The 72,089-nt window shown below is 46.0% G+C and overlaps 1 protein-coding gene across 1 annotated transcript; it reads right to left on the reverse strand.

The window, feature by feature from the left end:
* Positions 1–15,496: 15,496 nt before the first annotated feature.
* On the reverse strand, positions 15,497–43,803 carry NREP (neuronal regeneration related protein). The gene is made up of 4 exons (XM_055315296.1): positions 43,675–43,803; positions 42,298–42,361; positions 21,111–21,188; positions 15,497–17,248 (listed from the first exon to the last, which is right to left on the reverse strand). The coding sequence occupies exons 2-4, from the start codon at positions 42,298–42,300 to the stop codon at positions 17,123–17,125; spliced, it is 207 nt and encodes a 68-aa protein (XP_055171271.1). The 5' UTR covers positions 42,301–42,361; positions 43,675–43,803; the 3' UTR covers positions 15,497–17,122.
* Between the last annotated feature and the right edge of the window lie 28,286 nt (positions 43,804–72,089).

The raw sequence follows: 72,089 nt of genomic DNA on the forward strand, positions 1-72,089 counted from the left end.
TGCCAGCCTGGCTCAGGAAATCTGTTTGGTTGTCATCACCGTAGCAGGGGTGTTGGACGGTGATAGTTGGGAAGGAAGAGTATCAGAAAAGCATGAAACTCCTGAGTAATGTCTCTCCTTATCCCTAAATGTTCCTCTTCTGTGTGGAAAAGTGGGTTTTTTTTTTTTATCGGTTCACAACCGTCAACCACCATGAAGAAAAATCTCTGGGAGAGAGCAGTGACCAAATGTGTGGTTCTTTTGCTGTCTTCCAAATCAAGGAATGGAGCTTCTTGCATGCCAAAGCCATCTTGTGATTTTTAGAAACTTGTAGTTGATTAATTTAGTCAACCATCTTCTGTGAAACTTACTCCCTTTAGTCACACAACAACGTGCCAGATTTTGAAAAATGAAACCCAGGGCTGTGGGGTTGCCTTCTTGTGGGTGAGCCCCCACCCTGTCAGGGAGTGTGGGGATGTCCTCTGGAGGATGGAGGTGTCCCTCTGCTAGCCATCCAGGACAGATTATCGATCATGCCTTGGTCCTTCCTTCACAGAAATTCCCTTCTCCTAGGAAGGAGATGATATTGGAAGCCTTAGTTCTGGCTAATGGAGAGCAGGGTCAGTCCTGTTGTGCACAGCGGTAAGATGGTCCCTTCACGGCAGCGTGTAGGCCGCGCTGGACCAAGGTGGCCAATGCAAGAGCCCGGTGGAAGCCCCTAGGAGATGCTAGTAGACTCCTATCTAGAAACTGGTTTCTAATCTTTGGGGTTTTTTTGCATGATTATTGCTACCAGCCTATACCTCGATAATCTTTTGTTAAATGTTGCTATGTAGTCTCAGCTCATACTTGGAGGAATTGCCAGAGTCCATGTGGGAGAATCCAGGGTTCCTACTTAGGGAGGAAGCAAGTTATAAGACGGTAGAAGATGAATGGCTAGTGAAGAAGGAATGTCATTCAGAACAAGAAGGCTGGCTGAGGGGTACAGGGGTCACCAAGTCATTTAACGAAACATGAAAACGTTCCTAAATAAATTCTTGAAAATTTAGTGGGAGCGCTAGGGTGGGTATGAATGTGGTAACACCAGACGTCCACATCACAGGGAATGGGATTCCTGACTACTGAGGTATGTGCGTGTGTGTTTAGGTGTATTCTGAATCGACAGGAAGGATTACCCAAAGAGCTGGAGAGTTTGCCGACACTGGGGTTCCGTTAGTTGGCTGAGGCTGCCATAACGCAACACTACAGATCGGGTGGATGCCAGGGGCCTGGAATCAAGGTGTGGGCAGGCCTGGTTTCCCGTGAGGCCTCTGTCCTCGGCGTGCAGGGGCCTGCCTTCTCCCTGTGTTCTCACCGGGCCTTTGTCATGCATCAGCATCATGGGTGTCTCTCCCATGGGAGAGATCATGGGATCATCAATTTCTGTGAAGGAAGGACCAAGGCATGATCCCATCAAGGACTCCAGTCCTGGTGAATCAGGGCCGCCCCCACGACCCCATGATCCCTCCTTAAGGCCTCTCTCCAAACATACTCGCATTCTGCTGCGGTGCCTGAGTGCTAAGGCCTCAACACATGAATTTGGTAGGGACACAATTCCGAGGTTAATACAGATGTCAAAATGCAGCATCGTTCAGGCCCCTGAAAGTGAAACAAGGAGATTCAGGTGACAGCGGCGTCACGGTGACAGTCTTCTTCCTCTTCATTCAGATCCTGTCTCTCATCTGCAAAGCCTGGCATCATTTTTAACTATCTTTCTGGAAATCCGAGGCTGTGTCCTAAATGCTAACTTTTCTGGAAGGTTGTAATAGCTCTCCATGAGGGATCGGTGAAATGGTGTGATGGACAAGACTGCAGGGCTGAGCCAGGAAAGGACCGGAGCCTTCCATCCCGGGCCCAGCGGTGACAGCTTGGTTAAGACCTGAGCTATGCCGCGCAAGCCTGCTTTCTGCACTCGACTTCCCAGCCACCCCCAGGGCAGCCAGTACTTCATTCACACTCAAGGCAACATGCTCCAATGCTCGCTGCACATTTCTCTGGCAGCTTTTCAGAGCTTCATTCTTCTTCTTAATGGTGGCAGAGAAAATGACACCGAGTATCCAGGAGTTGATTTGCTCCTTGCCACACAGTTTCCTTCAAAGTCCCTTCAGAGTTTTCCGAATTTTACTTTCTAGAACAAATGTTACTGGCATAAACGTCAGGAATGCATGTGCAATTATTCTTAATGGTTGTGGTAAGCAAGCTCTGGATTCTCAGGTCAGAAGCAATCTGCCTTTTAGCAATTAGCAATTAAGGACCATGTGGTAATAAGTTTAGTTGGCATACAGGCTTACTTCTCGAATTCACTGAGTCAACAGTGACAACAGCAACCACACAGCGTGAAGATGAACATGTTTCCGTTGGGTCACCTCCTGACCTCTCGTCTATACTATCACACTATGTGGCACCGCCCCAGGTTCTCCTCTGGTTGCCTTGACTGAAGATGGCATCTGAGGAGACCGATTGATTAATCAAACCCTAAAGTCAGACAGGAGCACAGGAAATGGTCCAGTTAAATCTTCCAGGAGAACTGCCGTGCAACCAAACCATCCAGTTTTCCAGGGCAGACAGGCAGTGTTCCCTGTGCATTTCACTGTCAGGTTTCCCGGGATGAAGTCACTCCCCCGCCAGTGTCGGAACTTGAATTAACTGTCCATCTTACTAGATCTCCTGACTGACATCCAGTCTCAGGAGGAGGCCCGGGTTTCCAACATTTTGCAAGAAAATACACAAACTGAAGTCTGAGCAGTGACCCTGGGTTACCCTTGAAATCCTGATTTACAGTGTTAATCATGGCCAAGCTAGAAGGGCACTTAGCCTATGGCTGATCTAAAAATTCTTGCATAATCAATGACTCATATGGTTGATTCCTTGAAATTTGATCATAAATGTGAATTTCCTGGGAAACCCTCTCTAATGTTTTTGAAACCTAGTTGCTTTTCTTTTATGTTAGAAATTTGGCCCTTTGCTTACTTCCGGCTGTTCGCGTGTCACTGTGCTGTGCCTTTGCATCGAGTGTGCTTTGTTGTGTTCTCTCCTTTCTCTGGCCTCCCGTTCAGCTTTAAGTCTCCAGCAGTGACCGGTGTTTTTAAGAACACCACTTGCCGACTGGCAACTCAGCAATGCCATCGGTCACTTCTGGCTCTAGATCCCAGCTTGTGCTGTTGGGCAAATGCAAAGCGAGGTTTGCTCAGGGCTCTGCTTTATGTGAGAAAGAAACTGAGGCTTAGTGACAAGTGGCCACAGGGAAGGACTTGGACTGTACAGTACTGCATGTTAAGGTCCCGGAGTTCTGGGCACAGAATCAAAGTGGAAATGCCTCTGGAGCTGTCAGCACAGTTGAACTGCCTCCCCCGCCGCTGCCTCAGCTAGCCCGGCTCAGGCCCCGATTGCCTGGGGAGGTGACTGAGGCCCGGAGACGTAGGGTCATTTGCCCCAGTTCATGAAGTTGTCTGTGACCTGGGCCTGACCCCAGCTCAGCATGTAGGACATGATGCTCCATGGCTCTCAAGGTCTTCACCATCCTGTCCATCCCACAGTACCGCCCCGGCCCCACAACTATCCGGGCCCGTTTGCTGGATGCCACACAGAATAACAAGTCTGATACGTGAGCTGTGCAGCCAGAAACCCTGAATGTGCTCTTCGCTCCGCACCTCCTTGCCACCAGCGATGCTGGCTTTGCACACTCATTCTTCAGAGAGCAAAGGGCTACAGAAACCACGTCATAGTACTGGTCTCCTCAAATGCCTTCAGGGTTCCCCACACAAGGTCAAACACCCCTTAGCCTGCCCTAAACCTCCCTGCCCCCTTCTCCTCAGCTGCTCCTCACCCCATCTGTCCTTGTCACTGTTGTCTTCTTGCCGCCTCTTGGCCAAGTGTAGGGCACCCCTGCTACACTGCTCTTCACCTAATTTTAGCCGAACCTCTGAGACCCGGACTCTTTTTCTCAGCTTTTGCTCAACAGAGATCCCTTCCATGTCCTCTGCAGAGTCATCGAAGCACCTCTGAACACTGAGCATATAAGGTCTGCTGTGTCTTCTGCAGGCACGTCAGCCGGGTCTCTCCTTCATCGAGGTGCCCATGCTTTTCCACACCTTCCAAATGTGCCTCATACTTCTTACCTCTGTGCCCTTGCCCACACTGTTCTCCTGCTGGGAACTGGAATCCCACCTAGATGTCAAAGTGCAGCTGAAATATGCCCTCCGTCAACCTTTCTCTAACCCTCTGTACCCTAATGCTGCTCTAATGAATTACCACAAACTCAGTGGCTTAAAACAACTCAGATTTATTTTTGTTATAATCCTGAAAGTCAGAAGTCTGAAATGGCTTTCACAATCAAAGTAACAGGTCAGTGTTTTTTCTAGAGGTTCTAGAGGAGAATCCATTTCCTTGCCTTTTCCACTTTCTAGGAGCCACAGGCATCCCTTGGCTTGCAGCCCCCTTTCCATCTTCAAAGCTAGCAGGGTAGCATCTTGAAATATCTCTCTGCTTCTGTCATCACATTGCATTCTGTCTGAAATTCCCGTCTCCGTCTTATAAGCACCCTGGTGATTACACTGGACCCACCTGGGTATTCCAAGAAACCTCCTCTCCCCAGTATCCTTTACTTCACATCTGCAGAGTCCCGTGCACCATGTAAAGTGACATAGTCATGAGCTCTGGGGATTCCCATCAGAGACAATTGATATCTTTTATTTCTATTGCCTTATAACATTGTGTTTGAGTATCTGTAATTCAGGGTTCCTCAGAGACTGCCTTGAGCCTGCAACAGGTTAAGTCCTTTGAGAGCAAAGACTGTGTCTTGTCTTTATATTCTTAGAGCCCCACGCTCAGCCAGTCAAGCTCTACTACTGAGAAGGGCCCGGGTGGCCTGAAAGCCGGCCATAGAGATATTGACCTTCTTTGTAGCTAACTTGAGTTCTGGAACAGTTGTGCTGTACGTGAGGCCCTGTGAACTCTGTGGGCAGGGCTTACGGCTCCACATGCTGCGGTGTGCCCATATGCATCTTAGTATATACATAGTGGCTTAGCACAATGTATGTACACAGAGCAAACCGAGTAAAACATTCCTGAATCCTCCTATTTTCTGTTGGTAGCTGTATAAGTTAGCACAAGTTTTCTAGGGAATAGTTTGGCAACAGATTTGAAATTTTTAACTGCACATAACCTTTGTCCTTGTGATTTCATCTCTAGGAACCTTCCAGCCTTTCTCTCCCACTGTGATGCCCGCTCATGGCACAAAGATAACTTATACAAGTATCTCCATTGTAGAAATATGGACGATCGGAAACAATGTAAAAATCTATCAACATGGTACTAGTTATTGAGTTATGGTGTAGTTAAAAAAAATAACAGTAAAGCAAACATTCAAAACAGAAATCCATAAACTAACGTGGAAAATGCTCATGATATGTTTAAAAAACAAGTTGCATATGGTACAACTAAAATGATTTGGCTTTTTGAGGGCACCTGGGGGGCTCAGTCAAACATCTGACTTCAGGTCACGATCCTGGGGTCTTGAGGTCGAGCCCCACATGGGGCTCCCTGCTCTGCGGGGGGGGGGGCCCTGCTTCTCTCTCTTTTTCCACTGCTCCCCGTGCTCCTGCTATCTCTTTTAAATAAATAAAATCTTAAAAAAATAAAAATAAAAACAATTTGGCTTTTGAAAACAAAATCATATGTATAATCATACATATATTACATATATGTCATATATATGTATATATAACAAAGATCTGGAAGATAAAGAGGTTGTCTCTTGGGTGTTTTTGGAACATTTTCACCTTCTTTGAATATTTGAACTTGATTTTACAGTTATGATTTGCTTTTATAGATGTAAAAAGGGAAAGAAACCTATTTCTGAAAAAATACAGTGACAGATGCCATGTGAATTCTGGAAATGAGAGAGGTCAGTAAGGGGCATTTGGTTGGAGACCAAAGCACAAGGTGTTTTTTCTTCAGAGGAAGCTGCAAGCCAAGAAGCAGGTGGCACCCCCTTTAAACTTACCGAGATCAACTTTCTTTTCCTCATTGTGACGACAGTCGCATAGAAGCATTTCTCGGGGACATTGGATGTTGAGAGCCCACTGCTATCTACATCTGATCCTTCTCGGTACGACAGGCTGAGGAGATCTTGCAGAACTCCCAGGCAAGGAAGTAGAACAAATTCCTGCTTTGTTACTCACTTGCTGACAGTCCTACACCAGTTCCATCATTCACTGAATTATGAGGTTTTTCTTAGTATGTTTGTTTTGTGGATAATGGTGGGTGTTTCTGGTAGGCACTGTTTAAAGGTGGGTGACATTACCTACCTCCCCACAGAGTCACTACCAATGGTTCATACAACCTGAAATGCCAGCTCTTTGTCCTTTTACGTAATCTGACCACATTTTTCATAGAGAAGTCTCTAGAGGCAGATGTGACGACAGGTCCATGGCAGACGTGTGTAACTGTGAAGGAAGAGCTGGCTCCCGGGACCTCAGGACTCTCACAAGGGCACAGGCTTGGACTTCCAAGGCAGCTTAGAACCTACTGAAATGCTTGAGAGAGAGAAGCCAGAGAAGACAGGGCGTGGTTCAAACACTGGATATCCCAGACACTCCGGGGACTGAGCATGTCTGCTTCCATTTCTTTACCTGTAAGGCAAGGCCATTACGAAGCACCTATTTTTAAGCTGTCAGAACTGAAGCAAGTAACGTGCATATCGTGTGCAGCATCCAGTAGTTGGAGTGTGTTAAATACACACTGTTGTCGTCATTGTGTTGTGTGGCTCCAGGGGGAGAAGTAGAACGTGCAGTGAGGCTCAGAAAGAGGAAAACAGTGAGTCAGTTCAAACACAGAGTCTTCTGACAATTTCAGTGTAGAAATAGTGAAATCACTTCCTAGCAAGGGCAGCATCCAAGGAGAAACTCGGTTTCCCTCAGAGGTTTGTCTAAGGCTTCAGGAGAGATGCTTGCTCAGGGCAGAAGACTGGACGTAGAGTTCCCTTCGCTTCTCTGCAACATACATTCTGCAGCGTGGGCCCGTGTTCTTTCCTTACAGGGGTGATTTGGATGTGGCTGTCCACATGCAGTCACAGGAGGGTCCTCCCGTCTGCAGCCCCAGTACAAGCAGTACTAATAATTTTCTGCTTTCACATGTCTTCAGGCATCTGCACACTCAGAACCTGACCTTTCCCATTCCTCGATTTATATCCACAGTCATACACACCCTCAGACAACCCTAGCCCTGGATTTGTTTTAAAAGATTAGGACTCTGTTAAAACAATCGGACCTTGTTTCTGGGATTAAAATTGTGCTCCAGGCTATCTCTCTAGGTTTCTGTCATTTGTATTTTTATGCCATTTGATTCTTACCTAATTGTTGCATATCTACTGGCCTCCCTGCTCCTTTTTCTCCACCATGAAAGGCTTCATACAGCTCTTTACTCTTGACCTGCCCCTCCCCACCCTCCCCCCACATTGTTCAGCAGTAGCATGACTTCACCCGGGGACGAAACCATGTCTTGTCTGGTCTGTACTTCTGGCCTCGCTCCGGCTACGTCTGCTCATCCTCCCCCACTTCTTGGTCGTGTTTCAGCTCAGGATTCCCCTAACACCCAAAGCTGGCTGTCACTTGTGCTGTAACTTTTGAGAAATTACAATCAATTTTTAACCAGCTCGTAATGCTTCCTGTGCCCATTGCTTCATGCATGAAGGGTCAGAGGAATCCCTTGGTCTTGATGAATAGACTAATCATAAAATGATATAAATGATTTATAAACATTAAAAATGTTCACCCTCAGTAATACAAAAGAGAAAATAGAGGCAATGAGGGACTATTTTTAAGCTGCAAAATTAGCAAAGGTTGGAAACCAGGTGGGCACTACAAGCCTGATGGTGGTGTCATAGGGCAGATACACTACTGTGTTGATGAGTGTAATTTGGCACAAACTCTTGGAAAAGCACTTTGGCAAAATATGAAAGGAAACCCGAGGGACGCCTGGGTGGCTCAGCTGTTGAGCGTCTGCCTTGACTCACAGGGCGTGACCCCAGAGTTCTAGAATCGAGTCTCCCATCGGGCTCCCCACAGGGAGCCTCCTTCTCCCTCTGCCTGTGTCTCTACCTGTCTCTGTGTCTCTCAGGAATGAATAAACAAAAATTAAAAAAAACAACAACAGATAAAGAGCTTTTGGAGCATCATCTAGAGTATGAAAAATAAGAAACAACATAAATGTCCAGGGTAGGTAATAGATAAGGTCTCCTATAATTGAATAGTTTGCAGACATTCGATGTTTTTCTCTTCCTCTTTTCTCAAATTAGACGTTCTATTTTGAGATAATCGTAGATTCACATGCAATTATAAGAAGTAAGGCAGAGGGATCCCATGCACACGTCACCCAATCCTTCCAGCGGTACCTTGTGACGCGGCAGCACAACCTCCCAGTCGGGATATCGGCCCTGGGGTGGCCAGGATGCAGGACATCGCCATCACCGCGCGCATCCTCGCGTTGACCTTTCTCCCCTCCCCGCTGCTGCAGCCCCCAGCAACCACTCAGCTGTCCCCTGTACACCTCTGTCGTTTCTAAAGAGTCATATACATGGAATTACATAGTACGTAAGCTTCTGGGACTGGCATTTTTTCCCCACGGAGCGTCATTCTCGGGAGGTTCCTGCAGGGTGCCGCACAGCTCAGTAATTCTCGTGTTTTCATGGCGGAGCGCTATTCCGGGAAGTGGCCACAGTCTGCTGAGGCAGCTCCTTGACGGACGCCCGGGCCACCTGGGCCCGTCCTGAACGAGGCTGCCATCCACGCCCCACACCGGCTCTGCCGTGGACGGGACTTCCCGGCAAGGCCGTTGGGGTCACAGGTGAGTTGCAGGCTTCGTTTTCTGCGATCCTGCCAGGCTCCTCCGGAGCGCGGTCCCGTCCCACATTCCCAGCAGCGGGCACCGCGGCCGGCTCCTCCTCCTTTCCCCTTCCCCAGCAGCGGTGTTTGCTGTCGCCCGCAGGGGTCCGGGGAAGCCCCGTCGTGGTGGGCGCGCTCCCTCGCGGCCTGGCTCTGCGTCTCCACCCGCCAGCCCGCGTTCCCCACGTTGCCGCATCTCTTGGTGCCTCGTGCCGTTTTCTAATCGGATCGTTTCTTCATTGTCGAATCTTGTAAACGCGGAGATCCGTTAACCTATGAAGCCTGAAACCCCGAGCGTTCCGTAAGCTGCCCAGCGGACGCCAACGGCTGTGTGGCCGTCGCAGCTTCGCACGCCCAGAGCAGGCTCCTCCGCCCCGCAGCAGAGCCCGTACCGTTCGCGGTCAGGGTCGTTCTCTCCATCCGCGGCCACAGCTCCCGGGACGCTTCCCACCTCTACGCGTGCTCTCCTGGACACTGAGGGCCAAGGGGTCCTGCAGCCGCGGCCCTGTGCGGCCCCGTGTGCCCCGTGCTGCTCCCAGGGGCCCGCGCCGGCGCCCGCATCTGCGCCCTGGGGCCGCCTTCCTGCGCCTGCGCCTTGGGGCTGCGCCTGCGCCTCGGGGCAGCAGGCTGCTGGGTGGCGGCTGAGGCCGACGCCATCCGTGTCCGCGCTCACCCCGCGGGCCCCTTTGGCCCACCCGACGCCGCGCCTCCTCGCTGCTGACCTACGGGCCCCTCAGCCCTGCCGCCTCACCGGCCCCGCCGCGCCCCCCGTGGAGGCCTGGCCGTCCGTCCGTCCTTCCGGTCGCGCCCGGGCCACGTGGGCGCCACGCACTTCCGGTCGGAGGGTCCCAGGGCCACTGGCCAGAGGTGGCGTGGTGGGGGGGCGGGGCAGGGGGCCGGCCGACTGAGGGGCTCCCGGAGCTCGGCGGACCGGGTGGAGGTCAGGGCGGTGCCCGCCCCCGGGTCAGGTGGGGGGGGTACCTGCTGGTGTAACCGCGGCCCGACGGGGAGAACCAGCGGACCCACGCACCCGCTCCTCCTCTTCCCCGACGCTCCCGCGTAGACCTCGGTGAGGCGGGGAGGACCTGCTGTGTGCTGTGTGGGGGAGACGGGGGGGGGGGGAGGCCGTACCGTGTGGGGGAGACGGGGGGAGGAGGGGGAGGCCGTACCGTGTGGGGGAGACGGGGGGAGGAGGGGGAGGCCGTACCGTGTGGAGGAGACGGGAGGTGGGGAGGGGGAGAGGGAGGCCTGCCGCCCCATGGCCTTGGGCGGGGCCGACCTGCCGGGAGCCCCGGGAGCCCCGGAGGAGAGGGTGCAGAGCGGCGAGCTGCCCGCCCTGGCGGGCGAAGGGCACTCGCTGTGTCCGGGCTCAGCCGCGCGGCCTGTGGGAGCAGCTGGCCCTCAGGAGACCGCGCGGGGCTGCCCGCTCACCCTGTCGCCGGGCCCACGTGAGTGCCCCGCACGGGCCGCCACCTGGCGCAGAGGCTCCTGGACACCTCGGTTCTCACGCTCTCTGAAGGAACTGTAAAGAGGGACCGTCCTCGCGCGGTTTTTAAGGTCCTGAAGGTTTTTGTCGTAAGTTTAAATACTTTCAAAGGATCCAATTTGGAGCATAGTGTAAATGTGTTAACATTTCAAAATGAAAGTTGAATTTCTTTTGTGAACGTGTACAATCAAATCTGAACACTGGTGGTTCCTAATCCATTATTCCTTTTTTTTTTTTTTAAGATTTTATTTATTTGAGAGAGAGCAAGCACGAGGCGGGGAGGGGAGAGATGGGGGTGGAGGGAGACAAGCAGGGGAGAGGGCAGGGAGCCCGCCTTGGGGCTCGATCCCTGGGCGCTGAGAACATGACCCGAGACGAAGTCGGGTGCTGAACCCACTGAGCCACCCAGGAGCCCTCTAGGTCAGTCCGTGTTTAAACACAATGAACTTTTTTTGTTTTTCTCCTTCAAATCAAAGTTTCATTTCATTCCCCCACAAATTTTACCTTAATATAATTTATATTTAAAAGACCTCACTAATCACCCTATCACATTTATTCTTAATAAAAATGTATCTAAATTAAAAGTAACTTTTAATAATCATTATTGGTAATACACTTACCAATTAAAACATCACAAGTACATTATACTAATTATTAAATACAAAAAGTGAAATTACTTTATAAATGCATCTCTTAATGAGATGGACTTTTTGTCAGTCCCTGTATCTGTAGAGGAACATTATGTGTGGCTAGAATGAGATGGCTCCGCTTCAATTCTATTTCTGTTTGGTTTTTATAGGTGTAAGCTACAGGATTGAAAGTTTTATTATAGCAATGTAATTCAGTTATTTGAATTTCTAGGTTATATGCCGAAGTTCATATAACGAGCTGTTGTCAAAAAATATTTTTAATCTTCTGTCACCTGACAACTTGGTTAGGTTCTTCTACATTTTTCTTAGAAGCAGTGACTTGGAAAGCACGTGACTTGTGGAGAGCTTTGTTCTCATCATTAGCATAATTCACTTTGTCCATTTATGGGACGTACACCGAAAGAGCTCTGCTGAGATTTATTAAATCACTGTTTTTGTGCTGTAACACTTTCACACGCTCACCTTTTAAAATTCTGTTTTCAGAAATGATTAGAGAAACAGATACATTATTAATTTCATTACAGTTCTGCCAAAACCGTGCCTTTTGATAAAATGCTTTGACCTTACTTTTGCTTTAAATACCATACTGTTACTTCGGAGCTTGCAGATCCAGCTCATTTATAGAAAGTGTCTATCACAAGCCTCTTTGACAGAGCCAGTCTTTGCTGCCAAACCAAGTGGCCAAATCAGATGCACCTTCTGTCAGAAAAAAACTTTATTTTTCAGTTCAGTTAGCTATTTTGAAGATTATAAAAATCAATGAAGATTAAAAGCATACCTTGTGAAACCAACCACTGAAAGGATAAAAATTTAAAATGATATAGATGTAACATGATTAATTCCATGGTTAAGTTGTAAAAACAAGATAATCAATAGATTCTCTTCCATATAAAATAAGATCGTAACTGGCTGTGGAGAATAAGAACTAGCGTAAAAAATCAGAAATACCACTAATAAAGTGGAAAGGTCCTCGGCTGCCAATCAGGGTGGCAGCACACAATTTTTTTGTTATTATGAAAAAGATAGTATATGTTTAATAAGAAAATGTGAGGAGAATTGACTGTAACTGAAATAAGTATTTCATGCTCTGGTTTCATACAATGTGGAGTTTGACAACTGTATTAACTAACGGACAGCAAACCTGAAAATGCACAGCAAAGTGTATCCTTGGGTTTTATCATCTTGTCCTGTGAAAGTTTCGTGTTCCCCGAAGGCGCTCTCAGTGCATCTAGTCAGCTCAGCAGCCCTGTGCTGCTGCAGCCGCTCTGGGTTGCATCTCTTCCCAGGTAAGATACTTTCTAGAGAGGAGTTCGGAGCCGTGTGGAAGGCATGTAAGCGAGGAGGCCATTTTTGGTATTCGTGGTCTCTGATTTTTCTCTGTGCTTCATTCTCACAGGTTGTCCCGTGAGAGCCACGTGTTCTTTGAGGAGTGGAAGGAGATGGAAGAGGAAAAGGTATTTAATTAAAATTGTCATTATTTCTGCCACTCCGCTTTACCATATCTGAATTCTGAAAAGCCACGTATGAGTCTAAATACCTTATTTCCGTGTCTTCCAACATGTCACTTTCAACGTGTGTTTAAGAAGGGAAAGCCCAAAGTCCTGCGGATTTCTGGTTAAAGGTACCTTGAAAGGGCCATAAAGGTTCCATTAAAAGACATTTCCCCTCTGTTTGCCATACCTGGGAGTCTGGGGTCGTCGTGAGGGCAGCGTGTCCTATTGAGATTTGGAATAGATGAGACTCAGCTTTGTTCCCATGTGTGTGAATTCAGACTCGTTCTCAGGAGATCCGTTTGGGAAAGAGTAGGATGATCGGTAGGGGATCTGAAAATGAGCTCTGTGAAACTGTCCATGAGCGTGTACCCTTGAAAGGCTTCACATGCCGCGAGGCACAGGTCCCTCGATTAAAAATCATGATTCCTCAGGCCCCTCTATAGCCTGGGCCGCCCCAGGACAGGATTTTTTACCCCAGGGACGTGTCACTGGGGGAGGGTCACTCCAGGTGTGCAAGATGCCTGGGGTGCTCGTGGCCTGCAGCAGCCCCTCGTGGGGAGCAGTAATGAAACCTGGTCCCAGGCTGCTGTCACGGGCCTGCCGGTACCCCGGCCCTTTGCTGCTGATGCCGAAACCGGGGGCAAGTGCTGCATCACCGGCCGGTGGGGACAGGGACCGGGAGCCCACCGTGCTCCGGCCCGCCATGGCCACATGTCCCGGTTTTCCCTGCCTGTTCCCTGAAGCCTTCCCGGTCGTACACGTTGGCCACCAAGTCAAGGTTTCTATTAGCACTTGGTCGCCTGACAAGCACACAGGCCGTGCGTGTGCCCGGAGGTGACGAGCGGCCTCTTCCCCCGGGGGGCACACCTGTTACTCTTGCCTCCAGAGGAGAGTGCAGCTCCCAGGGGTGGTGTCCCCACGTGGACCTGCCTGCCCCCGCTGCCCCTGCTGCCCCTGCCTCAGCGGCCTGAGTCGCACCTAGCTTGTTGGCCGTGTCCACAGGTGTGAGACATGCCACTTCCTTCGAGGGCAGTGGGGCCTGAGGGAATGGTCCTCGGCAAACCCAAGTCCCTGGGCCCCGTGGAGCTTTAGGGCCCTATCCTGGCACTCCTGCTCTTATGGTTCCTGGTGCATCCTCTGCATTTCCCTCTGGGGGGGGCGGCCCCGGGGTTACAGGCCCCAGTGCCCTCCACGCAGCCTTCCCCACGGAGAGCTGGCCCTGGGTTCTGGAAGCCCACAGGCTGATGCCTGTGCAGCCAGGGGCGTCCTCTGGTCCAGCCCTGGCTTACAGTCCCCAAGGCCCTGACTTCCCATGGCGTGCTGGCTGAAAGTGGGGCCGGGAGTTCTGCACCCTTCTCCCCTGGGGAGGGGTGCCGGGTCCCCTCCGTGAGTGTGGCCTGTGGGCTATAGTGACTTGCTCCTAAGGAATGGAGCTGACGGAGGCGGGGGCCTCTGAGGAGAGGTCACAGGCGCTGTGGCCTCAGTCCCAGCTCTCCACTGACTGGCTGCGGGGGAAGACAGAGGTCACAAGGACCCTCGAGTAGCCCTTTGGACAGGCCCCCAAGTGGAGGAACGGCCTTTTCCTGCCAAAAGCGGATTCTCTGGCCCTGGTCTTCAGATGAGTCCAGCTCACTGACTCCTTGACAGCAAGCTCGCACAAGCTGGAGCCAGAGGCACCAGCCAGACTCCCAAGTAGAGCAGAATCTGGGAGCTGAGAGAAGGTCATGGGTTCAGGATGTGTGCTGTGGCTGTGACGTGCTGGGTGGTAACAGCTGGCCAACACAGGTGGGCATGAAGCCACCAGGGCTGGGCCACCTGTGTGGCCTGGCCTCGTCCCCGCTCGGCTACTGTGGCAGGACAGGATAGATCCCCTTCCTGCTGTAAAAATGCACAGGTGACGGGAGGCCTCGAGGTGGGAAAATGGCATTTATTTACAAGGTGAAAGGCGACTCATTTTAGGGAGGACTTGTCTCACATTGGGACAAGCTGATCTCTGGATGGGATCACCAAAAAAGGTAGTGGGGGGTCCATTTTACGAATTTTCTTTCAGCTTGAACAGATTCTGAATCTGTGGCAAGCAGGGGTACTTAGTTCTGCCTTAGGGCTCCTTTCTCTTGATAAAAGTTGAGGGAAAACAGGAAACTTAACCAAAATCTGAGATGTGCTTTAATGTCAGAAGCAATGGCCCAGTAGACACAGCCCTCTGGACACATAAGGGCCAAGACTCAAGGTTTCCCAGAGCGAGCATCTGACCCCCACTGTCCAGAAGCTGAGTGGCCACTTTGGAGCAGTGCCACCTTCTGCTCTTATCTCCAAGGCCGGTGCCTTAGCCTCTGCTCACATGAAATCGAACTAGTGGACCCAGCCAGCCCCTTCAGCGACTTGGGGTGAGCCGGGTGATCTTTCACGTGTCATACACAGGGAGAGGATGAACCCCCTGGGCTCCAGGGTCACAGGAGCCCTCCGGAAGGTTCTGGTTATGCCATGGCATCATGTGCTACATCCCAGGTAGCTGGGTCCACATGAATTAATGTCTTGAAGTCCTGTCTCAGATCTTTATCTTCCTACAAGCGTAAGCCTTTTTATCTGTGTACAAGGGCAAGTGAGGCCTGGTGCCTTGTGGCTAGAGAATGCCCCAGAGTAGGTCTTGGTGGCAGGGAGCAAAGAAGACCAGGTTTGGAGGCGTGTGCGACTGCCCTGAAAAGGGAAAACGGTGTAGGCCTGAGCGGGGTCTCAGCTGACTCCCTTTTGTATTCAGAGGCAGCCCTGTAAGGCCACCCGGACAAGCCAGTGCCTCGGCCCCAAGCTGGTAAAGCCTGCAGAAGGGAACACGTGCAGAGGGTGGGGCACATGCTGTTTCCATAGCTGCCCCTCCATCTACTCCGGGGGCTCTGCGAACACACGAATTGACATGGACGGGTGAGCGCATTCGCACAGCAGGCCTCTCCAATGACAAGCCACACCGGGTACCTTACAGCTTGCATGTTTATTGAACAAATACTACTAAAATAGCTGAAATACACTGGGTACTTGTTGTGAGTGCATCAGTCAAGATCACATTGTTTTTTTACAAAAGCCTGCGTTGTCAGCAGCGTACGACCGCAACTCTACGTAAATGCCACAGATGCAGAATACGGTTTTCTTGCTCTATTTACACAGCTGATAGACCTATTCTAACCAAGGAGGGAGCGGGAAGATGCACAAGAGACTCAGGTCAAGGGGGAAGCGAGAAGAGTAGGAAGAAGGGCAGCGCATGCATCTTGGGGTTAACAGTCAGGAGGGCACAGCATGGGACCAAGCCTGCCCCGACGGGAAGAGCCAAAGACGATTATATAAAAATTAAGGTGGGCTTTCAGACTGGCTAACACAACAACAATCCATGAGTAGATGGTATTGTCTGGTTTTCTTTTTGTTGATCCATTTCATTGGGAGCAAGGACAAAAATGTAAAGTCTACACCTTGCTTATCCAAAACTGCCAGAAAAGAAGTGCTCTGCCTTTTTTTTTTTTTTTAATTTTATAAAGACATTTTTTTTCAAACTTGATTTTCGGGAAAGGTGCGAATTTGCAGATTCCTACTCAGATGCCAGTTTTTTGGATTTTTTTTCCAGAGGGCGTTTATTTTAAAAGTTGGCCCTCTTTTTCCCCCGGAATATCCTTTCAAACAAAAAGAACCAAAAGAGACACCTAAAAACGCCTGTCAAATTATTGCTTTTCTTTCTCTAAGCTGGGCAGGCGAGGCTACCAAAAAGAAGAGATTTGGTAAGTAAATTACAGTTTTGTGATTGCTCCCGTGACAGGGACTGCACGTCTGTGAGTGCCCGCCAATGAGACGCGAGTTTCTTACTCTCTCTGGTAGCATTCACTCAACCTACAGCGCTGAAGAAGAAAGCCACACTGAAGACACAAGGAGAACAAGTCAATCCAGTCTAGAGAACAACATTCAGGGAAACAGAGTACCAACACCTTCTTAGAACATGGAAATAAAATATAACTCCATCAGAGCTACCTCGCCAAGGAGCATGTTGAAAGTCCAAAATAGCACCATTCATCAGTGTCTCAGGTCCTGTGGCAGCATCTCGGTCACTTACCACAAGGAAACAATGAGTTTCAAACTACTTCTATACATCAAAAGAGTACATGGATAAAATATAGAGATATACAGACAATCGATGAACATAAACTACTAGGCTTGTTACATCTAAATGAAAAAAAAAATGGGGACTCTCAGCCTCTGCGAGAAGCATTCTGGAGCAGTGTGAGTGAGAAGGCAGGAGTGGACCGGTTGTGTGAGAGCAGAGGGAGTTTGAGTTGTGGAAGACATCGTTGTCGAGAACCAGGCCTGAAGGCCCACCTGGAAGGGTTGTAAACGTGGATTCACAGTGTGAAATTCTGAGCGTTTCACTTGAGTCAGAATGAGTAAAAACTGGTTTGATGATACCTATTTGTCCACTGTAAATTCTCTAAAGCAAGGCTCAGAGTCCCATAGTTTCTTCTTATACTTGATGATTTACACAGAAAAAAATCCCATATATGATACCATGACCTCATCAATACCCATACACCATATGTAATACAAATGGAGGTGTGACGATTAAAAAGAGTGGAGGTAACCGGTGCCTGCGGCGTGGAGTTCACTGCTGCCAGGTGGAGTCAGGGAGGCCGCCTTCATCTGGTCATCCTTCTTGCGGTTCACTTCCTTTGGGATCGGAAGTCTTCCCTGCAAGGCAGGTGGACCCGTGTGCACACACACACATACACACAAGACACTTAGTCATGCTTCTGAAACCATCTGAAATTTTTGCTTCTCCCTCCCGCCTTTTATCCTTGAACTCCCCGTGTTTAGCAAACAGAGTTTACATATTAAACACAGTTCACCTGAATGTAAATATTAGGTCTGTGGGGGCATGAAGTGATTAAACACTGGCTGCCTTGGCTTCAGTAGGATCAAGTGCTTCTCTAACGACCATGCCGGGCCATGTGGGAGGCAGCATTCCCCAGAGTCAGGTTTCTGAGGACAGGGCCCAATGTGAGGCTGCGTAAGGGGCTCGTGAGCATGTTAGCACATTTTCTTTAAGGTGTTTATGCAGTGGAGGTGGGCAACTGCCTGCCTTCCAGTATATAAGAACAATATTTAAAAGCAGAGTCCCGCTTGTACAAAGGTAACTTGTATGGTTTATTCTCTGAGCACCTGGCCCAGGCCACATGGGCCCGCTAATCAGAACCACAAGTGGCTACCAAAGGAAAGAGGAGGATAGTGCAACTCCCACCCAGGCTAGAAGGTAGTGAGATCCCCCAAGTTCGGACTGGAGCTGTTCTAAGTCTAGCCGCACACCCCGGGGAGGTGGTGTTTGTGTCCGTCTGCAGTAATCCAGCCGCAGCGCGACTGCTGCTCCGTCAGGCACCCATGTGGAGAAGCTCTCCATCATAACCAACTAGCAGGAGGACAGGACAGTGTAGCCCTTTTGCTCCAGGGATGATCAAACTTAACTTGACCACAGATCCCTGTGTATCCCGATCAGGTATGAAAACAGCGATTGACAACAGTCTGTCAGCCAAGCCATTAATTGCTGGGGTTTTCTCAGAAACATTATCCAGTATGATTTGAAAAGATTTTTTTTTTCGTCCCTCCTTTTTACTCAGATCACATGTTCTAATAGGACATTTACAATAAGCTATTTTGACTTGGATATGAATACTTGGATTAAAATAATCTTGCATTGAGATCTGTAAATTATCACATTTGAATTTCTAAGAATTCAGTGGCTAGGAACTTTAAAACCACCTGAAACCTGAATAAATGTTTTCAGCAGCCCCAGGTAACTCAACTTTAAAAGGTCTTTTTTTAAAAATATTTTATTTATTTATTCATGATAGTCACAGAGAGAGACAGAGAGGCAGAGGCACAGGCAGAGGGAGAAGCAGGCTCCATGCAGGGAGCCCGACGTGGGATTTGATCCCGGGTCTGCAGGATCGCGCCCCAGGCCAAAGGCAGGCGCCAAACCACTGCGCCACCCAGGGATCCCCAAAAGGTCTTATTTCCAGTACATTTTTTTTTTATGTTAAACCTCTTATATGCCTAAGTTTTATGTTTAAAAATCTCAAACTCTCAAAGCATACAGCATCTTCAGGATGTATAGAAAATCCATTCAGTATATATTTTCATGCTCCAGTCTTAGACTGGGATTTATAATTTCTTTTGGTGTAAGTAAATAGCAACATGACCTAATCAGGAAACTGAATTAAAATATAACTCATCACTCACACACAATGAAGGATTTAATAGAGTTTCAGAAGCATTATATTGAGCAGTCTTTTTCAGTCTAATTTTAATCTTGAAATTTTGGCATGCAACCCCAGGATTTAATAAAAGAAATCCACTGTAATCCTGGTGCTTTTAAACTGTCCCTCTTCTCCCCTTGGCCAGTCAGCCCAGGTAACAACGTGAAAAACTTAGGTTTTGGACAAATGAAGGATTCAGTGCTGCTGATTACCACAGGCCAGGAAGGAAAATCAAAACTTCTTAAGTGTGATTCCACCCAACTGCACTCTGGACGTGGCTGCCCTTAAAGCTGCTCACTTCACTTTTGCCCAGAAGTGATTATATAGTCAGTCTCTGTGTAAGTCTCCATCTTACTAACCCATTACCTCTGTGGAAAAATCCACAACAAAACCAGATGAAGATTGGGTGGGATTCTGGGTAATTTGGGGAGAGGTATTCCAGAAAAAAAACAAAACAAAACAAAACAAAAAAAACAACCCTATCTTCCTCCATCATCCAGCAGATAATGGCTCCTAGAGCACTGGGGATCTTGAGCTATCTAGAAGGCGGGGCAGCAGGGACATAGGCATCCAGTGCCCCAAAGGCTGGCACTCCTGGAGGGTCCCATAGCTGATCTACCCCAGGCTGCGTGACCTCTCTCCTGAGGATTGTTCATGTATAGAATCCCCCAGTTACTCAGTAATGTGCCTTGGACCAAGTAAGTCAAGACTCTCTTTTTTGATTATGCAAAGCTGTGCTTTTTCACTAGGAGACTGCTGGGAAGGACAGACCCATTATGCCTAAAGTATTATTCACATATGGATCGAGGAAAGAAATTAGTAGAAGACCTGAATCTCAGGATCCACTGTGCCAACCACCCTCCCCATCCACCCTGCTTCATTGGAGGCATGGTCTAGGGCCTGGATTGGCCTTCTAAGAAAAAGGGAGTGACTGCTAATCTCCCTCAAGAACTTGCCTATTCTTGCCACTCTGGCTGGTGTCACCAGTATCAAAGAGAGGATTTCTGGATGGGGCAGAAATAATGAAAACACTATACTCACCCTTACGCCTTCCATTATCATGTCTTACCCTCAGCTGCTGAATGATGAATTATGCCCTGAGATTCCCAGTAAAGACGGGTGGTGGAGGGGTGGGCAGTGATGGCTGGTAGGGTAGTGGTGGGATAGTAAAGGATTGGGGTAGGTTGGTGGGTGGTGGGGTGGTGGTGGCCTGGTGGTGGGGTATACATGTCTTAAGCCCAGTACAGAGCTCCCTCCCACCCAACCCTTGTAAGACAGTACAAGTGTAGCTCTGCAGGCCTATGTTCCTAACCCTGGTTTTCAATTGGACCTTCAGAAATTCTCTAGAAGATAAAAGCGATTTAGAATTTTTTTCTCTTAGTGCAAACTGCCCACGGACACTGTCTCTTCGAGTTGTGCCTGTCAGTAAAGGATGGGGAACGGCCAACTCCCTTTAGTGTAAGAATCTCTCAGACATTAAAATGTCAGAAAGAGCTGGGAAAGCCTCACCATGTGGCAGTTGTACTTTTGAAACTTCTGAATGGAAATTTTATTTTTATTTTAGGGCACTTTATTTTTCTTTCTTAATTGCAAAATCAACAGGTCATCAGTAAAAAGTACAATCCTCCTCCTTAAGGTCAAATTGGTATTTACCTTAACTGGAGAATCCAAAGATATCTACCCCCCCTCCCCCCAAAACTGGTAAATGTTGTTGAAAATGATGCTAAAATCTAAAATGTAAATTTGACAAATTTTCTTCAGGCAGACAATTATCACACCTGAGATGTCAGGACAAGGAAAGCATGTTTGTAGGAAATACTTTTAGGCCTAAAAATTAGAAGAAAGAAAAATAATTGTTTCTGTTCTTTCTGTTTTGTTTCTTGGGTAATTGCATCAGATATCTGGGCACTGTTACCAGACAAAAGTGTCATCGTCTTATACTTTTAAGATATCTTGTAGTTTAATCATCATACTTGAGTTTACTACCCAAGAATGGAACAAATTAAAAACCTGTGAAGTGAACATTTGATAAATTGATTCCATGATTCTTAAAATCTGCTTTGCACTTTGGACTTGTCAAGAAAGGAAGATAATGTGAACTGTAAGAGTCACAGGACTTCAGGATACATACATATGTATCTATTTTAGCATATCTTATTTCCAAGGTCGGAACAGTGTCATGTTAATAAATTCTTATTGTAGACTAAATGCATATTAAAATTGAAAAGAACTGATTTTTTTGATGTTGTTGCCTCTAAATTGAAAAACATTTTTAACAAAATGGCAACTAGGGATCTTACCTTAGGAAGCCTTCCCTCCATTTCCGTATTTGGAAATGGTTCTTGACTGACCCAGACAGAGAGCTCTGGGTAACACACCTACAGAGACACAAAAGCATACACATTCAGATTAAACACAGCATCCACTGTGGAACCACACGGGGTCAACTTCATGAGCTCAGGCCTCCTCAATGTCACTGGAAAAGCCCGCCACCTCTTTCAGACTGTTAGGAAAGTTCTGGCTCAGTGTCTTCTAAGGCTAGGTCCAGTAGAGCAAAGAGCTCAATCAGCGTCATCTGCAGCACACTAGGTGACAGCCTCTTGAGGCGACCAGCTGAGCAAACTGAGGCACTGGGGGGACCTAACTCCCCAAGCAACGCATGATGACTCTGTTTCTGAGATGGAGGTGCCACGTACCCATAAAATTCTGGTAGGGGTTATCCCGGGAACTGGCCAGAAGGCTCAGCAGTATGCACAAAGCGTAAGGGGGGCAGTGACAAGCAGGGTCTACGTGGCCACCGGCAACACTCTGCCTGGTACCTGGAAGTATCAGGGTGTCAGAGAGACAGGGGGACGGGCTGCCCATATGCCAGCTGATGAATGTTGGGGTGGGGGCATGTGGGACAAGGCAGGGAACCTGAGTTGAATTGGGTAACTCTTCTTTTTTTTTTTTTTTTTTAGTAACTCTTCTTTAAATGTACAAAGGGCTATTAGCATAAGAAGGTTGCTGACCAGCTGTTCTCCATCTCCAGGAAAGGCTGGGAGTAGGGGGTTAGGAGTTAAATGGCAACATGGATTTAGGTCAGCTATAAGGAAGGACTTGGCAAAAGAATTGTTAAATTGCTAAAAGAATTTAAAGAGGAAAACTGTGAAATCTCCTTTAAGAAATTTAGAAACAGAATCTAACAACCATCTGCCAGAGTTAATTCACATTTGATACAGGCCTGCTTGAGAGGAGGGGAGGAAATTAGGTAAGATTCCCTCCAGATCTGATTCACTAAATAAGCTCTAAATAAGCATCACATCCAATAAGTGATAGTAAGAATCACTTCTCTTTAATAGATTAACCACCAGGCTAAAGGTCGTTTTTGTTTTTGGAAGCGGTAGACGGAGTGGCCTAGTCACCAAGCTAACTGCGGTGTTTTCAGTGTCCCTGTGCATCCACCCAGTCAGGGGACTCCAGGTAGGAAACATGGGAGGCCGTGTCGAGCCTTCGGGATGATCTAACAGGGACTAGCTTTGCTTTACTCCAGTGACATTATGGAACATCCCCGGTTACCCTAATGCATCCTGACATTAAACCTGCAAATAGATCTTACCATTTCTGAGACAAGAAAACAGAGACTCAAAAAGGCCACCTGCTTGTCGGGTAGGATTTGAACTCAAAGCAGACTTCCAGATTCTAAATTTCCCACTCTCCTGACGCCCTCAAATCACCCTAGAATGCAAACTGCCTACCACTTCTGTCAGAATTATGCCAGTCCACAGACACCACACACGTTTGTATCTTAAATATCTGCAAGAGCTCATCCTGCAAGAGCTGAAGTCTGACTTCAGACTGGGTCTGCTTTCTGGGCTGTGGGGTTGCCCCAGAACCTCCTTCAGCTCTCCCACTCCTCTGTCCAGATCCTTCTGGAAGAATTCCACCACCTGCCTTGTTTGGGACAAACATTGACATTCTCTTTAACCAGAAAACTGCCATCTAAAATATACAAGCTCTTTTTTAAGGCTTAAAACAAGTCCACAGCATCCAGAACCCCACTTTGTACATAATTTAAGGAGATCCCAATTGGGATCAACTATAGATTCACTTAATATAAAGAGAGATAAAGTTCACTTAATATACATTTCTACATTACCTCTAAAAGCATGCTTTAAGTGCAAACTTCAAATATTATACATATTAGAAAGAAATAAAGTTCTATTGTAAGCAGAAATAAAAATACATGTAAAACCTCAGTAGGCACATGGACACAGTGAGAAGTAACATCAAATAAACAGTATATCTGTGTTCTTGAACTTTTCTGTGATAGTTTCTTTTAACAAAATGACACTGCTTTAGTATTGAGCTTCCAGGTTCAAAGCATCATTTATAAAAGCCACCCAAGTGCAATCTGCAGGGAAAAATAGCTAGCCTCAGAAATCATTACATTTACTATTCTTACAATTTGTTTTTCCAAGAACTTTCCTTTTTTTTTTTTTTTAAATAAGAAAAACAGTCCATGATTTTTTTTGCCAAAGAACTCAGGAACATGGGTATCTGATAGCAAAACCCACAACTAAAGAAACTTCTTCCCCTAACCCAAATTTGTTCTTTTGAAATATATTAATTTAGCCACAAATTGACCAAGGGGACTTCTAATTAGGCAGTTTTTAGTGTTTGATCATAAGATAATCATTGCAGACTTTGGGAAAAATAAATGTGACTTTGGCCTTTTGGTAAATTCTTCCAGTCTGCTTCAGAGTCAGAACTTTAAGCCAAAAATGGCAGGGAGAGAGGGGTTTTGGTTACATTGTTAAAACTTGCTTGGCTGGTCTCTAAGGACTCGGCATATCCCAGGATATAGCATCTAAAGGGGATATTTCAACTTCTTTTGTTTTTGGAAAAAGTTGGTAGATTGTTGGAAATAGAGACTACCTCCATTACAGCTTTGTTCTTTCTCATTCCTGTGGTGTTTTGGGGACACTACACGAAAGGACGTAAGAGTAAAGAAAGACCCATGATAACCATTACCCTTGCTCTCAAGTAGCTCAGAATGCCTTTGTCCCTGCATGCATTCCCCTCAAGTTTGGGAGGCACCCGGGGGTGCTGGACGCTGCTGGGTCCTAGGGATTACAATAAGTGAAATACAGTCCCTGCCTTCTAGGAGTGCAGATCTCATGGTGGTGGGTCGGGGTGGGCTGGGTGACAGACCTTCTAAGAAGATCATCTTATAAAAGTGTGTTCTTAGTGGCTGAATTGTACATTCCCCACATTTAAAATTCATATGTCAGAATCTTTTCCCTCCCTTAGAATGTGCATATATTTGGAGATAGAGTCTTTAAAGAGGTAATTAAGTTAAAATGAGGTCATTGGGGTTGGACCTAACCCAATACGACTGGTGTCTTTATAAGGAGGAAATGAGGACACAGACACAGAGGAGAGGCCATGCGAGGACACAGGGAGAAGACGACCGTCCACAAGCCATGGCCAGAGCCTCAGAAGAAACCAACCCTGCTGACACCTTGACTTCAGAGTTCCAGACTCCAGAATTGTGGGAAAACAAAGTTCTGTTGTTTAAGCCTACCTAATCAGTGGTACTTTGTTTTGACAGCCCTAGCAAATTAATAATGTGCTTTAAGTGCAATTAAAGAAAAAATGTATAGGTTACGTTAAATATAACTGCTGTTGAAAAATGTATCAACAGAATAAAAAAAAAAAAAAAACCCAAAACCAACATTCAGCAAACGATCCAGCAGTGCTGCCAAGAGAGCAAATGGGGGTGGTTGTGAGCAGATCTGGGAGGGCATCGGATGGCGACCAGATGCAAGCCAAGAAAGCCAGTGGGTGTGATGAGCTCCACGCAGGAAAGCACCTCTGGCCAGGAGGTCTCGCTGCCGCTCTCAGGGGCCATCATAGCAACAACACAAACACAGCCCCACAGACTGCTGTACCCCATCTTTTTCCTAAGTTCAGAGTAGCAGGAGCTGCCAGTGGCCCTGCGATCAGAATTCTTTGAGCACTGATCATATATGGGTCAGAAAACAGGGATGAGTTGATCTATCTTCCTAAAGTCCATCTGTTTGCAAGATGGACCCTAAACTTACCTGTTCTTTTGGTACCAGTCGATTGATGCCCCAAAGGTGGACACACGGCTTAAACTTAACTCCATTCATTCAGTTTCCTGGATTCAAATTTCTGTTTTCCACAAAGACCAACTGACTTTTTCTTTTTTTAAATTCATTGAGTTCTCTATTGGTGGGAGCGATGTGCATCTCAGAAATGTAAGCGTTCTGGATAATACCTAAAACTACCTGGCAATACCTAAACACTACTGTTTTATTAAACAAGTAAACCAAAGTTTGCCTTAATCTTCACAATAGAGGATTGTGTTCTTTTCACAAAGAGATACATATCCTTTTGAAACTGCCATGTATAAAATAATTGTTTGCTCTTGCTCAAGTAAAATCGTCAAAACCTTGTAGAGTACTGTTCTTCCAGATGTCAGGAATCACAGAAACAAGCTATATCCTCAACAATTAAGAAAACATGAGTGTTTGAGAAAATAGAGGGAAGGGAAACCTTACAGTGTTTTAGATTGGAGAACATGCAAAGGCTGTGCTTGAATTCTGGGAAAGGCTGAGGGTTTACACTTCTCACTGACTATATTAGTTAATGTATCTTTTTTTATATAGTGCTGCATTATTTCACTGACAACCAGGTTTAAAAACAACAGAACTGACATAACGAACCACACTGGCTTAAGCACACTAATCATGATACATGTGTATTTAGATATCCATGAGCAGCTCTCAGGTAAAACCAATTTTCTCTGATTAAATATATTTAAACCCACTATATACTTAAATACAGTGTTATGGTGAAAATGTGCTATTTCTTACTGATTCTCTTCCTTGTATTTGATAGTTGGGTATTTAAGTTTCAATGGTCTGTCTCACAAGTTGAGAATAAGAAACCATGTTGATGGTTTCGCTTTTTAAATATCTCTTTCTTGGCTTATTTTACTCTCTGGATAATGCATTTTGAAAAATAACTTCATTTTTTTCAAGCCCATAAGGTAATTAGCTTGCCAGTAATCATTACTTGGCATCCAAATTAGAAAAATAAAACGTGAGGGAAATCAGAGGCCACTCCAGCAAGGTCCTAAAACCATGCAAACTAGATTATCATTTAAATTGTTTTGTTTTTAAATCTCTAAGCTTTTTGAGACCCCCCAGGTGGCTCAGCAGTTTAGCGCCTGCCTTTGGCCCAGGGGGTGATCCTGGAGTCCAGGGATCAAGTCCCACGTCAGGCTTCTGGCAAGGAGCCTGCATCTCCCTCTGCCTGTGTCTCTGCACCACCCCCCAACCCCCCGTCTATCACGAATATATAAATTAAAAAATCTTAAAAAAAATAAGTCTCTAAGCTTTTCATTTTTTAAAGATTTTATTTACTTATTTGTGAGAGGCAGAGACACAGGCAGAGGGAGAAGCAGGCTTCATTCAGGGAGCCCGAAGCAGGACTCAATCCCAGGACCCCAGGGTCACACCCTGAGTCGAGGGCAGATGCTCAACCACTGAGCCTCCCAGGTGTCCCTCTCCTAAGCTTTTTATTTAAAAACTTGCAGAATGTTTTCCGATAGTATGGTCCACACACAGAATCAAACAATGGACATGTCTCCTATCACTTTAATGGTGCATGTAAAATTTGAATTGTATCTATTTATTATCTGTTTCTACCTGTATTTCTGTCCAGAAAGCAGAGTTAAGTGTCAATTGGTGCCTAAGTTGGCAAACATTCTGATTTGGGACCTACAGGAAATGAATTGGTATTTTTCTCTGTTTACTGTCTTTATCAATAGCTCTGTTTTTTTTTTTTCTTTAAAGATTTTATTTAATTGACAGCACAAGCAGAGGGAACTGCAGGTAGAAGGAGGAAGAAAAAGGCTCCCTGCTGAGTAAGGAGCCCAGATTCAGGCTCAATCCTAGAATCCCAGGATCACGACCTGAGCTGAAGGCAGAAGCTCAAGGCAGAAGCTCAACGGACTGAGCCACCCAGGTGCCCCATCAATAGCTCTTTGAAGAGACTGTTAGAGGAGAATGACCCTCAAAGGCAGGGAGGGCCATGGCTTTATTCAGAGCTACACACGTCACATAGGTCTGTGCTGCTTACCTAATTGGTTAACATGCCATCTTAGAATCCTGCTGTAAAGATCTGCATGGCTTGGTTGTTAATGACCACAATTATTATTTTCTATCCTTGGTGGAGTTCTGTGTGCTTAAGGAATGCACACACATGGCCCTTTTATGACTTAACAGGGACAGGTGCCCACCCCCCTGCAATTAGGAAAACAGAGCAGGGCAGCAGGTGTCCAACCTGCATAATTAATTCTTCGAACAGCAAAGGAGCATATTTCATAATCTCTCTGCCAATTAAACAGTGTGTGTGTGTCTGCGTGTGTACATGTTCTACTCTGCCTAATTGGCTGGGAGGTCACACGGGCTGGTAACGTATTAGAAGAATTTATATGCGTATACGTGTACTTCGTTTCTGCAAACACCCTTTCAAGTGGTGCCATTAAGAGTCTCCCTCAAGAGCTACTCTGCTCCCAGGTGTTGCTGGCCATGTGAGAGGGCAGGATGTAAACTGAAACCATAAATGAGTTACGAGGATCATTTTCTCTGAACAGCATTACATCAAAGATTAGATGGTGCCAAAAGATGATGCACTGAGCGAGCTCTCTGGAGGCCTGGTCTTAGCAATCTGCCTAATCCTGCGAGTGGTGTTTGCAGATGAGCACAGCGTGGAGGAAACGCACTGCCACCAGAAGACAGAAAGATAAAAATACAGAACCCCGGGCCATTCGGATAACGGATATAGCCTCTGCACATTCTGGAGGGCAGAGTAAGTGTCAGTTGGTGCCTAAGCTGGCAAACCCGCTGGCTTGGGAACTCGGTGAAACATGCAGCCACCTAAATACACAGACGCATGCAGGAGCTGGCTGCCACGACAGTGGGTGATTACGGAGGACACGTTAGCCACACCTGACCAAGGCACTCAGCTGTACGGGCCCGACCGATGGACAGGCCATGGCCTTCCAGGGACGTGCCCTCCTGCGATAGAGGTTGGTGGCCTTCCAGGGATGTGCCCTACTACTACACAGGTCCCCGTAGCCTTCCAGGGACGCACCCTTCTGCCACACAGGACCCCGCGGCCTTCCAGGGATGCGCCCTCCCACTACACAGGACCCCGCAGCCTGCCAGGGACATGCCCTCCCACTACACAGGTCCCCGCAGCCTTCCAGGGATGCACCCTCCCCCTACACAGGTCCCCACGGCCTTCCAGGGACGCGCCCTTCTGCCGCACAGGACCCCACGGCCTTCCAGGGATGCGCCCTCCCACTACACAGGTCCCCGCAGCCTTCCAGGGACGTGCCCTTCTGCCGCACAGGACCCTGTGGCCTTCCAGGGACCTGCCCTCCCACTACACAGGTCCCTGCGGCCTTCCAGGGACGCGCCTTCCCACTACACAGGTCCCCGCGGCCTTCCAGGGACGTGCCCTTCTGCCACACAGGACCCTGCGGCCTTCCAGGGACCTGCCCTCCCACTACACAGGTCCCCGTGGCCTCCCAGGGACACGTCCTCCCGCCACACAGCAAGGGGAGGTCCCACAGGCTGGCCCTGGCATCCACTCCGGGCACAGAGAACGTCCACCTCTTACTGCAACGCGGCACGACATCCTACCGCCGACGTTTCCTGCCGGGTGGGGGGGAACTTGGTCATTCTTGACTTCCTGAGTCGGGGTGTCTGAAACAAGCTGCGTAGACTCTAAGAGTAGAATCTTTTAAATTTGCTGGGCTGGTGGCGAAGCCATGTTGAGAGGCCGCTGAGGAGTATGTGGGAACCTGACAGCTGTGCGATTTTATTTCTAGATTTCAAGGAGGCAGAGAAAGGAAAAGGAAATCTCCTTGCTGGCAACAGAACGAAAGTGTTTACATGTGAAATTAATCGTCAGCACCAAGAGCTTTCGCAGTCGCTGCTCCACAGGGTAACCCGCCACTTGTTTAGCTGCTCGCCCTTTAAAAATTTAATTTCTAAGAATAATAGCTAAGACTTTCAAGAGGAGCAAGGAATCGGGTCAGGAGCAAGCCACAAAAGGCTCACCTTGTCCTGGTCCCTGCCTTTGCTTTCACCGCCTGCCACGGCTGGAGGAGTGGTCAGGGCTTGGCGGAGCCTGGGGGAGCAGGCCCGGCAGCCAGAGGGGGGCCCGTGCCTCCAGACCCCTCCCCGCTCCCCCGGCCAGCAGGGCCTAGCTCAGCGCCCAGCAGTCCACCTAAAGGCTCCATAAATCCAAAAAAGGGAGTTACTGATCGAGGAATTCTCAGATTTCTGCCAAGACACCCTCCCTTGGGCTGGAGGTCAGCCTGGTACAGGAAGCAGAGCCAAATCGTGGACTGGACTCAAGGAATTAAGCCGAACACTTCAAATCTGGACTTTTAAAGGACGATTTTTTCTTTTCGGCGATGGAGACAAAACAAAGTACAAACGGCTGATAACAGCCCAAAGTAAACCAGAAGAAAAAGTACAAGAACAAAGCTTGGAAACAAATCTCCTAAGGGATATCTAAGAAGAGATTTTCCAAACAAAGAGGAAAAAAATAAAGCGGCTTTTTAAAGCTCTGGTTTGAGATTAAGCAGTTTGTGAATGAACAATAAGAAAGTAAAGGCCACAAAACAAGATATTTGCTCTTTTCAGCAGAAAAAAAAATACTGGCCTTTGTTAACTAGCAGCAAAAAAAGAAAAAAAGAAAGAAAGGCCCCTCAGGCATTTAAGCACAGCATAAGCTTCTCCTTGCCCCCATGACCTCAACAAATATGTTAATAAAATCTCTTACCTCCCCGGAGTGGGACCAGAGTAAATATTTACTTAACACGTTGCGTTTCTAAGTCTGGACCACCTTCCCTTACAGAGATTGGTTATCACTTGTAATTAAGGAACTAAAACACTACCTCTCAACGGCTTCTCCTGCGCTTAAGGTGGGAGAAGGGAAGGGGGAGAAAGGGAGGCAGCCATCTGGCAGCAACGGGCTTGGGAGCTTCTGAACCAGTGTCTCCCACAGACCAGGGCCATGCTGCCGCTGGCTCCCCAGCACCGGCATGGGGGTCAGTGGGACGGCTTCCAAGCACATTCCAAGGTTAATGGGAAACATCTAGACTTGCTTTTATTAGCTGGTTTAAGTAATTTTAGGTATGCGAGGTTTCACCTTCAAATAACTGTTGAGTCTGATTGCTACTCACCCAGAATGCCATTGTTTCTTTCCTCTTGTCCTACAAGCATGTGCTACTCATTAAGAGCTTAGGAAAAATTTCAACATAGAAGAAAAAGTCCTCAAATATCAATTTCTTTTGTTAAAGCCCCTGAATCAAAGGGTACATAGTAAGGTGTTTTGTTGTATCTAGACATAAGGATTTGGGATTTTTCTTGGGGGAGAATGAAATAGCCGGTTGCTTTTGAGGAGTCCGTGGACATATCCAAGCATTCCTCATGCTGACATGTTCAAGACCGAGCTTTCCAGAAGGTGCGCACTTTGTCCCAAAGGGCTCATTCCCAAAGACATCATTCAGTCTTTCCACCAGTGTGCCCTCCTCTGCGGGCAGCCGCAACCCGCCAGCCGAGCTTTGAGCAAAAACCATTTTTACGGGCCCCAGGCCTGGACCAGTCTGCTGGGTCACCTAACGCCCGCTCTGTCCTCAACAAGCTGCGACCTAACAGATCCCCAGATTCGGAGGGAGGGTCCTATCTGCTGCAAGGGACCCTAATCAAAAGGCTTAAACGAGGTGCTAGTTGAGTATCTTATAAGAAGCCTGGCTTCAAAAAAAGGAAAAATATAGCCAGATCTGTACCCACATGCTCCAAGTGCTGGGTCCCATAGAGGCCACTAAGGAGACTGCGCTGCTGTCCTTTATGAAAATTGGCAGAAAACTAAAGAGAACAGACTAAGATCAGGATGGATGAGCCCCTGTGCACTGCCTGGATTTTCAGCTGCCCTGCGGGGGCCTGGGGCGCGGAGCACGCTCGGCTTCTGGAAGCTTCTCTGTGGTGGGGCCAGGCCGGCGGGCTGTGGGAAGGGGCGGCAGCTCACGCAGCGTCGCGGGCGGGGACCGAGGAACCGGCGCGAGTCAGTGCGTGTCCACGGCCGGCAGCGCGGAGGCCCGGCCCCGACTCTCGTGGGCGCCAGGGCGGGGCCGTCCTCAGGGCAAGCGGCAAGCTCCCGCGGCAGCTCCCGGGCTGTCCCCAGCGTCCGTCCTTCCCACACCCGTCCCCGTCCCTAACCCCCCATCCCTCCTGCACCCGTCCCCGTCCCCAGCGTCCGTTCCTCTCGCACCCATCCCCGTCCCTGTCTCTCTCCCTCACCCATCTCTCTCTCTCTCTCTCTCTCTCTCTCTCTCTCTCTCTCTCTCTCTCTCTCTCGCACCCGTCCCTGTCCCGCCCGCACCCGTCCCCCCCCCCGCACCTGTCCCCGTCCCCATCCTTCCCGCACCCATCCCCCTCCCATCCCCGTCCCCCGCCGGCACCCGTTCCCGTCCCGCCGTCCCCCATCCCATCCCTGTCCCTCGTCCCCCTCCCGTCCCCATCCCGTCGCGTCTCCCGTCCGCACCAGCCACCGTCCCGCGGGGTCCCGCCATGGCGCCCCGCGTCCCGCCGTCCGGCACACACACCCCGGGCCGCGGCCGTGGTCCTCACCGCCTCCAGGCGGAGCCCGCGCGGGGCCACCTGCCACCCCCACCGGCCTGGCGACGGCTACCCGCCCCGCGCCCCCCGCTGCGGCCTTCCGGGGACAGGGACACGGCGCCCGCGTGGCCGCCCCGAGCACCACCGTGACCGCGCCCCGCCGCGGCTCCCTCGCCACCTCGCGTGCATTACACCCGCCACGCTGGTCATCGCGCTCTTGTCCTTCTCGCGTTTTCCCCGGGAGGAAATATTTAGAACCAAACAAACGTCTACAATCGCCGCAGTTACGAAGCGCATTTGCCGAGAACGCGAACTGCTCTGTGGGACCCGCAGCTGAGCCCCCAGCGCCCTCCACGCCTCGCCAGGCCCACGCAGAAGCGCTCGCCTTCCCGCAAGTGTTTAGCCTCGCGCGCACTACAGCTCCGCCTTTCAACATTTCAATTCAAAAACTCCGTAGTGGGGAATTAAAGTTTTATCTTTATCAATGATCTTCAAGTATAAAACCATACATAGTTGACCCTTTAACGACACAGGAGTTAGGGGCCCCGATGCCCCGAACAGTGAAAAATTTGTGTATGATTTCTTCTGACTGCCCCGACACTTAACTAGAATAGTCTAGGTTGACCAGAAGCCTTACCAGTAACATAGTCAATTAATACAAACTTCACACCCATGTGTATTGTTTGCTGTATTCCCACAGTAAAGTACGCTAGAGAGAAGGAAATGTTATTAAGAAAATACACTGACAGTATTATATTTGTCAGAAAAAAATCTGCATGTAAGTGGACCAGTGAGGGTCAAACCTGTGTTGTTCAAGGGTCAATTCTCCTACATAAAAAATATAAAGTGACCCTAAGTGAGGAAGAAAATACTCATTAGCCCAGAGAGACAGTGTATAAACTACCAGGAATGGTAACTCAGAAAGAAAAACAAATTTAACCAGACCCCATTTGGAGACTTTGTAATTAACGTAGTAGGAATGCAGATAGTTCTAAGACAAAAGAACAACAAAAAAGGGAAGACAGAGATGGGCTAACAAACCAATTATTAGTTATTACCATCACGAAGGTACTAAATAATAAATAACGAGGTATGTAGCATTTGATCCTCCGATTGCATGCGGAGTGCTGTGCTCGACGACACTCAAAGATATGGCGTCCCTCTGGCTTCCTCTAAACAATGTAAAAGTAGCTGATCAATTTAGTAAAAATTCACATTAATAATCAAATGAGTTGTTTTTGTGATGCCAAAGAACTTAATTGAATTTCTGATTGAATTGATTGTGACAGTGTAGATGGTTAAGCTTCATATAATAAAATTAAAGTTTAAAAAGCAGTCTTCATTTTTTAAAAAAAGGAAAAAGAATATGCTTAATAAAGATAAAAAGATGTGGAGACTTGGCTCCCAGACCTTGATAACAAGATCAGAACAATTTAAGATTCTATTATCAAGAAGTGAGCAAAATATCCAAAGGCCGGGGGCATTTCGTGATGTACCATTAGACCCGAGTCTCCACAGGGCAGCAGGAGATGCAGACCCGGTTATGGTCCAGGGCGCAGAGGCTTCGCCAACAGTCAAATCCAGGTAATTAAGGATCAAACTCATGTACAGGAGCAGGACTCAGAGAAGATGTTGGGCGGAACTTCCGAGGCTGGAGTAACTCAATTGGTTGGGTGTAGAATCTCAATTATCCAACCAATTAAAAAATATGTACCACGAACCTACTTTCTGTGAGGTCATGAGTAGCTGGTAGCAGCGTTCAGTCCTATAGAATGAGCGTCCTATCAAGAGCACATCCCGTTAGTTCAGGCTGGAACTGCCAAAGCAGCAAACACGTTTTTTTCAAGAAAGTTTTTTTTTTTTTTTTTTTTTTTTTTTTTTAACAACTAAGTCACCAAATCCTGGGCTGTCTATCCAGGAACGGAGGGGGCTCATAATTAAGTCATCTTTTCAAATTTGAGTTCTCTGCAGCACACACCACTGCAAGGCCCTGCGAGCCCATGTTTCGGAGAGTGGTTCCATCCCCTGTGCACCCGCATCCTTCCGGCTGCATCCTTCCAGCCGCGATCGCAGCGATCACCGAGGCCCCACCTGCACCCTGACCCACCAAGACTCAGCACCTGCCTTGCAAAATAAAAACAGACCTGCGGAGGGCGTCCCGGGAAGCTTCTGGGGAACTTTCACTAGGGTCACCTAATGAAGGACGCAGAACCGTACTTCTTGGAAGAGTACTTAGCAGCACTCCCTCAGTCGTGTTTGTCAGGATCTTCATACCTGGCCTCCATCTAACTTCTCATCCTAGCTTTTCCTTGACAGTAGTGATCGGTGGCTGCCAGCAAGCGGGGTCTCCTCCTTTCTCCTCCTTCCCGTCCAACCCTAGGTCCTGTACCCGCGTGGACTTGAGGCAAGCAGAGTGTCCTCCTGAGGCCTGGACCCGCCTCAAGCACAAGCGCCTGCAGCGTCCTCCCCATCGGGCTCGGGCTGCAGTACTTTTCCCTGCTGGAGTCGGATCAACACAAGTCGGACAGGAAGCCTGTCACCTGCCCCAGTAATCGGAGGCCGCGCAATGGTGACCTGAGTGGCCGGGCGGGGCCGGAGAGCAGCCCCGCAGCTCGCGCTTGTCCGGCCCCAGCGCTCGCTGTCCCGCAGTCGCTCTGGCCCCATTCAGCTCAGCGCCGCCCCCTTCCCCCCCACCCTGCTCACCCCGGCCCCCTCCCCTCTGCAGGTGCGCATCTGTGAGTCGGGGCCCAGCAAGGACGGGTCTCGCAACCAGGAGTCAGGGGAACCCCCAGCTAGGACACCCTGGTGCCTGTCCAGGCACGACGCTCAGGATGGACATCGCTGGCAGGTGGCGGCGGGCACTGGATTCACTTGTGGGTCCCCTGTCACCTTGTGGAACCAGAGCCGGTGACACGGCTGCAGCCGGGCGGGGGGGGGGGGGCGGGCAGCACCGACGGCCTGAGCCCCACAGCCCGCACTTTACCAGGACAGTCCAAAGCTGGGGTTTCCTAAGCAAGGGGACCCTCCCGCGGGAGCCTTGGGGCTCGGAGGGCCTCCTGGGTGGAGCGAGCGTGGGGCCGCTCCCCGCCAAGAAATCCCACATCTGTCCTACTCCTCTCATTTCCGAGCGTAAATCTTACAACCTGAGCTGTCACACTTCTGTGAAGCTCTGGGCTGTCACCGGCTCGAAATCTCAAGGTGGGTCGCCTGGTTCTGCCCAGAAGTAACAGATCTTCACGTGTCCACCACTATGGACTCATTCATTTATCCCACACACATTCATTGATCACTAAGGATGTGCCAGCTCCGGGACAGGAACCCAAGGAGCCACCAGATGGGCTCAGAGACGTCGTGGGATCCCTTCCAGGTCCCATCAGAACAGTCAGCGCAGGCGAGGCCTTCCCACCACTTTGTGGGAAGAGAACCCAGTCAACTCCACCAGCTGTTCTAGGGTTCCCTCTCTGGGATGAACTTCTCCACATCTGAATTCACCATCCTGACCATAGAGGGAAAGAAGAAGAAAAAACCCAGTAAGGCATCACAGCCTGCGCTGCAACCCCCATTTACCAGGGGCCAGTGTTCTTGTTTCACGTCTACGGCCACAGAGGGCATAAATGAGCCAGCGACAAGGAGCGTGTTGTAAGCGAGGTACCATCCGGAGAGCAGGAGAAGATCCCCGCTGGCTGTGCACGCCTGGGTTTCATGCAGGAGCTGCCATTTACGTTCAGTCTCAAAGGAAGAATGGCTTTGTCAGAAGGAGCATTCTTTCCAGGCCTGAGTCCGCGAAGACACGGGAGGGGCTCCTGGGGTATGCTCAGAGAACCGAGTGGCTGGGCCCTTGAGGAAAATATCTACCTTATGCGTCGACATGGTTCTTGGCATGGCTGCCCAGTCTCAGAGATTACATTTATAAAGGTCCACATGCAGAAATTTAAAAATAAATTATTTCGAAGTGTGAGGTGAGAGGAGGCAAAGAACGATGCTTACCTATGTTACTTTTACCAAGGGAATCGGGTAAATCCAACCACATTGGAAGGGACTAAAAGGGTTGGTGAAATCATTCCACATTGAAAAGCTTGAAGCAGATGTGTTCTAGACTAGGCATCTGTGAAGACGAAGAAATTCCAGAAAAGTCCTTCTCAGACTTGGCTCTCTCCCACTTTTGTGTTACCATGTGATGAGGTTCCCTTCAAATGGTCATTAGATTATTGACTAACTTAGTAACAGCCTGTAGGCCTCAAACTATAAACAATGTCATGATGATGATGATGTCAGCGTTGGCTTCAATTCTGAGTAAGTGTAGACACACTGCTCAGACACACTTCCTGGCTACCCAGGAAGAAGTGGAGAGAGGGAACCCACGGGGGCCATGTGGTTGCAACTGATTAGCACATGGCTACACTAGTCAGCCTCCCAGAAGGGAAGTGTGTGGTTCCTTTCAGGCAGCTGGCACGGCAGCAACACCCTCTTCGGCCACATGGGCACTGATGAAGCTTCTGGAATTTCCCAGAAGAAGTGCTGCCACCTTCTCGAGAGAAAGAGGGTAACTATGCTCGCTTCCTCCTTCCCGAGTCCTCGAAGCGAGGGGCCTGCCTCCTCTCCAGCACTCCATGCCAGCCCGAGGACAGTGAGGGGCAGCGACAAAATAAGCTTACATCTAACCCAAAGTACATGGAAGTTTGTGTGATCTTTTCTGTTGGGCATGAACAAAAGGCAAAGAACCTGGAGGTTGGAACCCAAGTGATAACCTTGGGCCACAGGCCACCTCTACGATGCCTGCTTCGTGGCTTCCTATGGCTTAGCACATCGAGTCCTTGACTTCTAGTTCCAGTTCTTGAGGTCTGTCCTTGACGGCACCGAGGCCCTAAATAGGAAGGACAGTCCCTACTGTATAAAAATGCATCATTCTGACTCCCGCCAGCAAACCTTTCCCTTTATCTGGAATTCACTTCTCTCTCATCTAAATCTATCCAAATATTCTGAATTCTTCACTCACTTAATAATCATTAAGGACCAGGGTTAAGCCCTGGGGAGGAAATGCTTAAGAAGGTATGGGACCTGCTCTCAAGGAGCAAACAGTGCACTTCTACGTTTCAAACATAGCGCCAACTCCAGTCACTGATTAGTTGAACCCTACACTGAGGATTCTGGACACATATTCAGGCTGAATAAATAATGAGTATCAAGCATGATTAGCAATGTCTGCCACAAGTGTCGCAGGAGGGAGCGGTGGCATGCCTACTTGCCATCTTCGGATCTAGCTTAATTTCTACCCCCTTAAAAACAATGTTCCCCCTAACATTGCCATTTTCCCAGTGCTCAGTGATCTCATCCTCCTGCACCTTAACAACTCACAACTAAGGTATACTGCATAACGTTAAATTTGTCACACGTTAGTCTTCCTTCCACAACTAACGTATGAGCTGATGAGGGCATAGGCCAAGTGTGCATCCTCGGGCATGCAGAAGAGCTAAGCACAAATAAAATGCTCCAAAAACCCTTGTTCCACTGGCATGGGAGCAGACACACGATCCCACCAGCAACTCTTGTTGTTCTCTTCAGTATTTTCAGTCCTGGCACCTTTGTGTCCTCAGGGTCATTTTCATAATATTACAGAATCAGACCGTACTAGAAATAAGTGAGGGCTTTAAAGTTCCAGTACTGGGATCAAAGCTCCTCCTGGATCCCAGAGGGGATTCTAATGGCTGTGGGGAAAGTTGCTGTGAGCTTTGAGTACCACAGCTGGGCCCAACCTAGCATATCACCAGGTTGATCAGAGTGTGGCTCTAAAAGCTGGTAAATGTGAGAAATTGCAAGCCAATCTCTTTTGGCAAGTGTCTTTATGGCCTAACCACAAATTCTGTCTCTTATTAATAAATAATGGAAAATAATTTACTGTGAAAACTGAAATTACACTACCTTCAACTCCTAGTTCTTTAGAAGAAGGTAAGGATACCGATTACTTCCAGATCACCAAAACTAAACGTGATTAAGTCATTAAGGATGAATTTTTTAAAAGTCCAATATTTATTGAGCTTCTAACGGATATTTAAAACTTTATTAAGCACTGCCTATGAAGTTTATAAACCCTTTGGGACCCTGTGATTTATTTGGCCAATGGAAGAAAGGAATATGATCCAACCAACAAATAATGACAGTATAGACAGTATAATCTAGTGATACTCCCAGGTTAATACCATGTCATTGCTACTAATAACTGAATTGATATTTAGAATTTAGTTGAGAGCCATGTTAATGCTTAAATCCCAAACCATTAGAGCTGCTAATACTCGTCATGCACTAGCAGATCAATTTCAGGGTCACTGCTATTTTTTAAACCACTGGGACCGAAATCCCTGAAGCTGTCCCTACCTGCAAAATATGTCTTGAAATATCCATTTCAGATAAATTTAGGACCCCAGAATGGTATTTTTAGCAACCATGATTTCTACAGATGTGAGCTAAGATTTATGGTTAATCTGTTTTCCAGTTCAAAGCAAAGGCACAATTTAAAATTGGAATCTTTTAATATATCTTGATCAACCAAGATGACATAGTCCAAGTACATTCAATATGTTTTCCTCTGGCATATTCAAATTGGATTTGCTGATAAGATTTCCTTATCCCTAGTCTTTTCCTGTACAACAAAGAAATTACACAGATCATTCAGGCAAATCCTGCCCACTCTTCTATCACTCCAGCAACATTTTGAATAACCAGGATGAATCAGATGAAATCAAGTTTTTTTGTTTTGTTTGAAGCACAATTATTCTGATAACTACGTCAATGTTCCATTTCACTTTGGCTGTGAGGATAAGACCTTAAAAGACTTTTCAGCCATGAATGGCACTAAAGAAAAAAATGTGCCAGACCAAGGAAGCCAGTATTTCACCCCAAGGCTCCCCAGTCAGTCCAGTGTGGATGATGTATAATGCTTGTCATGTACACAGTCCTTGTCTAATTTAGTGAAGTATTCACATTTTATGATTTTCTCAAGTATTCACATTTCAGAAGTGTATTTGTCTACTTTAGAAGTATGCATTTTAAGATTTAAGATAAAGTGAATTCCTTTAGTGTACTTATGATATCCTTCACATACAAATAGTTAAGAATTCTATCACATTAAAATAGAGTGACACTCTGAGTGGCTGTTTAATTCCAAGATTTCTGCTCAAATGCCTTCTCCTGCCTGAATTCTCTATATAGCTCAGGAGGAAGCCGGACTGGGGTTAAAGCTGGATAGAAAATCTCTTCTGTCCTAATTCCCCAAACAATCCCAATCTCCCCCTCACAGTGTGCTGGAAGGCCTCCTGTAAGATAGCACCATATAAAATTACCCTCCTACGTACTCTTCAGCATCTCCACAATCAACTGAGCAACCTGTAAATTTACATTCCAAAGCCCAAAGGCCCAGCTACCAATAGGACCTCATCCCTCATCTTTGTCTTTCTCTTTAAACAAGAAAACCTTATGTTAACGGAGAGATTATTGAAAGAGTCCCCTTGTAAGCCCATGAATGCCACTTCACAGACTGTACAAAAAGCAGAGCTCTATGAACGGTACAATAGAGTCAACTCATCTTTTTGAAAAGCTCAGCATCAGCCTCAGAAACTTTTTTGTTCCAATTCCTAGATCTCTATTAAAACGTAATGAGTCCATGTGGATGCCACTGTGAGTCCATGCACACACATACGCAAAGGCAAGTTTACTGCACAGAGGGTAGTCATGTCTAAAATCAGGACTTAACCTGGACACTGGATTAAATAATTTATTTTTTTTCAAACTATTCATTAAGATCATCTGCTCATTCTGAAGTGTTTTCTTCTCATGGACATATCTGAAGCAAGTGCCTTTCAAATAAAACACTTAAATACCAAAAGCCCACATAAAATATATCCTAGAAATTCTACTTTAGCTAAAAGCCTAATATAAATTAAATACAGAAGATCTCTTCAGATTCACAATATCTTGTTAACTGCAAAAAAAATTAAAATTAAAAATGGGCAACTGGAAAAATGCATGATTACTGGATAACCTAAAAAATTTGGGAATGAGTTATTGAAAAGAAGACTCTGGGCAATGAAGACACCACAAACTATACTCAGAATTACACCTTTTAACAGTACCGAGTTGTACAACACAATACACTGTAATCTATATAAATGGTGCTTCCCCCGCCCCCCCATGGTGCGCTGAGAGTCCCCTACACAGAATACAATGTGATTAGTGCCTGGGAGAGTTAACAAAGTGTATTTTTTTGATAATGCAAAGGCACTCTAGGATTCTTGAGTTTCTTCAAATCATTGTGAAACATCATCATTTTGGTGTATGTAAAATATCTAGATATTGAATCACTCTGTTTTGAATTCTGAGGTCTACCAGCAATTTCTTACCCTACAATGAGCTGATCCTAAATTTGTATTTGGCATTAGCCCTTAACAGTCTAAATACACTGAAATTAGATCCTCTTTAATGTTTTAAATTACGTAAGTGGAAATACACATTTAACAGGAAAGGGATGTCCATATATTTTCCAGAGGTGGCCGGGTGTTAGATCTAGCGCCTCCCTAGCAGAAGTTTCTATAGTACGTAGGCTAAGTCTTTAAGTAAGCTAGTTACAAAGATCAGCAAAGTAATGCCAGTTTCAATCAAGGAAAGAAAAGAACTTCATTTTGCCAAAAAGGAGAAAAGGAGGCACAAGATGCCACTAATAACAGTTTTGTAAAGAATAAAATGGAAACTAAAAAAACAAAAACAAAAACTAACGTATGCAAAGACTTTTAGCTCAGGCCTCCCGGAATAAGTGAATTGCTAGAAAGTTACTTGGAATCACCCACAGACAATAACTGTCGGTGGTTTCATTTCAGGCAATGGGCTTGTGCCAAAAGGGACTGACATCTTGATGAAAGGATCACCAAAAAGTTGTAAGAATTTTTTCCATGAGTAAAAATCTTTCCAAGAGCAACACACTGTGATTTCTCATTCTGCCACCATACATAAAGGACAACTGTTAGAAATTAACAACATGTAATAATAATTTAGATTTACTCTTCTGCATTCAAATCATTCCAACTTTCATTCTCAGCTTTGGCACACACGCTGGCCTTTCACGAAGCTCATTCTGCTCAGTAATACAGAAACATGATATTTACTCCCCGAGCCTGACCTATAGGGCTGGTTTTGGCAGGGTCAGCGGTTGAATTTACGTTTAACCAAACTGGTCACCTGACATATAACAACATGCATGAACCTCCGTGGTCTACCCACGGTGATACAGAGGGGAAGCTTCTAGATAAACATCTACAAGACAAGCTGATGTGGCCAGTCTCAGTTAAAAAAAAAAGAAAGAAAGAAAGAAGAAAGAAAGAAAGAAAGAAAGAAAGAAAGAAAGAAAGAAAGAGAAAGAAAGAAAGAAAGAAAGAAAGAAAGAAAGAAAGAAAGAAAGAAAGAAAACAAAACAAAACAAAAAAAGAAACAAAAATACGTTGTGGCAGTTCACTTTATTACCATTCCAGCACTCTATGACAACGGCCAGTTAGAAACTTACTATGAAGTTAGTAACCATCTGCACAAAATGCACTCAGCAGTTTAATTTGCTGTTCATCCCTTTTGCCCTTCCACATCAAGTTCCTTAATTTGGCCACTATGCTCTAAGGTCGAGCAAGAGCTATTTTACTTGAGGCTTTGACACCCACCTGTTGAACTGACAGGTGAGGCATACTCACAAAATAAAGAGCTTACTTGTTAATAGGATTCAAACTGAACTCATGTAATTGCTCTGATTCATTCTTCTCCTTGGAAGCCTATACTTGGGTTGTTCTCAAAGAAAACACCAAATATATCAGATTCAATTTTGATTCACTAAATTCCACCCTCGTTTGAAAAAAAAAAAAACTAAAACTAAATTTGGAAATCACACATTCTAAGCGACAAAGAGGTGTCTGAGAGAGTATAAACATCTGCAGTAGGACACGCTGTTCTTAGCTGAAAAGTTACAGGGCATCTCTATTAGTTTTCGCAGTCCAGCCTTATTTGCAAGGAGGAAATTTTTCATGGAAGATTGATATGCTTAGTCAGCGGTTTCTAATGTGCATTTCATCCCTTTTGCTCTTTAATCAGTCATCACACACGGAACTGCCCTCTCTGTGGATTGCAGGGCTTGTCCGAAATAGTCACGCTTTCCTTTACAGGTAGCATGCTTGACTTCTGAAACTGAGCAGATGCCTCTCAGAAGTGATGAATCCACAAAAAGTATCAATGCTAATATTATTTGAGATACAACAGACAAACTACATGAATAGCAAAGCCCATGCTCTTCATATATATTGCTCTTAAGGACGGCAGACACTATGGCCTCTGGGCCAGTGGGACACAGGCTCCTGCTGGGAGGCCACATCCTAGCTCTCTCCAGGCTGGGACCATTGCTTTGTTTGAGCCCTGCTGCTGCCACCTCTTCCGTGCGTGTCACAACACATCACTCTCCTTAAAGAACAGAATGGTTTTTGCTGCTCAAAGTAAGTAAATCTTCATTTCTGGAAGAGAAATTTCAGTTTTCTATTCAAAATGACTGCAAATCAAAAGACTGGATTCACCACATCCAGTTCCTATGAACTGCTATTCTGCAAGGCTCCACATGCCAGAGAGAGACCCTTTTAAAGGTCAAATGTGGTAGGAACAATAAGGGGTTGAGGCAGGATGAAGGCGGGTGGTTGATATTTATACGAAATAAAGACCGACAAGAATCTACTGAGAATCTCCTCTGTTGACCCATTCTTACCATTTTGAGAATCGTAACAGTCTTGGCCTTGCACCCTCCCTCTCTTCAGTCCAGGGAGACCAACCTGCAAAATATGTTTAAATACAGTAGACAAATGGCCTCACCATAGGTCAGCAAATGAAAAAAGCCTGTTCAGGGATTACAGGCAAAAAATCATTTTCTGTGGTTAAGGTAAATTACATGCAAATTACTGTAGCCCCTGGGGCTTCTGCGAGGGCTTTCCAGGGGTCTGTGGGCTTCCACTGGGGACAAAGGAATCCCCGCACCCGCTCTGCAGAGTCCTGGGCTATTCTTAGCAGTTGGTTCATCTTTAAATTGAAGGAGTTCAGAAGGTTTAGCAACTTAAAAGTAGAACCACGCGATAAAAATAGATTGTTTTCTGGCTGCTCTTTGTTTCCAGACATACTACTGGCAGTATATTTGCAATCAAGACAGCAGAGCAGGAATCAGCCTTCCACCGTGTAGTGTAATGCCTCGGAGTGGATATTTTTGGAAATGGCACTGCATTACATAACCTTCCGTGTTTTTTTTCTTAAAAAAAAAAAAAAACTACACTGGGGGGGGGGAGTCAGGAATATACACCCTTATGCCCTTCTCTCTATACCAAACAAACACTAATGCATACGCTGCAGTGATTTCCCTCTCAGCCTGTGTATCAGCAGAACGCGGTTCTTTTGTTAACATAAGTTATGACAAAAATTAAGATGAATGGAGAAACTAAAAGTTCTCCAACAGGGTACCATAAGCTCTTAGAGTTTTCCTATAATGTTATTATAGACACACAGAAATGTAAATCAGATTATTATCAACACCGAGCAAAAGGCAGTCATTTATTTTTAAGCCCGCCCTCCCCCAAAGTTCCACTGCTTTTATGAGAAAATGCAGAAAAAGTGTTGCAAGATCGAATGCCTGAGAAGACCCTTGGCGGCAGCGCGGCGGAGAGTAATAAAGTGTACAGATGGAGGGACACAAATTCATTTAATAAAAGGGGTGGGGGGGTGCATGCACCAAAGTGCATCTAATGCAAAGAAGCAAAAACAATTCATAACAATGCTTTATGAGCAAGAAGAATAGAAATCACCCACACCAACAAGCATAAAACCCCACCCCTTCCCCAAAGAATTCTCCCTCTTAAGAAACTTGTGCATTAAAGAAAGAAAGAAAGAAAAAAAAAAAGCCCAAGTTAAATTCCAGCCTTAATGCAGCAGGACCAAAATACCAGAATTTCTTCAAGGCACACGCTTCAGCTCTTTAAAATTGAGAGGGAAGCAGCATGAACTGTGCAGGCTTGGAGGGTCCAGCTAAGAGCAACGGCAAGAAACCGACACAAAAGAGAAAGCAGCGCTCCCGGCCGGCGGTGGGGGAGGACGTACTTACAGACAAAGCCCGCTCCGGTCACTGTCTCCTCTCTACACCTGAAACACAAATGTGGATGAAAAAGGGCATCATGCTAGAAAGACGGCGGGGGGGAGGGGGAGGGGAGGGGGAGGGGAGGAGGAGGGGGCGGGGAGGGGAGGGGAGGGGCGGAGGGAGAGGCGAGGGGAGGAGAGGGAGACAAAACCCAAACCGGCTCCACTTCCAAGAAGTGCGGCCGTGGAAGGAGGAGGGGGGGAGGGTCTCCCTGCCTCGCGCTCTCCCGGAGCGTGTGTCTCCTCTCTGAGTCTCTCCCTCCCTTCCCCTCCCCCTCCCCCCTCCCCCCTCCTCCCTCCTCCCTCCGCCGCCGCCGCCAGGGTGCCGGTGAACAATGAGCTAATTCTGTGGGGCGGGCGCGGCGCCAGCAAGAGCCTCCAGCCACGGTGTGGCCGCGGGGCCAGACTGCTTACTCGGCGGGAACCGGCGGCGTGCACCCCGCACCCCGCGCCCTGCGCCCCCCGTGCCCCCCGCCGCCCCCACTGCGCCCGCCGCCGGGGGGGGAACCGGGGCCCGCACCGCGGCCCCGCCCCGTCCCGGGCGCACCCCGGCCCCGCCTCTCCCGCCCCCGCGGGCTTCTCCGCCTCGACGTGCGGTGGCTTTGCAGACAAATAAGGAGGCGGAGCGGGCGGTTTGGGGGCGCGCCAGGCGGGAGGGCGGCCCGGGCGCTGCACGGCCCGCCGGGCGGGGACAGGCGGCGGCCCTACTGTAACCATAAACCTGCGGCGGAGGGCATCTGAGGGAACGGGGCCGCCGGGCGCAACCGCCTCCCCGGGCAGGAGCCCGTCCCGAGCGCGGCGGGAGGAGGTGCAGCGCCGCCGAGCCGCCGAGCCGCCGAGCCGCCACCTGCACGCAAGGAGCGGCCGCCGAGCAGCAACCGATGCGCAAAGAGCAGCCGCCGAGCTGCTACCGACACAGAGCGGCCGCCGAGCAGCAACCAACGCGCAAGGAGCGGCCGCCGAGCAGCAACCGACACACAAAGAGCAGCGCTGTACGCGTTTGCGCACGGCCCGGGTCAGCCCGCAGCCCCGCCGGGTCGCGCCCCCGCCCGCGGGAAGTCCGGGGTCCCGAGCACCCGAAGGCCCCCGGAGGCCCCATGCCTGCGCGCGCACACGCTTGTGCACACACGCGGGCACACAGTCACACACGCGCGCGGACAGGCCAGAGCTGCGCCCTGGTGTGAACGGCCCGAGACACACTCCCCTCTTGCTCCCTTTTCCTTGAAGGATTTAGCCCGGTCACCCTGATCTTTGCTCTACTGAGATTACTACTTTTTAAAATGGGAGATTGCTTTTTTTAAAAGTGCTTTGCATGTCTGATTTTTTTTTTTTCCAAATTGTTCCTATTTGAAATCTGACTGTCTTCATAGCAATGTAACGGCTCCAAATTTTGCTACCACTTGGTTTTGTTGCCAACAAAACAGGATATCATTTTATGGTAAATGTGAGATGTTAGAGAAGATTATTTCCTAATTAAATTGCTTGGCCAAGAAGAAAGATATAAAAGATCATAACCTCCTCTAAATTTACATTCACATTTTACTGAAAGCGGTATTTTACCATCACAACAGTCAGAAAAGACGTCGGGGTTACGCAGTAGGGAGAATTGACAAAAACGTCTATAAATGGTCTGATTTTTTACATTTAAGGTTTTTTCGGTTCAGAAATAGCACATCTTAAAAAGCAATATTTTACACTCTTAATTCTGAAGAATAAATTATCTGTAAACTTGTTACCAGGACTGTAGATCTTTCACACTACAAAAGCCACTACAGTGGCAATACTTACAAAACTGTCAGTGGATGTGATGTTTAAGGGACCAGCTAGGGGCTGCCCTGAATTAATCTAAAGCATCCCATTTTTTCTGCAAAATAACTGACTTTGGAGCCATTACTAGGAACAAAGGGAAGACACAAAACTCATCTAACTTCCTGAACGCCTTGAGGGCCAGTGTTCACCTGCCAGGGACATGGTCTGTGGAGTGAGTTGGGTGGTGGGAGAGGGCTGCTTCTGTAGGCCTGAAGCCCCAGCAGGTTGATGAAGGGCACCTCAACATTGAGACCTTTGACCTCAGAGTCAAGCTCAGCAATTCAAGAAGGCACCACATCAATCACAAATCTGTCCCGGGGAGGTGTGTTCAAAGCTATTTCTACAAGAACACATATGCATGCCCGCCAACTTCAGTATTTCTACAAAACTTCCCTAAAATGTCCTTTAAAAACACAGGGAGATTGGGGATTTATTAGATGTTAATTTTTCTTCGCTGGGCCACAAACGTCCAGGTGACATAGCTTTTTGTTGTTGTTGCTGTTGTTTTAAAGAAATAATAAAGAATAAGAAATAAGAATAAGGTCAGAAGCATAGTCTATTTGCTGTGTTCCAGAATATGGTTACAACCCAACTATGGAAGGAACCTTCCTGAGTCCTGGGTAGAGAAGACTGTGCTAATCATTAGGGTCATAAAGCAACCCTCACCCCACCTGCTCACTGGGGAAATGTAGTGACAGCTGTCTCACAGTGCTCCTGGCTACCACACGTGCAGTGTGTATGGTGGCCCCACTGGCCTGAAATACCCTCCCCATTACCGGATAAATCATTACACACAAATCTCACCACAATATGACCACAATCCAACTTTCTAGCTTTATCATCGGATTCTTCGATTCTTTTCCTGTCATAGAATAGTAGCCCTTCGATTCAGTCTGATGGCTTACCTAGGGCACATGTGTATCCCTAGACCATTCAGGAAGCAAAGTCACGTAAACACTGACTTAAAACACAGTGTCTCCACCTCGGGGCTACTGACTTCTGGCACTGAATAACTTTTTTTTTTTAATTTTTTTTTATTTATGATAGTCACACACACACACACAGAGAGAGAGGCAGAGACATAGGCAGAGGGAGAAGCAGGCTCCATGCACCAGGAGCCCGATGTGGAATTCGATCCCGGGTCTCCAGGATCGCGCCCTGGGCCAAAGGCAGGTGCTAAACCGCTGCGCCACCCAGGGATCCCACTGAATAACTTTTTGATGGGGCCAAGGGATGGGGTGGAAGACGGGGGATGTCCTGTTCCTTGTAGGATGTTTAGTGACATCTCTGGCATCTACTGACTGGATGCTGGTAGCAAACCCTGGTTGTGTGACAACCAAATGTCTGTCCGGACATTGTCAAATGTTCTTCAAAGGGGCAGAGTTGTCCCTACTTGAGAACCACTGTCTTAAACAGTCAGCTCCACCTGCTGAGATGGGAGAGGGGGCCTCCCCCAAGGCATGTGGTCGGTGTGCAGGAGGGAGGGGGAACTGAACAAAAGCAAGGTTTTCTTAGGAAAGAGGAAAAAGAAGTAGGCACTGTCCTTATCTTCGTGGAATCTACAGTCTGGGCTGAGGGGGTGGAGAAACCACCAGAGCCAAAGCCACAGCGCAGTGCCACGCAACGAGGATGATTGCAGGGCTCTGCAAAGGGCACACTGTGAGCACAGAGGCTCCTCCTGCATCAGACCAGGGATTCAAAGAAGGTTTTCTAAAGGAGGTGATGCTTAAACTTAATTTCTCAAGAATGAATAAAAGCTGGCAAACTGAAGAAGGGGGAAAAGGACATTCGGGGTAGAGGCAGGGATAAATCACAAGCCAAGGAATTTGGGCAGTGACTGGTGACAGCCAGGTGATACAGGAATCTTGGGTCAGAGGCTGCCCCTCATGTTCTGGCCCTACATGGATGCCAAAGGATAGTCCTTCCCAAGATTTGATCATAATGAAGGTATCTTTAAAAAAAAAAAGATTTTATTTATTCATGAGAGACACAGAGAGAGGCAGAGACACAGGCAGAGGGAGAAGCAGGCTCCATGCAGGGAGCCTGATGCGGGACTCGGAGCTTGATCCTGGGACTCTAGGATTATGCCCTCGGCTGAAAGGCAGGCGCTAAGCCGCTGAGCCAACCATTGATCCCCAAGGGTATCCTTTAGACACAGTTTTCCCTCAACCTCCTTTAGGTATTTCATTCTCAAATATATCTTCATATATTCAGATGTGTCTCAAATATATACTCTTGCGATTTTCTTTGTGATCTGTGTCATTCATGGCTTGGGGTCACAAGTTCCAGGAGTTTGAGCTCCAGGCAGAAAGCTGTATGTGAAAATGGTCAGAGCCAGCTCTGTGTGACCCTGGAAAACTCATTTAACCGTGTAGTATGGGTTTCTTCACCGTTCCTCTGGGACTATACCACAGGCCTGGAGGGCTGGCTCCTGTGAAACCGCATACTCTGTTTGGGTGACACGTGCGGCCACCGTAGGCATTACGTGTAGCTTTATAAAACAAAACCTGTACAGCATTTTTTCTTTGAGCCTCATCCCTAGTCCCTTTCTTCTCCACCTCAGTGATGTGTGGTTGGCTCCCCACAAATGACTCTTGGACCTTTTCCCTTGCTTTTCCTGCCAGAATGTCCCTTCCCCTTCTTCAATGTATTTCTTGCTCCTTCTTCATAATGTAGGTGATGTATCACTTCTTTTAGGAAACTTGCTTTGAACTTCTGGCCCGATTTGAAGTCCTTGTGCTCAGGGGTCATCACTGTCCTTATCACACTGCTGTAACTTTGGCCTGATTTTTCTGTTGTTACCACCAGACTGTAAGTTCCAGGAAGGAACAGACTGTAGTAGACATTTCTGGTTACTTGCCTAACACCCGTTGTCTCTTCCCTCCTCCTCTTTCTTAACGAAACCCTGATTTGTGCTAGTCTCCATCCTTCCCCCCAAACAAACCCTAAATTCCAGGGAAGGTGATCCCGAAGAGTAGATACCATTTATTTTAGCCCATCAGTGTATTAAATTGTTTGGCTATAATAATGGGCTAGAGATGAGCATGTGATCTATGTTCAACCAATCATACTGAAAGGAAAGAATTATATTGCAAGCTTGAGCCAAGAAATTTAAATTCCATGCAATATACAGCTATTGAAGAAATGTGATCTGAAAGTGACATGAACAGATTTTTTTTCCCTAGAAAGATTATTCTTAGAGCAATTCAGAGGATGTGTTTGGGTCGGGAGAAGGGGAAGAGCTGAAGAGATGAGATCAATTAGGAGACTATTAGTAATCCAGATGCAGAATCATGAATGGCCCCTGGGAAAGGAAAGGAGGAAAGGAGTTGAGTTACATTATGGAGTTAGAATTGCAGGAGTCCTTGGGGGCTTGATAGAGAACTAGAGATTAGCTGGAGAACAGTCTAGGATGATCCCAGATTTCTGGCGTTGTGACTGCTTAGGTGATCATGCCCCTTCCAAAAAACAGAAAATATGGCAAAAGGAGTGGATTTGGGAAGAGAAGAGAGCAATGATGAGTTCAGCATCATGCCTGGTGAGTGTAGAAGCCGTACAGTTAGTGTTCCAACAGCAAGACTTGTGTAAGTCTCTTATCACCACCTCCCTCTTCCTCATGCTTCCTTCCTAAGATGGGCTGACTAGTGTCCCTTCCAAAATTTGTATGTTGAAGCCCTAACCCCCAGTACCTCAGAATGTGACTGTGTTTGGAGATAGGGACTTTAAATAGGTAACTGAGGGAAAATGAAGTCGTGAGAGTGGATCCTAATCCAATGTGACTTGCGACCCTGTAAAAAGTGATTAGGACACAGCCACACATGGGGATGCTCATATGAAGACTCAGGGAGAAGAGGATGGCCATCTACCTGTTTCTTTGTCTCAAAAGACACCAACCCTGCTGACACCTTGGTCTCTAGAACGGGGGCAAAATAAATCCATGTCGTTTAAGCCATGCAGGGTGTAGTACTTTGTTATGGCAGCCTCGTAAACTGATGCACCTTCCTTGCACCAAATACCCAAAAGGATAGGTTTGTAGTATTTTGATTTGTTGTGAGTTTTGGGATACTGTAAAATGGAAAGTCCAAGGAAAACCTTGAAGCTAAAGAAGTCATACATTCTCCAAGGGCAAGGCTCTGTCCAAATCTAGAAAGTCACATTAAATATGTATATGAAAGTTGCATTTGTGGAGGCTCATCTGAAATTCGGGTCCGTGGTTCTCAGATGGCATTCCAAGACACATAAAGAAACCTATTTACAACTTCAACCCCATCTCCTTGCAAGTTTCCAGCTGTATTTACACAGCTGGTGGAGGCAGCACAGATGAGAAGGATTCTCCACTTCACCACTTAGAAACCCACACTGAGAATAAGTCCAGAAAATGCCTTCCTATGTGAGAATTCAGTAAATCTCAGGAAGGAACACAAAGCTTCGAGAAGTGAGCCACTGACGTTGGGGACATTGGCAATGAAGGGAGGAAAAAGAAGTGTAAATTTGGCAAAACGTGAACTATGAACGTAAAGGTGAATCCAGGATGACTTATAACCTATGTCAGTCTATAAAATGTAATGATGAACACAGCGTTTAAAAGATAAAGGGAAAAAAAATGAAAAAAGAAAAGATAAAGGATAGGGGATCCCTGGGTGGCTCAGCGGTTTAGTGCCTGCCTTTGGCCCAGGGTGTGATCCTGGAGATCCAGGATCGAGTCCCATGTCAGGCTCCCTGCATGGAGCCTGCTTCTCCCTCTGTGTCTCTTTCTCTCTCTCTCTGTGTGTGTGTGTGTCTCTCATGAATAAATAAATAAAATCTTTTTAAAAAAAAAGATAAAGGACAAATGTAAGAAGAGATGAGGAACTTTTGAAAATCATAGTGCCCTCAGTCTTGTATTTTGTCCAACATCTGGAAATAATTGGAAATCCCTGGAAAAGTCAAGTTAGCCCTCCTAGAGGTGAAGAACACAGAAACAAAGAGATAAATGGAAGGAATGTCTCAAAGGCAGATTTATTCCGATTATTCTATCACGCAAAACAGACCATATGAAACACATTTAAAAATTAGCCTTCTGCTTGCCTTGAAAGTTATCTGAAGAGTGAGGCAAAACTTTAAAAATAATGCTGGTGGTTAGTGCTGTTCCAAAACAAGTAAAAGGAAATTATTTTAAAATCCCATTGTGTGTGTACCCGTGTATGTGTGTGTCAGCTAATTACTCTTAACAAAGAAGAATGGTTTTTTCCACGGGAAATTCTGAACTTTAAAGTCGACTAAAGCCATCAGGGGTGTCCTCCACGACTCGAGAGAGCCGCAGAAGCGTGCCCTAGAGACGCACACACTCCACACCACCATGTGGTCCGCGGGTAGCGCTTGTCCCTTCACCCGCGGGAGGAATAACAGAAAACGTCCCAACGTCCCGGGCTTTCAACATCCGCTGCGCCGGGTCGTGGTCACAGGGCTCTGTGCACACCACTTGGAGGTTAACTCAGGAAGTAACTCAGGTGAACTCACCTTGAGAGCCGAGTGAGGTCCTGTCTGGTTCTGGGAGCCTCTGCGGACCTCAGGCCTGCATCGAGGCCTGGTGCCCGGAACCCAGCTGGGAGCACCTTCCCCCCCAGCACCGGGGATGGGAGGAGGGGCTGACCGAACGGACACAGGCCGCCGGCAAGGACTCTTCACCTTTAGGATGAGCTTCCTCTTTGCAAAAGTTGGCGTGACTTCCCTCTTCTCCTTGTGGGGCTGCCCAAGGAGGCCAACCGCGGCCGGAAGCTTCCGATGCCGCCTTCCCCTGGAGTCCAGAGAAATACAGATGTAAAGGGTAATGAAGGGGCTTGGGTTTAACTATCGCACCTGTGTATTGTACTTTTTAAACACACACACACACACACATATATAAATAAATGTATATATTTACAATGGGGAAACAGGTAGACAAACCAGGGGAGCCACGTAGGATCCCAGCTCAGCCGGAACCCGGCTTAGACCGTCTAAATCACAACCAGACTGCACTGCTCTTACCCAGCGCGCTGCACTTATCCCTGAAGACAGCGCCTGAAGCAAGCATCGCCCGTGGGCAGGCTGTGGGCTCACAGAGCGCTCCCACCCACTCGGGCACCCACGTGGCCTGAGCCACCCCCGGGCACGGAGAGCCCGTCCTGCCGGCGCCCAGGACGGTGGCAGCGCTGGAGCCGCGGCGAGGCCTAGAGACACCCAGAGCCAGGGACAGGCCTCTCCTGCCCGAGACCTCACCCGGCCCTGGCCCTGGCCCTACTCTTCTCCGACTTCCTCCCACCCCGCGTCCTTCTACCCCACAAATTCCAAGGGATGCAGAGGCAAGATGGTCCTCAGGCGGCAGTTTGCGAAGACGGCGCCGCTGCTTTCCCCAACCAGCCGGCAGCCTCGCGGGACCCATTTATTTTGCAAACGGTTTCGAGGGACACCACGTGCCAGTTCCTCCACCAAACGGGCAGCGATGGAGGGAAACGCCTCCCCAGGCCCCATTCTCCTCCCCTGCCCACGCCTGTTTGCACGCGGGTCACCGCAGTTCCTTACACGCACACACGGCTCACGGTCAGGTTCACCTGGGCCTTGGCCTCGGATGTCACCCTTTCGTCCTAAAGGAGATACCTTGTTGGGGTTGGAAACCGTGTCCCCACTGTATCTTCACAAGAGCTTAGTTTTGTCTTTGTTGATCCTGAGACATGATGATACAACAGTGGGAGTGTGACCCGTGACCAGGAGGGCTCACGTGACGACCCCGAGAATCCAGAGGTGTGCCCCTTAACAAGCTGACACCAGACACTTCCAAGAATAATTGCCAGGTTTCCATTTGCACGGACTTGCCTCATTGTGCACCCGGAGGTCAGAGCCCAAAGCACTGGCTGCAGCCCCTCACCGTGCTGTGCCCAGCTGCAGGGAAACACGCCTCAGCCCCTCGAGGGACAAGGCCGGGGAGGGCCACCGAGAACACGAGTGGCCAGGGCTCTTCCCGCCGCCTCCGGCCCAGCCCCCGGCACACACCTGAAGGCCGCGGCCTTCCTGCCTCCCCCTCCTCTAACCCCGAGCTCCAGGCTCCCTCCTCGCAGCCTCAGCTCAAATTAGCGCCCACTGACCTCTACCCTGTGGAGTCGGGACCTTCCGGTTCAGGGTGGATCCGGGCCAAAGGCCCAGGAAAGGGGAGGGTAAACACTTCCTTCTGGAAGAGCCAGACAGGGAGAACGAGCTTCCTGCCATAAATCCTCTGCCTGGTAATTCTTGACTGGTTTCTAAGTCCACAACTTTTTTCATTCCTTCTGCCAACAAATGAACAGTCTTGCAGTTTTAAATTGTCCTGAATTCATTTTGTCCACTTCTCAAAAACTGCCACTTGCTTTATCCGCCCCCACCCCTGCCCCGTCAGGATTAAGGACCCACGTGAACAGAGCCTCAGCTGGTGATGCAGAAACACACCCTGGGGAATCCGAGCACTCAGGATTTTGATGCTTCAATTTGAGTTAGGCTAACCTGAGGTGGGACGGGGCATATTTTTGCAGCATGTGTGAAAGGAAGATTTTATGAGACAAATAAGATAAACAAGATTGAAGGCTTTCAAAAGTCCACCTTTATGTTTCAGGGTCTAGCTTCAGTACATTCTCAATAACGTTCGTGAAATGTACTAGAAGGGGATTCCCCGGGGGGCTCAGGGGCTGAGCATCTACCTTCGGCCCAGGGCGTGATCCCAGGGTCCCGGGATCGAGTCCCGCACCGGGCTCCCTACAAGGAGCCTGCTTCTCCCTCTGCTTGTGTCTCTGCCTCTCTCTGTGTGTCTCAAGAATAAATAAATAAATAAATAAATAAATAAATAAATAAATAAATAAATAAATCTTTTTTTTTAAGTGCTAAAAATCACACAAAAAAATAACTTATTTATTAAATAAAGTAGCCCCCGAAGGGCACATGCTTGGGAGTTGTTCACTGGCAACTCTCCTGGTGGCTTTGCAATGTAACACGTAGAAAAAAGTCTCTGTCTTCAACACAAACATATCTCCTTTGACCACAACACAAACATATCTCCTTTGACCAAGTCTCCACGGCACACCCTTACCTGAATGTCGCACCATGAACTCATCTTACCCCAAACTGAAACTATTGTTTTCTTGGAAGCCTGGGAATATCTTCCATTCTCTGTTTATACAAATGGCCACACTTCCACATACTCACTCACATCAGATGGAAACCCTCCTCAACTCACTCCTCTCATTATCTCTGGTTGGTTTTAATCTGGTATCTTAAACAGCATCCTCAAGCCTCAGGTCAAACATCCCTTCTTTTGTGAAGCTTCCCTGATGGCCCATTATTCATGGCACCATTCATTTGACCTACTAAGTATTTGTTGAGCATCTGCTTATTATGCACAGAGGAAAATCCTAAGTGCTAGAAATAGAACAGTGAACAAGATAGACCCTGGCACTGTCCTGATGGAACTTAATTCTACAATCACAATTCACAATACAAATAACTTAGTAAGCAAGGCATTTTAAGATAAAGAAAAAACTGTTTTAAATGATGTGGCAATAAATGGCTGGGGGTAGGGTGGTATAAAGGGTATTCAGGGAAGGCCTCTTTGAGCTGATACTTGAGTTAAGACCTGCACAGTGAGATGGAGCCAGCAACTGAAAGATATGAGGAGTAAGCATTCTATCAGAGGGGAGGAAAGTAACTGCAAAGGTACTGTGGCATGAATCTACGGAGTGCTGAAGGCATAAGAAGCTATGTCTTTGGAAGTAAAGGAAACAAAGGCAAAGATGAATTATTGGGACTTCATCAGGATAAAAAGCTTCTATGTGGTGAAGGAAACAATCAACAAAACTAAAAGGCATAGGAGAGGCAAAGGAATAGAAGATATTTGCAAATGACCTACCTGATAAAGGGCTAGTATCCAAAATCTATAAAGAATTTGCCAAACTCAACACCCAAAAACCAAATAATCCAGTTAAGAAATGGGCTCAAGACATGAATAGACATTTTTCCAAAGAAGACACACAGATGGCCAACAACACATGAAAAGATGATCATCACTCATCAGGGAAATACAGATCAAAACCACAATGAAATACCATCTCATACAGGTCAGAATGGCTAAAATTAACAACACAGCAAACAACAGATGTTGGAGAGGATGTGGCAAAAGGGGAACCCTCTTACACTGCTGGTAAGAATGCAAGTGGGGCAGCCACTCTGGAGAACAGTATGGGAGTTCCTCAAAAAGTTAAAAATAGAGCTACCTGTCACCCAGCAATTGCACTACTGGGTATTCATCCAAAGGATGCAAAAATACTGATTTGAAGCGACATGTGCACCCCCATGTTTATAGCAGCATTATCTACAACAGCCAAATTATGGAAAGAGCCCAGATGCCCATTGACTGATGAATAAAGATGTGGTGTGTATACACACACACACACACACACACACACACACACACACACAGAAGAATCTTTCTCGTCCATCAAGAAGAATGAAATCTTGCCATTTGCAATGATGTGGATGGAACTAGAAGGTATTATACTAAGTGAAATGTCAGTCAGAGAAAGACAAATATCATGATTTCACTCATATGTGGAATTTAAGAAACAAAACAGATGAACATAGGAGGAGGAGGTTTAAAAAAAAAAGGAGACGGAGACAAACCAAAAGAGATTCTTAACTATAGAGAACAAACTGAGGGTTACTGGAGGGGGAGCAGGCTGGGGGACGGGCTAGATGGGTGATGGTATTAAGAAGGCACTTGTTGTGATGAGTACTGGGTGTTACATAAAGTGATGAATCACTAAATCTCCTGAAACCAATATCATGCTATGTTAACTATCTAGAATTTAAATAAAAACTAGAACAACAACAAAAAAAAGGCATAAAAAGAGTGTGATTAAGATAATATGGCTAGAGAGTGATCAGCAGCAGAAAAGAGTAATGAAGATGAGAGCAGAAAGGCAGGAATTCTTCTAGCTTAGCATATGTCATGCTGTATTTTAAGCCTTTCACTGTGTTTGTCGTATCGCTAGACTTTGGGAATCATTACTTTGGATTTTCAGACCCCTGATGTTGGACACAGAGCGTGGCACTAAGTGGGTAAAACATCTGATTAATGAAGGAATATTAAAGAATACATGTTTTGGTTCAAAATAGAGTGTAAAGTGGCTAATCAGGGCAGCCCCAATGGCCCAGCGGTTTAGCGCCGCCTTCAGCCCGGGGTGTGATCCTGGAGACCCAGGATCGGATCAAGTCCCACGTCAGGCTCCCTGCATGGAGCCTGCTTCTCCCTCTGCCTGGGTCTCTGCCTCTCTGTCTCTGTCTGTCATGAATAAATAAAATAAAATCTTAAAAAAAAATAAAGTAGCTAATCAGTTCAAGATAGTGAAATTTTACTAACTTTAATAAATCATCAATATTCAATTTCAATGATGCAAACTATTGTTTCTCTCTTCAGTTTATGAAGGCAGGTCTCAACTTTAGAATTTATTTGAGGCATTAAAATTATTTTTTTAAATCATTAGCCACACCAAAACTCAAGTTTGATTTAATGTCAGAGTTGAAATTGAGTTGATGCTAATCTGACTGGATGTCAGGAAGGAAAGATAATGAAGTATCTCCAATCCCCACTCCCTGGGCAGGCAAAAGCAACAAGCACTACGTCTTGACCCGAATGAGTTCTTTCAAAGCATTTTCTAAAGCTCATGCCCAGAACCACTTTTCTCCTAGGAAAGAAGCTTTCAATACAAAAAATTTTGGTTTCACCTAAGAACAAAAATTATTCAAACTCGTCAGTCTCAACTGCGTTAATGTCCTCCCCCCGCTCCCCTTTCCTATAGCTGTTTGGAGAAGAGCACTGATACTTATTTAGAATTAATGCAATGATGCAGACTGCATATAAGGGGTAGGTAAAGTCACATGAGGGGTGGACACGAGTCATGAGAGGAGCAACCACCGAGCTCTATCTTAGGGGTGCTTGTGTTGAGCACATCCACCTGCATAATCTCCCTTAAACTTCACCAAATTTTTTGAGTTAGACATTCTTTAACTCATTTTAACAGATTTTAATACACTTTAACAGATATGGGATTACTGAGTAAATAATTTTCCTGAGCTCACACACAGTTACTAAACGACAGAGACAAGATTTGAAAGTAGGACTAACTGACCAGAAGCTTCATACTCTTACACACACACACACACACACACACACACACACACACACACACAACTGGATACATATATGTTCTTTATAAATCTCTGCCAATGGAAAATTTAGAGGCATGGTTTTATTGTGCCGTCAAGATTTAGTATTTCCTTATCCTTCTCATGTAAACCAAAAATTATACCAAAGTCCCTAAGAACATGCTGCATGACTTCAGTTTTAGTTAAATAATTGAAGCAAAGAGTAATGAAAAACCATGATTACAGAATGATTTAACAATATCTATCTGCTGTTACAATAGCTTAGTTACAAATGCTTAGCTATGAATGCTTAGTTATGGATACCACTGTAAACTGCCATCATTAGGAAATGTTTCAGAGGAAAATGGAATTATTAGGTATTCCAAGATCTATAAGGCAAGGAAGTTGACCTAGAAGGTTTTCCAAATCCCTCCTGGTTCTAACATTGTAAAAATCCTATGACTTTAAAGCTTGGAATGGAATTTTTGTGTGAAATTTTACATATGAAGTTTCCTGCTTAAATGCATTTCTTTAAGTTGCCCTCAAACTGTGCTGACTTGGAAAATCATCGTCTCAATCCCTCTCCAGTTGGTCAGTGGTGAGCCTACTTAGTCTGGCCCCACATCAAGGAAAAGGTGAAAAGCCCAGTATTATGCAAGCAAGTCATCTCTTCCAGCTTCTCACCACTTCTCTTCGTACAAGAACACAGAAGCCCCTGGTCCTTCAAGGGAACTGTAACTGTAGCCTTTGACCAGGAGGCAGTACATTTCCCATAAAGAACATAACTGGAATCACCTTAGGTTCAGCACCTGAAAGATGTTGTTTTCCTGAAATGTTCCTTTCTGTGAATTTTCCTTATTACATATTATTAATCAAAAAGACAACATAAATGATGCTGAATTTCATAGCATGACAGTTTAGATTAGGTAATGTTACCTTGTTACTAATGGTTACTGCTGCTTAGTTTCTCTTAAATAGCAGAGTGATGATATTCAAATGATCTATTTTAGGTTCCATGTTCATCTGTATGCAACTTAAATCAACACAGTATTGATAATTCCATAATTTCACTATATATAAACATACTTTCTTTTAACTATTATGTTCATACATCACCTATATGTCCTCAGTTGCAGGTTGTAACAGACAGTAGAGCGGGCGAGTTACAGTGCATATAACTTTCACTTGATTCTCTAAGCCTTTATTTATTTCAATAACAATTTAGGGAGCTAACCATATGCCGAGAACTGTACTATGTTCTTGGATTGAAGATGAATCCTTTGCTCAAGGAAGATGCAGCCTACTGGGGGAGACAGCATTATAAACACACATAAAGACTCTAGTAAATATCTAATTCTCTAAAGCAAATGTAGTAAATGGTATTTGGAGGTTATTCATTAGTCCTTGACCAAAGCAAAAAAAAACGCATAATGATATATTATATTTACTTCAGTGAAATCAAGAAGTGGGAGCTAAAGTATTAGTCAAAAGCTCTTTGCTCAGGAAATGTGGAGATGAGTATTTATTCCACTGAGAATATTTAGCACTGAGAATATATTCAGTGAAATTTGTTGGGGAAGGGTGAGAACCTGTATTCAGTTGTCCAAAAAAGATCAATTAGAATTTGCCTCTGGGTAGATTGTAATCAAAATTCTCACAACAAGATGTCTCTTTACTCTCTACCAAGAAGACCCAGAACCAAAGATAAAGCTTCAAATGATCTAAAGTTCTTTCTGTACCACAATGGGATATTTCTTTGTTCAAAAATATGTTGCTTTCCACAGAGTGTCTAATATTCTTTTCTGTTTTTCTAAAAACCCCTGTGAGTCCAAATTTGGCTTCTGTCAACACAGAGCCCTGCATACACACCAACCTCAAAGTGGGTAGGGCAACCCCAAAGGTGAGCTTAGACCAGAAGACACAGAACCACACCCCTGGGCCAGGCAGGCCCTTCACCCCAAGCCATGGGGAAAAGATGATGAAGAGCCTCTTGTGTTTTTTTTTTTTTCTACTCTGTTCTTCCAGGAGTTAATAAGTACCTGACAAATTCTTGATTCAATATATATTCCCAGAATTTAGACTGAAGCCTCAAAATGAAGAACTCTAAAAACATCAGCTAACCAGTATTCAGTTACTTACATGTCCAGCATTGTGCTAAAGCTGTGGTTTAAAGAGAGAGACAGAGAGAGAGAGAGGAAGGGAAGAAGAAAGGGAGAAAGGAAAAGAATAACCCTGTAGACAGATTAATGGCTCCCCCAAGGACATCTCTGTGCTAACCCCACAACCTCTGAATATACGACCTTTCGTGGTTAAAGGGACTTTGCAGATACAATTATAGACCCTAAAAAAGAACAACTATCCTGGATCTTTCAGTTGTGCCCGCCTAATCACATGGACCTGCTAAAGCAGAGAACCTGTTCTGGCTGCAGCAGATGCCACAGAACAGGGCATTGTGAGATCCAAAATGTCAGTGCACTGCATTGGGCTCAAGAGGATGGGGCAGTAAGACAGGAGCGCAGGTGGTCTCAAGGCGCTGAGAGAAGCTCGTGGGTAACAGCCATCAAGGAAACAGGGACCTCAACTCTATGATCTCAGAGAAGTGAATCTGCCAACAACCTGAACAGCTTACAGATGGATTCACCCCTAGAGCTTCCAGAAAGGAACAAAGACTGTGGACGCCTGACTTCTGTCTTACAAGACTCTACACAGAAGATTCAGCTGAGCTGTGATTCTTGGACTTCTAACCTGCAGAACCTCGAGATAAAAAAAAAAAAAAAGAATGTCATTTTAACTGTTAATTTTGTGATAATTTGTTGTGGCACCAATGGAAAACTGATACAAGTAATACATGGTCCTTGACTGCAAAGAATCTGATGGAAGAGAAAGTGAGTAAATGTCAGGCTATACATTATGAATTAAAAAAAAATTCCAAAGCTTTATTTAAATTCTACTTGGTTGCTTTTAGGAGTAGAACTCAGTGGTTCATCGCTTATGTACAACACCCAGTGCTCGTCATGACAAGTGCTCTCCTTAATGCCCATCACCCATCTGTTCTATCCCCCACCACCTCCCTTTACCAACCCTTGTTCTCTATCGTTAAGAGTCTCTTATGATTTTAGGGGATCCCTGGGTGGCTCAGCAGTTTGGCGCCTGCCTTTGGCCCAGAGCGCGATCCTGGAGTTCCGGGATTGAGTCCCGCGTTGGGCTCCCTGCATGGAGCCTGCTTCTCCCTCTGCCTGTGTCTCTGCCTCTCTCTCTGTGTGTCTATCATGAATAAATAAATAAACAAATCTTTAAAAAAAGAGTCTCTTATGATTTTATAACATTAGGATCTTAATGGGAAAGGTCAGTGGAAGAGGAGAAATCATCCTGAAGAATGAGATCAACAGTTTCAAGCATCTCAGTGATATCACTTTAGGTCCCTCCCTATACCAGTCCTAGCTTTGAGGGCATTTTACAGGGTACTCTAAGTTGACCACGTATTTGGGAGCAGTGTGAGGTGCCTGCCAATCTCTGTGACTTGTATGCTGCCCCAGGGTTGTGTGAGCCATCTGATTATCACATATAAAACTTTTCAAAGCTGAACAAATGGCTCTAACACAGAATATTACTAGGAATGCAACTTGCCTTTTGCTTTCTTGAAAAAACTACGATTGCAACCATACATAGGTTCTGTGTATCTGTCAATCACCTTTTTTATATGGAGGCTTCCTTTTAATTCTTAGGCCTTAGGGCAAGATTATTTTTAATAATCCAGAGACTGAATTTACAGGATAAATTATTTTTATTGATAAATAATGATCAAGACACATCTTGTGGGTGGTGGAAGAAAGCATAGGCAAGGGCTTTGTAAACTATACTTTGGAAACCTGATATAAAGCAAATATCCTCAATTATTCTCTTGGCTATTGAAATAGAAGACAAGCAACAATCTGGGGGAAAATACTCTCTTATCACAAAGGTCTAATTTCTTTATAATCAAAAGAGCTCCTCTAAATCAATAAAGGACCGACAACTCAATAGAATAATGGATTACATAATGATAAAAGAGAAATCTCAGAAAAAGAAATACAAATGTTTTCAAATTTTTGAGAGGATACTCAGTATCCCTTGTAATAAGAGACTTTCAGATTAAAACTACAAGGAACCATGTTTTATACCTATTGGACAGACAAGTTCAAAACATTTGCTGATTTCCTACGGCCACGAGTATGATCTGAAAAAGTGTTAAATATTGCCAGGAAGTACACCTGCTAGTTGAAACACTTTGGAGACCATTTATTCATATCTGCTAAAGTTAACAATGCACGTATCCCTCAGTCCAGCAACTTCACTTCTTATACTCTTTCCTAAAGATAAGCTTGTATATGTACAAAGCGATCTCTGTAACAGGATAATAGTTGGGACATATTTTATGATAGCAAATGTCTGGAAACAACTTACATTTCAATTATTAGTGGGCTAGTTAAACAAATCATGGAAAAATCTACTTAATACTATGCAGCTGTTAAAAAGAATGAGCAAAATTGGCATAACCGTTAGGGAAAACTGGCAATGTTTCCTAAAGCAAAACAAAAGCTGACCTCTTTTGACCCAGGCGGCACTTAGATATATACCCAAAAGAAATGAATACCTGTATCCACTAAAAGATATGCCTAAGCCTGTCCATGCAGCTGTAACCCAAATAACCCCAAACTGAAAACAATCCAGATGTCCATCGACAGGAGGAGTAAATAAACAGTGATCTATTCATATAATACTATGATATTCAGCAACAAAAATAAACAGAAATACGACAACATGGAAAATCTCTCCGACACGTTGAAGGAAAGAAGGGAGATACAGATATGGTTTCATGTATACGAAGTCTCAAAACAGGCAAAACTAACTGGAATGACAGACATTTGACTAGAGGTTGCCTTTGGTGGCATGGGAGAACATTCTAGATAGAAATGTTCTGTATATTGATCTGAATGGTGGATACATGAGTATGTGCATACACAAAATTCTCCCACTTATACACTTAAGCTTGTTGCACTCCACACACTATGTTTCACCTTGATTAAATAAAAAAGGTAAAAGAGGAAGAAAAAGGAAAAAGATGAGGGTGAGTAGGAGGAGGAGAGCGGACCTGCATGTACCCCTGCATGTAACCTGCAGGCTAGAGTATTAAGTGAAGGCATTTCTCAGCTAGGGTTCCTCATCTGAACCACAGTGCACAGAGAATTATTTGTAACTATTTCCTCAATTCTCCAAGTTTGGTAACTTAAAACTGTTCCTGATGCTGAGTAGAAACGTTCATTTTTTACAGGCCATGGATACCTTCAGGTACAAGAGCTTAACTTTCTCAAGGAATCCTGGATGAGAATGTTTATATGTGCTACATTTCCTGCATTTAATATATATATATATATATATATAATATATTATAATTTAATAAATATATTAACAATTATATTGATAAATTTATTTAAAATTTAAATTAAATTAAAATTTAAATTAAAATAATAAATTTATTTAAAAATAAATAATAAATATATTAAATAATTTAATAAATATATTAAATATATATCACACAAAAAACTTATAGTGATTGTCTTTAGAGGGAACTGGGTAGCTCACTTCTAACTGGATGACCAGTTGTACAACTTGAATTGCGTACTATGTGTGTGGAAACTCAACAAATTTCTAGACAGGGCGCAAGAGTGTAAGAGAGCTGGGACATGTAGGAACAAACGCAGTGAGGTTTTGGTGTGGTTGTATATTAACTAAGAAATGTATGCTAACAGTACTTTGCAACAAAAATGTTATGGGATCAATTTTTAAATCCAAAATGCTGTTTATAGGGCAGCCCGGGTGGCTCAGCGGTTTAGCGCCGCCTTCAGCCCAGGGTGTGATCCTGGAGACCTGGGATCAAGTCCCATGTCAGGCTCCCTGCATGGAGCCTGCTTCTCCCTCTGCCTTTGTCTCTGTTCCTCTCTCTCTCTGTCTCTCATGAATAAATAAAAATCTTTTTTTTTAAATGCTGTTTATATTAATTCTAAGATATTCTATTAATTCTAAGAAAGAAATAATAAAAACTTTGATGCCAAGTATATGATTTAACACTGCTCAAGTTCCAGAAGTTGTAGGTGTGGGGGGGAAAATAAGAAATTCATCAGGAGCATAATTAAAGTAAGGGAGCGGGTTGGGTCACTTTGTCCCGTCGAGCCCAACTGTCATCTGATTGCCTGTGTGATGGCTCACGTGAAATAGCTGACAAAGGAGGTAAGTTGGGGAGGGGAGGGCCCAGGATCTGTTTTTCTGGTAAGTTTAAAGGTTAGATAGCAAAATAGCAAAATAGTTTCTCTGTTTTGCTGGCAAGTTAATAAAGCCAAAGAAATGGAAGCTTGATGGAAGAAACCACAGGATTTAGTACAGACCAATCTCTCTCTCTCTCTCTCTCTCTCTCTCTCTCTCTCTCTCTCTCTCACACACACACACACACACACACACACACACACACACACACTGAGTCTGGAGCGGTCTCAGTGAGCAGAAGCAAGCTGGGCTCCAGTCTCCAGGCAGCGCATCAGGCTCCTCATATACCAGGAAAATTGCACCAGAATTTCCAGATACATTTGTAATAACAGAGAAAAGAGTAAGGGCTAAAGGAGGTGGTAGGAGATTTACCAGCACGTGGGGGCGAGGCCCAGGGCTTGTGGTACCCCTACCGCCAAACCCTCAGTGCACCCGCCGCAGTGAGTGAGGCCGGGGTCGTCCTACTGCAGGAGGAAAGGGCTCTGGGCATGCAAGCAGCTGGGCGTGAGCACACCTCCTCTCCTCTGGGCCACATCCTGTCTGTGGACTACGTGCTCGTCCTTGGGCCGTGCACCCCTGGGTAGAGGGTCGCACACACAGCTTTACACGGAGGCCAACCTTTGTTATTTCATCGTGATTGAGGCTTTTTCCACAATCCATTGCATTTCTCAGTTTGCTAATGTGGTTGATCCCATTTCTTGAAATGGGCGCACATTTCTTAGAAACGCCTTACACGGTTCTTGTCTGCCTGTTTCTTTCGCTGTGACGCTCATCCTAAGAAGCAGGTATAGATTTCTTGAAAAAAAAAAAAATTGACAAGCAGCGTATTCTTTAGCATTTTGCAAAGCCCTGTGATGGAGCCCCCTTGCAGGAAGCTCCCTGTTCAAGTGTTGATAAATGCAAAATAGCTTCAGAGACACTTCAGGGGCAGAGTGTTTCTTGAGAAAGCTCCTTGATTAGTACGGTAAGTTCACAGTGGCGACGTCTCATTCAGTGTTAAAGTAGGTCTTGAATCCTTCTAAGGGCCCAAAAATATCGGGGGGAACATCTGCTTCACGGTGTAGAAACTCCCTGATTTCAGACTCTGCACTGCTTGCAGCACATACGCCCAGGAAATAGGAGGTCCGTGAATAAATGAAAATCGGAATCCCTGTCCGCGTTGCCCCGTCACTTTCCATGTAGAATAACCTCTGCCTGGTTGCAGAGCAGTTGGCAAAGCGGGGTCAGCTCTTGTCTCCATGTTGGGGTCCGTGGGCCGCGCAGGGCCCGCCGAGGCTCCGGGTCTCTCCCGAGGGCGGGGAGGGGGGGGGAGGGGCCCTTCGGGGACCTGGATTTCCTTCCCTGGCTCCCAGGGACCAAATGGGCCCCGGCCACGTCGCGTCTGAGCCTCTGTCTCTGCTTCCGCCTCAGCTGGGGCCTTGGGGCGCTTTGCTCAGACTACCCGAGCCCCCCCTGTCCTGAGCCGTCCCAGGGGTGAGGGGTGCGGGCTCCCCGGGCACCCTCCTCGTGGCCCATTTGGACGCAAGGGCCGCCACCGCGGCTGCAGGCCCCATGATGGCAGCGCCGGGACTCTGTGCCCTGGCTGCCCCGGGGGAGCAGCATCCTCCGGGATCTGCCTGCTTAGGGCCCCGTGGGGGGGGGGGGTCAGCTCGCTCTCCTCCCCTCCCGCGGCGGCCGCACCTGCTCGGGGAAGCTCTCTACCTGCGCCTCCGAGCTTGTTTACACCGTCCGGGGCCCAAGCCCTCCCCGAAGGCCCTGGACACCTGCGACGGTGGCCTTGGGTGCTCAGGACAGGCGGCCCGATGCAGCGACCTCGGGGCGGGGAGAGGCCCCGCCGCAGCAGGACAAGGGCCCGGCTGAGGTGGGCTCAGGAGGGCCCCCAGGGGGCCCCCAGGGCACCCCCTCCTCCGCCCAGCGCCGCGGTGGGGCCCGGGGCAGCCAAGACGCATCAGCTCTTACAGGAAAGTGGAAGGTGTTTAATTAAAGTGCTTACTCCCGACAGAAGAGACACGACAAGAAACAGGGTCACGGGGGGTGGAGGGGAGCCCGGGACCCAGAAGGGCCCACAGAGCTGGCCAAACAAGCCATCTCCACTGGGCGGCATTCCCAGGGACTCGCCGGCCACGGTGCAGGCCCCACGGCCGCCGCCCCCACCTGGACAGGTGCACAGAGGGGCAGGGGGGCAGGGAGCCTACTTCCCTGTGTGGGGGCCACGGAAGGAGGCCGAGGTCAAGTCTCCCGAGGGGCAGAAAACTGGGAGGCAGCATGTAAAACAGCGCACTAATGGAACTAACTCCGTAAAAGCAGGAGCCAAGGGGCATCAGCGATGGAAAGCTTTTTAATTCCTCGCTGTCGCTTCCTGTAGGAAACTTTTCTTTGGGGGAAAAAAAGGCACACAGTGTTTCCTCCATTCCTCAGGCTTTAAAAAAAAAAAGTGACACTGACGCATCTCCACCAAGGAGAGTCTGATCCTCCCTGAACCCAGGGGGTCCTCCTAAGTGCCTCACCCAATGCATCAGTGGACATCATGCTGCAGGACTTGGGAGGCTAGGTCAGTGAGGCTGACGTGGCTTCCATGTGGCTCCTGCTTTCTGCCAGGATTCTGCCCTTGGACCCACGCCTCCATGTGTGAGGAAGCCCACACATTATGGAAAGGCCGTGTGTGTATAGTCTGACCAATGGCCTCAGCTTCAACTCCTAAAAATGTAGGCAAACAAGCCTTGATGATTCCCATTCTCATTCTTCAAATTTTCCGGCTGGAAGCCCACACATTGCATGAGGCAGACGCAAGCCATCTCCGCTGTATCCTGACTCAAAGGAATTATTACTATTATTGTGTTAAGTCACTACCTTTTAGGGAAATTTGTTATATTAGATAAATAATATATCCTCACTCCCAGAAATAGAGAACTTTGTGATGAAATTTAGACTAATTCTACTCGAAGCTTAAAGAATTGGATCATATCTGCTTTCATGGCACCTGCTAGATCTCAAGTACCAGTCTTTGCACTTCAAGAGTTTTGTAGCCTGAAAGGTAAAGGCTATCAGGCCATAAAAAGGGATGGTCTGAATGTCTGACTCCCCATAAAATTCATGTATTGAAATCCTAACTCCTAGAGGTAATGGTATTAGAAGGTGGGGCCACTGGGAGGTGCTAAAGTCATGAGGGTGGAGCCATCACCATGGGGCTAGTGCCTCAGACAAAGGGCTCCAGAGAGAACCCTGGCCCCTTCAGCCCTAGCCCTACGTGGCAACAAGAAGTCTGACACCCAGAAGGAGGCCTCACCCAACCATGCGGGCATCCTGATTTCTGCCTTCCAGCCCCCGGGGGGGTCATGAGAAGTAAATTCCTGTTGCCTATACGCTCCGGGGGTATTTTGTTATAGCAGCCGGAACATACTAAGACCCAAGGGGAGGTGTTTCAGGAATAAAAAGCACACTCCAAAGCCGGTCAAGGAGAAAATAAGTGGCTTGACACACTAAAGAATTAATCCCCCCAGCTTCAGCTATTTACTAACCACGTTACTAGAAAATTAGTTTTTTGGTCTCGGTTTCTTCACCTATAAATCCAGCTAATCTGTGTTTATAATTGTGAGGATTACTAGAGAAAATGCCTGTAAAGTGTTTGGCATAGTGTCTGGTGCAGAACAAGGGGTCTATGAATACTAACCGGTTGTTATAAGGTGCCTAGCGCAGCATCTAAGAGCAGGTAATGGCTGGAGAAAGGGCAGCCGCAATCATTACTGAGCTCCGAATACGTATTTTAACGCGCTCACCCGCGTCACTAAATCCTGCCTTTCTCTCTCCACGGCTATGTCCCTGGAGTTTCGGACGAAGAGGACAGAAAGTTCCGTAGTACATCGAACGTACGACACCAGTGTGACGAGTAAGTTCACGATAGAATTGAACTCATTCAACATGTCCTAACCTAAAGCAATTTGTTTGTTAGCTACCAGCCTAAAGAGGCATTGAGTCATCTCTGCATGTGCTGGAGTGTAAGTGGCAATCCTTAGAGATATGATCATAAATCGTGCCAACCTTGGAACATATTCATAACTTGGAGGATCTGTGTTTCAAATTAGACTCTTACATTTTGAGTAGTTAATTCCATTTACACTTAACTATATGAAACTTTTGACTCCTCTGTAAAAATAGAGCTGAAAATAGCTTCTCTGGGCATCTGATAGTTCTAAATTAACGCTATAAATAACATTTTGATGAGTAAAGCAGAGAAAAACCAAAATTTTCCATAATATTCACAATAAGTGGGAAATTCAACTAAGCGAGTGTAGGAAAACAAGGAAGCACATGGTATTTTTTTTTTAAATAGAGACCTTTTCCAGGCTCTGAGTGAACTCACAGTAGGAAGGCCTCATTGTTCTATAAGATCAGCAGGAAACACCCCCCAAACTATAGGTGAGGCTTCACTACACTTACCAACTACACAATTGGTCATAACTTCTGCACCTTAAATCTTCATACCTACTGTTCCCCTAAGAGATGGAACGGAGAAAATGCACTGACTCCCTGAGGCAACCCAGGGGTACTGTGTACATTTCTATTTTATTGTTTTATAATTTGAAATTTCAATTTCCTTTAAAGGTTGAAAATCTTCCCAAGATCGCTTAATATATTCTTCAAGTTGGGGAAAATACACCATAGGAGATTACTTGGCTCAAATATTCAAACCAATTTGTCATTGTTTACCTTAACTCTACCAGCCATGTAGATACAACCAAAGAATTAGTTAAGATGTCTGTTGGAGGTGAAATCAATTTTGCCCAAAAGATGTCTCAATGTTTACAAACTCCAACAGATTTTTCACAAAGCCTAACAAATCAATTTTGAAATGCACGAGGTTGAATCAGGTGGAAAACTGTCAAGTCAATCTTTTCTCATTTAATTTTTTTTCAACTTATCCTGGTATAATTGAAGTACATTAAAGTGCACATAAAGTGTACAATTCGAACAACTTTGACATAAGGATAGGCCCATGAAGTCATCACCAGAATCAGGATAACAATCATTTACATCATCCCTAAAAGCTAACTTATGACCTTTTCTAAGGCTTCCCTCCCTCCGTCTCTATCCACAGACAACCACAGATCTCCTTTCTGTCACTATGGATTATTTTGTGCTTTTTAGAATTACATTTAAATAGAATCCTTGAGTATGTGCTCTTTTCTGCCTGCCTTCCTTCACTCTGCATGATTTTGAGATTCAACATATTGTTAGATACATCACTAGTTCTTTCCTTTTTATTACTGAGCACTATGTAAAACAAACACAATTAGATCATTCATTTATTGCTGATAGACACTAGGGATGCCTCCAGTTTGGGGCGATCACAAACAGAGCCATGGATGGATGTCTGTATGCAAGTCTTTATGTGGACATACGTTTTGTTTTCTCAGGTAAACACCAAGGATTGGAAGCGCTGGGTCATAGGGTAGATATAAATTTAACTCTAAAAACCTGCCACGGAGTACTGGAAAGCTCTAGTTGTTCCGCATCCTTGTCAACACTTGGTGTCACAGGATTTTGAAAAGTCTTATCCATTCTAATACCGGATGTGTAGTGGTATCCCATCGTATTTGCATTTCATCAATAACTAACAATGTTCAGCATCTTTTTGTATGCTTACTTGCCATTCCTATGTCTTCTCTTATGAAGTATCTGTTCAAATCTTTTGATCCATTTTCTTACTAGGTTGTTTGTTTTCTTACTTTGTGGTTAATATTCTCTAGATAGGTAGAGCAAGTCCCTTGTCTTATGTATCTGTTGCAAACATTTTCTCCCAGTCTTTTCCTTTTCAACTTATGAAGATGGAAAATATTTTTATTTTGGTGAGATCCAATTCATTTTTCTTTTCATTTATGGTCTGTAATTTTTGGATGCAATCTAAGAAAATTTTGCTGACTCCAAGGTCACAAAGATTTTCTCTTGTTTTCTTCCAGTTTTTTAGTTTGGCATTTTACATTTAGGTGTATGATATATTTTGATTTAATTTTTGGGTATAGAATAAAGTAAAGATCAATGTTCATTTTCTTCCTCCACAATTTTAACAAGCACTATTTGTTGAATGAACATTCACTTTTCCATCAAGTTGCCTTGGTTTCTTTGTCAAGTATCAGTGACAACACATGTGAGGGTCTACTCTGGACCCTTTTTGTTGATCTCTATGTTAATACTTTCACTGATATAAAAATGTCTTTGCTACAATAGCTTTATAATAAGTCCTTAAATCTGCTAGGGTAAATCTTCTACCTCTATCTTTACAAAATTGCTTTTGTTATTCTGGTGCTTTGCATTTCCATATGAATTTTAGAATCAGTTTTTCTATTTTTACAAAATTAAGCTGCTGGAATTTTGACTACATTAAATTTATACATCAGTTTGGTTAGCACTGCAAATTGAGTCTTCCAATGCTTGAACATGGTATACCCTTCTACTCATTTAGGTCATCTTTAAATTCTCTCGGTGATGTTTTCTAGTTTCCAGTATTTAAATATAAGACTCCTTTGTTTCATTTATTCCTGAAAATAAATCTCTGCTGAAAAGTTTGGTTTTCTAATTGCAGATAGTACATAAGAATACAATAGATTTTTTTTGTATATTAATCTTGTATCCTGGAATCTTGATTAAATAATTAGTTCTAATTCTAGCCAGTTTTCAGTTTCTCTAGGATTTTCTGTAACAGTGATACCTACAAATTGGGATAGTTTTAAATCTTCCTTTTTTACTTTTATGAATTTTATGTCTTTTTCTTGCCTTAATTCACTGGATAAGACATCCAGAACTATGCTTTATAGAAATGATGAAAGTGAGCACCCTTGGATTGTTTCTGATGTCAAAGGGGAAAAAGTCTTTCAATATTCAAGTATGACATTACCTATAATTTGTTTTTTTGAGAGATGTTTTTTATCCATTTGAGGATATCCCTTACTATACCTAGTCTGCTGTACATTTTTATATTGACTGGGTATTGAATTTTGTCAACCATACAAACATCTATTAAATTGATATATGGTTTTTCTCCTTCGTTCTATGAACATAATCATGAGGAATTTCCAAATTTTGTGACTTCATATATAAATATCTATGTTTAGATGGAGACTCTAATGTTTTTATCTTTATGTTCTTAAACTTAGCACCTTGTTCATGACCAATAAATGTTTGTTGAATGCTTGAATAAATGAATTAATGACACTAGACATATCAAGTATGCATTGGCTTATATTTCTGTTTAGTAAAGATAAAATCTTTCTACACAAGTCATGGTGAATTCAGTAATCTGCATGGCAAACATAAATTTGGGATGACGCACTATTTTTATGTTTTGTGTAAAATCCAATTGTTTCATATGTGCGGTTTGTTGGGGCCAGGCGGGAAGGGAAACTCCTCAAGATGGCAGGTACCCCAAAATGGCTGAAGTTCCTGTCACTACCTCCACTTGGGACGCCAATGGACCAATGACTTGCTGACAGCTTGACGCAGACCCTTAGACCTCTCCTTTGGACTTCCCCAACTGAACCCAATGCCCTTCAAACCCCAGAAGAGGAAGTCACCTTTGACTGGCAGAACTGCAATCCTTCCTTTGCATAGTGAGGGTCACTCTGACTGGTTGGATTGCAATCCTTCCTTTGCATATGAGCCAACCAATAGGAAACCGTTCTGCCTTACAACGTTATGTAAACCCCCTGCCACCTTGTCTTGGCGCGACTTCCCCGACTCACTCTTTCCCTCCGTGAGTCGTGGAACCTCGCCCGAGGGTGCCTGCAATAAAATCTGTTCTTGGACCCTCGCTTGCCTTGGCAGTCTCATTTCCATTTAGTTACTAAAAAACCTAACACGGTTGGAGGTAGATGAGAGAAGGGAGGGCTCTGCTCCACAAATAATTCAAGAATTCAAGCTGCTAGAGGGTTCGCCATCTTTAACACGTGGCTCTCAATGTTCTCCTAAGCAATATAGCCAGCCAGTGGGCTGGAGGAAATAGTAAAAAATGTCATTCATTTATATGAATCTTTGTTATATAAAATTTTTTTACAAGCCAGGCTAAAAGTGCTATGTTTAATTTTTATTCATATTTCACTGGCCAGAACACTGTACATTAACGCACATAGATACAAGGGAGGTTGGGAATGTAGTCTGTTTTCCTGCAAAATTATAGGAAAGAAGAACATACATTTTTGGTGAGCTGTTAGTTACATCTGCCTTGAGAAGCAAAAAAAAAAAGTATTTATTAAGCATCCAATTAAGGTCAGGCCTAGCCTACACACCATATGCTACTGTACCTTTGATTTGTTATAATGTAGCATTTCTCAGACTATGTCTGGCAGAGCAATGAAGTCCTGCACCATGGATGGTCTTTGAAAAAAAGTTTTTCATGGTCAAATGAGGAAATGTTAAGTCTAAACATACTTAAGCAAGTTTCTTTCTTGTAAGACTTCTCAGGACCTATAATATATTGATACACATTTTGACTCTCCAAGAATGCAGGGAATGCGAAACATTTCCATTCCTTATTTGGCTGTAAATTACCTATGAAGATAATAGGACTTAGTTTGAGAATCATTGAAACAATGGATATCCAATGACAGCAACTAAATTAAAAGTTGTGTTCTTCAGTGTTCCTAACCATCACTCATTCTCCTTATTTTTATCAAGAAAATACAGTGACATCTGGAACGAAATGAACTTTCCACAAAGCCAGGCTGGGCATGCTTGGGAAAGGGAGAAACTGTTCCAGCCAAGAGAAGGCTTGTATTCCCAGGGCCTCTCTGGTGCCATCATCGGGTCTGGAGTTACAGTCACTGAGTGTCTTGCCTACACAGAACATCAGACATGTGTATGCAATACAACCAGGATCTGCATCCCATTTTCCTGGAGAGAAAGAAGAGGAAGGGTTCTCAGCAGTAATCCATCCCTGGAATCTTGCTCCATTTCTTCCTTTAATATAGATTATTTGGTACACAAAATCTCCATCATGGTTTTCTTCATTAGCAAGAGCATGGCTTTGTTAAACACAGAGACTCTGATTTCAGACACGACTCATTTCATTCTCAACATGAGTAATCATTACTCCAAGTTTTG

The sequence above is a fragment of the Nyctereutes procyonoides genome, unplaced genomic scaffold (assembly GCF_905146905.1).
Source record: "Nyctereutes procyonoides isolate TBG_1078 unplaced genomic scaffold, NYPRO_anot_genome, whole genome shotgun sequence".
Classification (NCBI taxonomy): domain Eukaryota; kingdom Metazoa; phylum Chordata; class Mammalia; order Carnivora; family Canidae; genus Nyctereutes; species Nyctereutes procyonoides.

Excerpts from the sequence above, each read along its gene's own strand:
- NREP (XM_055315296.1), bottom strand. Across the intron at positions 17,249-21,110 it reads TGGAGGGAAGGCTTCCTAAG|GGAAGACTTCCGATCCCAAA; the intron begins GTAAGATCCCTA and ends CCTGCCTTGCAG.